At 42.5% G+C, this 59621-nt stretch overlaps 2 protein-coding genes across 2 annotated transcripts; both read left to right on the top strand.

Annotated features, from left to right (window-relative positions):
• Positions 1 to 1516: 1516 nt before the first annotated feature.
• Positions 1517 to 7264, top strand: moxd1l (monooxygenase, DBH-like 1, like). The gene is made up of 13 exons (XM_073493426.1): positions 1517 to 1786; positions 1878 to 2024; positions 3285 to 3437; positions 3518 to 3601; positions 3809 to 3964; positions 4083 to 4185; positions 4787 to 4959; positions 5054 to 5145; positions 5276 to 5372; positions 5469 to 5528; positions 6106 to 6227; positions 6339 to 6438; positions 6944 to 7264. The coding sequence occupies exons 1-13, from the start codon at positions 1517 to 1519 to the stop codon at positions 7100 to 7102; spliced, it is 1716 nt and encodes a 571-aa protein (XP_073349527.1). The 3' UTR covers positions 7103 to 7264.
• Positions 7265 to 7910: 646 nt separating this feature from the next.
• rps6kc1 (ribosomal protein S6 kinase polypeptide 1) lies at positions 7911 to 33410 on the top strand. Its single transcript, XM_073493299.1, has 16 exons — positions 7911 to 8027; positions 9116 to 9151; positions 10287 to 10407; positions 10737 to 10852; positions 10933 to 11026; positions 11114 to 11167; positions 11285 to 11707; positions 12805 to 12929; positions 14236 to 14334; positions 17021 to 17068; positions 17683 to 17815; positions 19766 to 21415; positions 23187 to 23276; positions 28907 to 28989; positions 30576 to 30671; positions 31743 to 33410. The coding sequence occupies exons 1-16, from the start codon at positions 7926 to 7928 to the stop codon at positions 31842 to 31844; spliced, it is 3372 nt and encodes a 1123-aa protein (XP_073349400.1). The 5' UTR covers positions 7911 to 7925; the 3' UTR covers positions 31845 to 33410.
• The last annotated feature ends 26211 nt before the right edge of the window (positions 33411 to 59621 follow it).

Raw genomic sequence — 59621 nt, 5'->3', positions numbered from 1 at the left:
GAGAGGATCTCACCACATTAGTATTTTAAATTCTGAGGCCCAGACAATGGTGAAACTTCCGGTGTGTGAGTATTATTCCAGTCTCCTGGCAGCTACAGTCGTGTGTTTGCTGACAGCGTTGTTAACAGCTGGCTCCGCGGCTGAAGGGAGTGACCCCGGCCTGATTTATCAAGCTGGAGTCGCCCCCTGCTGGGCCCTGTGTGCTACTACAGTACAAGCAAGATGCATCATTGTGTCTCTGATATCTCTGTGATGCATCCATGGAGACAAAACAACACATATGATGTAGCAGTCTAATGATAATGTCTCTTTATTCTGTCCAGCTCACATCTTTGACTACAAAACTACAAAAGGTCTTGATTTTTAAGAGAAATAAAGGCCTGCTCTGAAAAAATACTGTTTAATTGCTCACATCAGAGATATTGAATGGGAGCTGCAGTTCAAAGTATGTATCTATCCTAAAGGATAGATTCCTCTTCCTTTTTAAAAACCTGGCGCCTACATTACCCACAATGCAACTGTATGAGTGACATCAATGGAGGCAATTTATCAGATTACACACAGCTTCATCTGGAGCCACAAAAGGTTTTATATTACTTTTTCCACATATACAGTTGTACTCTCCAAGACCTGTAAACACAATGTTCATGGTGTCAGTTTGAAGCTGAAGCACTGAAAGCAGTTGAAGTGTGTAAGATGAAAGCAATTGAGTTGGTTTGTAGGAAGTGACTTGAGCTGCAACTAACAATTATCTTCTTTATTAAGTAATCTGCCAGTTATTTTCACAGTTGATTGACTCATTTTGTCTATAAAATGTCAAAAAAAATTGTGGAAAATGCTCATCATTGTTTCCCAGAGCACAAAGTGATGTGAATACACCCTCACAGAATGACCACACTATTCACATTCCTCAGAGATGAAATTGTTTTGGCTGAAATCACGTGTTTGATACACGAGAAGCTGACGAAGAGAGAGAAAGAGTCAGCTGTATTCCTTTCATTCTGGTCAGAGTCGGTATCGGACACCTTGACTCCGGCCATAATAAGAGTTACACCTTTCATTCCTGCTCCCTCCTCGTCACCTCCTCATATATCAAACGCCTGAGGTGGTCTCACAAGAACCGGTGGAACAGGTTGGTATCAATGAGGGAGTAACTGAGATGAGAGTCCACTCAGATGACCACTGGTAGTCGGGAGCGACAGGAAGAAGTTATGAATGTTTATGTGAAAAGACATGGAGGAACATCAAAGACAGTGATCTTGCAAAAAATAAGCTTTGGAGAAATCCTTGTATTTGAAAGTGGAATTTAATACAAAAATCAGAAAGTGATTGAGGCTAAAGAGATGTACAACACTTGTTGCTCGAAACAGGCAAATGCTACATGACTGAGCACTTTTTCCCTGTATCACCTGAGTCCATCTAGCAACGCAGGTGTGCCGGTGGAGGGTGGGAGGGTCTTTGGCTAACCCGCAGGCAGTGAGCTCAGTCTGAAGATCTCCAACCTCGCATAGACATTATGCGCTCTCTGCTCCTTTTCCTCTACCTGTGCTTGGTCAGTAGTAAAGGAGCAGGGGCGTTGGACCCCAACCTGCCCTTCATGGAATACCTGGACCAGAACCATTTGGTCTGCCTGAAGTGGGGTTTCGATGACCTGCAAGGGACCATTACATTCAAATTTGTGGTAAACACGACAGGCTGGGTCGGCTTTGGCTTCAGTCCGAACGGAGGCATGCAGGGGGCAGATATCGTCATGGGGGGACTTGGATCCAGTGGAAGCTACTTCAAGGTATAACATGACCAGATATAAACAACTACATGTGACGCCTGTGTTATGTTTCCTCCATTAAAGAAAAATATCCTGTCTTTTTGCCCTTTAGGATTATCATGCCACAGGGAACACCATGCCTCTGGAGGACATGGAGCAGAGCTACACTCTCCTCTCTCTGAGCGAAAGTGACGGTCAAACCAGCATGACCTTTCAGAGGGCCATCGTGTCGTGTGATCAGCAAGACTTCCAAATCACTGTGAGACATTCAAACATTATCTCCCAACTCACCATTACAGCAGTTTTTGAAATGGTGACAAATCTATGATTAGTAAAACATTTTTGTCTTTATTTCACCTCAACACGATCAGAAGAATACATTTTGCCAATGTACGTTTCTGTAAATCATGGATATGTTGAAAGTTTACATTGCTTTTAGGTCCAGTTAACAAGTTTTATGTGGTAATAACGCTCTACTTATGGTCTGGTTAGGTTTAGGCATTAAAAAAACACCAGGCTAGGGTTTGGAAAAGATCATGGTTTGGCATAAAATCCGGCTGTGATCACCACAAACACAGCAAGAGATGTCCCAACTTCCCAACAAAAATATCAGCTGGAAATTGTCTTGACGTCTCCTCAGATATATCCAGTGATTTCACACTTACACATGTTGAAACACAGTCTCGAACTGTGGTCATTGGCTTGGCAGCCTGCTTTCTTAACTCCTCCACGATATGAAAGTCACAAACATGTAATGAACGCGATAGGACACGTATTGTAGAAATGTTGCTGCTGATGAGCACCTGCAGCGATATGCAAAATATCAACAAGTATTCGGTGATTTTGGCCATTATTTGGTTTAACGAGTCTCTGATTTCATACAGTAAAGTTTCATTGCTAAATCTCAATAAGTTAATTATGAAATGGAGATTTCTTCGCTATATACTGTCAGAAACAATCATAAAAAATAATCACCATGTAAGAATGGTGCATTGCTTCATTTAGGAGGCTGCTGTTTCCATGGAAACAATAGACCAAAATCCCTCATCAACACTTTTCACGCCATTAAAACTGTTGTGACTCATTATTTGTAATGTTATAGTCTTTTGTACAGTTGACCTCTTGTCTAATTCTCTATGTGGAGCTCAAGTTTCCTGCTTTTGTCCATCTAAACTTTGTGCTATGTAGTCCCTTTTGTCAGGTTCACTTGAATGTACCTTTACCTTTGCGTGCAACTGGCTGTTGTTCTCAGATACGAAGACAATAGGAACAACAAAAGGCACACAAGATATTGCTTTCCATTCAACACCTGAAATGTTATACGTTTTTGGTAATAAAACCCAGCTGCATATTGTGTCTATAAGCAGTAACCTGCAAAGTTAGTGCCTGTTTATCAGTTTAAATGTATAAAATAACTTTATTTTAAGGTTTTCAACAAATAAAAGCCTTTTCACGTTGTGACCTTATGTTGACTAAATATATTTATATGTATAAATATTTGTTGTCATCTCTTTTATAGGCTCAACCCATTAAGTTGATCTATGCCTACGGAACAACAGATGCGATCAGGTACCACGGGGCCCGAAGAGGCACCAAGGAAGTCAACCTGCTGAACTACATGGCCAGGACGACATTAACTAACGTCAACTTTCTCAGTGCCACAGTGGACAATGTAAGAGACATTCAAAACAGTTTTGATAATGATGAATTGTGGAAAATTGTATTTAATTTACTTTTTTTTTTCTTTTACAGATCACTGTCCCTGCCACTCATACCTACTACCACTGCAAGCTCATGAATTTCCCAAGACTAATTACAAAACATCATATAATTGTGGTAATCATCCTTTCTTCATATTATAAAATTATGATAAATTAGTCTGACAAAAGTAATTACAATGAAAAGCATTGATTCTGTACAGTTAAGTGTCATTTATTAGGCATAATCTAATACAAAACTAGTCCCACAGCTACAAACTGAACATTAAGAGCAACAAGCATATTTATTTTTACTTTCCTTCATCATTACTTTACTTTACTTCAGGTTGAACCGGTCATAGAGAACGCTGACATGGTTCATCACATGCTGCTGTACCGCTGCCCGTCCTATGTGACGCAACCGTACGACAGCCCGTGCTTCCAGGGTGACATGCAGGAGTTGTGCATGGGGGTCGTGGCTACATGGGGAGTTGGAGGAGGGGTGAGGGAGACTCAAGTGTCCACCTCTGAATTCTTTGATTCATTTCATTGTCTGTGTATATCCATGTCAGTTTTGTGCTTGTGTAAGCTGATCCACAGTTTTTCCCCCGAAACCTCAGGTAATGGACCTTCCAGAAAATGTGGGTATCCCTGTCGGAGGTGAGGACAGCGATACGTTCTATCGGCTGGAAATCCACTACAATAATCCAAACAATGAATCAGGTAAATACTGTAGATCCTAAATGGTTAAAGGAGACGTATTATGCTCATTTTCAGGTTCATAATTTTATTTGGGGTAATGCTAGAAGTTGTCTTATACTGTCCAGTGCTGCAGCACTGTATTCCCCCTCTTGTCTGAAACGCTCTGTCTCTTTAAGGCCTCCCCTCCTGAATACCCAGTCTACTCTGATTGGTCAGCGCAAACACACCTGAGCCAGCACCACTAACAACAACAGAGCAGCTGTGCTAAATGATTACTTATGTGCCAAACTAGCGTGGTGATGTAGTGTGATGCCACAAAGTCCCAGAGTTAAAGGTCTGACTACTGATGAAGCTTTTCAGGGACTTTTCAGGGAGAGAGGAGCTTCGCTTGCTGTGGACTTCTTGCTTTTTAACTTCCAAGACCTTTAACATGCACAAGAATATAAAACTGAAGGAAAATAAAAATAAATAATAGTATTTCTTAATTAAACCCTTCCTGCCCACTGAATGCCCGCTACTTGAGTGCACCAAAAAGAATTTCACTTATAGATTTACATTTTTCAAGCCCAAGCCAAATAATTTGTCATAACACATTTTTAAACTTTTGTTTCTTTCTGTTTAGGCAGGACAGACAGCTCTGGACTGAGACTGTACTATACAGCCCAACTCCGGCAGCATGATGCGGGCATCTTGATGACAGGTGTGATGCCGGGGGGACATATGATGTATAAAATCCCTCCAAAGGCCACTCAGTTCCGGACATACGGCGTGTGCAATACCACTTTGATTTCTCAGGTCCGTAGTAGAGGTTATCACCGACAAGTTTAGAGATAATACATTTTTATTGTTTATGATTATGTCCCTGAGATTATTTACTTTCCACCCGTAGCTTCTGGATCCTATGCCTGACCTTCAAGTGTTTGCTGTGCTCATGCACACTCACTTGGCTGGGAGGAAAGTCAGAGTTGGCCACTTCACTAGGTAAGAAGGAGAGATCGGGGATTTGCTTTATGTCAGTCGATATCTAAGATAAAGAATAAAAAAATATACATTTATATGGTTTAACTGTTCTTTTAAAAAATGGTCATGTAAATGTAAAATGTCTCTGTAGGAACGGAACGCAGATCGACTTCTTGGGCTTGGATGAAAACTATGACTTTGACTTACAACAATTGACCAATATGGGAGTCATCAAGACCATCAAACAGGTAAGTCCCCATTTCCTCCACGCTCCTATATCATGCCCCAAAAATGATAAAATATTGAAAGTGCTCTATGGTGCCACATTACGTCTCCCATTGCAGGGTGATGAGATCGCAGTGGAGTGCACCTACAGCACCGCCAGTCGCACCGCAGTCACTACGGTGGGTAATTACTGTATTCATCTAAAGTCACTACACATCTGTACCAGAGAAAAAACACACGAGTAACATGAAACTCCAAAATACATATTTTCCCCTTATCTGCAGTGGATCATAGATAACCATTAGCAACTTTAGCTAGCCACACGCTAACATCAGGTCACTATGGCTCTTTACACTCGGTGCTTCTGCCAGAAATGAACGTCACGTCTTGTGAGGGCAAGCATTACAAAGGCTTTTCTTTATTTTAGCAGCCAGCTAGGCTAGCTGACAGGCTACTTAAAAACACCTAAATGAATATCTAAATGCTCAAAAATGCTAAGAACACTATATGCAAAAAAAGAACAGTAAACTACTTAACAATACATACAAAGCGAACTGTGAATAGTTAAGCGTGGCACTCTGTGGCAAAACTCAACAGCTGTGTAGCTTTCCTGAAAGAAAATCGAATGTTCTTTCCTGTACAAAATAATACAGTATGATTTTAATACTCAACTCCTTGAGAGCAACTGGTCAATAGAATATTTAACACATAATATAATTTTAAAAAAGGGTCTTGTTTCACGTATTCCTCCTTCAGATGGGGTTGGGAACTATGAATGAGATGTGCCTGGCCTTTCTTTACTACTACCCTGCGATCAATATCACCACATGTCAGAGCCACCCAAATACAATGCATCCACTGATGAACACAAGCTACCAGTAAGACCAGATGCACTCCTTCACAGAATATTATTGTTATATATCATTATATATATATTTTAGTCTCAATTTGCTCTTCTGAAGTTGATGATCTTACCTAATTTCTGACAGGATGTTTGAGGGGACCACAGCTCCAGACCAGGATGAAATTGCTGCCTATGAGCGCTTGTTAAAGACCGTACCGCAACTGCAGTTTGTCTCTGATGACAGTGTAAGTAACAGTCTGTTTGATTGTGTTGTTTCCTTTCAATACACAATCTGACAGAGAAATTCATATTTTTGTTGAGAGGTTTTAATTTTTAAAATAACATGTCTGTCACATTTTTCTTATACTGGTCGTTGTTCATTAGTTGTTTTTTTGTCAGTCCTTCCGATGCTTCCTCTTGTTCCCATTTCCTCTTTAATGTGATTTTTTTTGCTTATGTTAAGCATTTTCTTGCCTATTTATATAACATGTTCATGATACGTACAGTTTTACAGCTTTACTTTTGTGCTGCTCAGCACGTGTCCACTGAATTGAATTGTGTCCCATATATAGTATAGAGGGTTTTATGTGTTTATCTAATGATCACAAAGTCAAAGTTTTCATTCGTCATACAGTATGGGGCATTTAAGTTTGAGTCACTGACAACAAAGCAGGCTTTTTAGTGTTTAATGATTTTCTTCTGCAGGATCACAACAAGCTGAATTTCTATGTCATCTTTTTGTTTTCATAGAGCAACTTCTCAGGTTACGCAGATGGCATGGTCAGGGAGATGATGAAGACGCCGACTGTCACTTGCAAGACTCCCAACGCATCAAGCAGACTCGTCACCTCCTGGATTGTGAACCCAGCAGGAGTAATACTTTTGCTACTCTGGATTGCAATAATATAACGTGGTTGTACGCGCAACATATCCAAATCAGTGCAATTTTGATACAGGGAGACACAGTTGATTAAAATCTCTATTGTATCCAACTGGGTATATTCAACTTTACAGGACAGGGTGTATACCGATTCCTATGTTTTAGTTTTTTCTATCCATAGCATATTTTTTCTCTTTGCTGTTAATTGTCAATGACAGAGCAGGTATCATATTACTCAGTAACTATTATATTGATAATCATATTTAGACTAGTTGCTAGATTCAGTTACTTGGCCATGTGTGCCTGGAGACAAGTCAAATAGTCAATTTAGTTTTAAGGTCATTAAATTTCATCATATATGACAAAAATGTGTACCTATAGCACCGTACCTTAACCTTAAAGTAGCTACATGGAATTCAGCCATCAGTAATGTTATCATTTACCTGTGCTATAGGCCTATATATACACATATACAAAATTACATAAAGTGCGATAAATGTATAAGAATTTATGGCACAAAAACATTTGCACTTTTCCCTGTTTGTGTATGTGTGTTGTGTTCATTATGTGTGCTGTAAGCCTAATCGCAGATTTTTATATGTGTGTGATTTATATAAAAGAGCTAATCATTTAATAATCACTCAATAAAAAAATATTTTTACATCCCACATAATATAAAAACGTGTATTATTACAATATACAGAAGTGGATGGAAGTGGTAGTGACCTGCAGTTCCACATGATTTCCTCCAGGGGGAGCTCTAACTTATAAGGCTTCCTGTCACTGAGCTGTCAGAGAATGAATGTGTACAGCTAGCCGGCTGGTAGCTTTGGCAATGTTGTCACTATCAGAATGATATCGCAGCGGGACAGAGGAGAACTTGCTCGGTTTTATACTGTCACGGATCCTAAAAAGCACCAGAAAGGCTACACTGTGTACAAAGTCACCGCAAGGGTAAGTAAACGTAGGGTGACAACAAGGCTAACGCTAGGTGTTGTTAGCTGTAGCTAGCTTTTGTAGCTTGAGCTGTGCTAATCAAGCTAATATGATGCAAACGCACGTAACGTTACTTAAACCTCTTGAGGATTGGCTGGCAGTGGTAACAGCTTTTGTAAACACAAAATATGTAGCTAACAGACACATTCGGACTTGCTTATAATGAAAAAATATTGGTTTCTCTTTACCTCCAAGGGATTTTCTAGATGCTAACTTACATTAGCAGAATTAGCCAGAGTGATTGAATCCGACCTAAACGCTGTGTTGACCTGGCGTTAACCGCTTGATAGCTAACTAGCTAGCTTAGTAAGTGTTACGATAGAAGGAGCTAATGTTGGACATCTTTCAGCGAGAGGAAATCTGCCCTCTCTCTAACATTAGCTAGAGATGTGGGTCATATTGTTATTATATTTTTAGGCAAGACTCGAGAGATACCTTTAAATATGTAACGCTAAATAACGTTGTAGGGAGAAATGTTAAAGCCTTTGTTAACTTCATAATCTACACGTCAATGGCTGAAACATCCTGTATCAATCTCACAGAGTCAGGTGCTGACCTACTCTGAAAATGTTTGAAGTGAGGAGAAATCAAACACAGTTAGACTTTACTTTATTAGTATGGACCTCTGTCTCCTTTCATAATATGCATCAACTCACAGATCAAGTGTTGGAATGGAGAAATAAGTCTTTTGATGATGAAATAAAAAGACATATCCAATTAATTATCCATGCTTCTGTCAGATCTCCAGTTACCAGCAGCCTGCTGTGATTTTACAGATATATGATGGGCACACCCCCAGCTCAATAAGTTAGTAAGGACATGCTGAGTTTCTTTTTCTCCGCCTTTCCACCATCCTGCTTGTTACGAGTGTTGGTGATGTCTCGACTCAAGACTTCCGTCATCCCACTATATAATGCACTCATTGTCACGCTGAGAGCCGTGTCCCTCCTCATACTTGTGTCAGTCTCACAAGAAAGTCTGTGCAGCAAAACAACTATTAAAGTCATTCACGTGGTCCTGACTTCTCTTCTTCTTCTTCCACACAGATAATCTCCAGGAAAAACCCAGAGGATGTCCAAGAGGTAAGACATGCAGGCATTATTTTTATGTTGTGACTTTGTGAGTGTGCATAGCATTGGCAGACAGTTGATTTTCTTGATAGACATAGACATATTTTGGAAGGAGTGTTCCCTACAGGGTAGTGTTGTCAAAATATTGATATGTCAATACATATCTGAATTCTTGATATTTGAAACAACTTCAATACACATATTCCACGGTATCGATACACCCGTACCAGCTGCACTTTCTCTCTCTGCCTCCGAAAGTGAGTTGACTCATGCACTATGCTTTTAGTATAAGCTATCTGTGTGTTGCTCTACATTCCTTGTCCACCTCCCTACTCATAAGATTTTATAAGCAAAGCTTAATTTTTCTGGCAAAAATAGTTTTGCATGCATTTGTTTATCAAGCATCTCTTTACGTTCCAAGTTGACTTTCTTCAGAATACTGACACAAAGGCTGTTTGTCCACAGATTAATTATGAAGGAATGCTTCTCGTATCTGCGCTCAAACCAAATATTTTGTCCTCTAAAAGGTGTCACGACACATTAAACTATTCCCCTTACTGTTCTATCAATAAAAACACACATGCATGCTCTCCTACATCTGACGGACACTGAGGAATGCAGTCTAGCCTGGAACCAGCACGCTAATGCAGCAGGCATGATGTCAATTACCGCATGTGTAGGAGAAGCGAAAGAGTTTTGTCTGGAAACACATACCTCGGTTATCGAGCAGTGCCCCTGTTCGGGAGCGGTGCTCAGTCCACTTTTTTCCCACAGCAGCAGGCTGGACATGCATGTCAACATTAGGAATATATGTTTTGCTTTATCCCACTGAGTAAGGAACTGCGTCATCCAGGTTTGTGTGAAGTTTTATTTTCGCAAGATAGTGGTGAGATGAGTCATTAAACTTGTTATATGAGTTAGATTCTTTCATCTATTGGCAGAGGAGCAACAGCCAACATTGATTCATTGTCGTGTCAGGCTTTCGAATGCTTTCGTTAAAGTTTTTACATTTTTAAACAAAATTTGATATGATCCATTTGAAGCTTCACACGATTTATACACAAACATATTGATGCCCTAACTCCTCCTCCTCCTCCTCCTCCTCCCTATCTTCATCTATCTGTCCTCTCTCTCTTTCTTTCTGTAGATAACGGTATGGAAGAGATACAGTGATTTCCGGAAGCTTCATCAAAATCTCTGGCAGCTGCACAAGAATGTTTGTAGCCAGTCGGAGCTGTTTCCTCCCTTCGCCAGAGCCAAAGTCTTTGGTAAGGAACTGACCCCCTCATTTTTCCTTGTGTCAAAACATTTGCCCTTATAAAGGTAAAGGCAGCAAATGAAAACGCTTGAACTTCTCCTGTTACTGAACATTTGGTTGTCAGAGTTAATGATCATCTCTGAAGTGACCAAAGAAAAACTTTTATAGTGACAAACTTTGTGGGATAAGACTATAAATCCTGAACCTTTGAACCACTGGAGAAGTAGTGACTACTCTGCCCCCTAGAGGCAGCTCAGTGTTATAATTTGACATGATCCCATGAAAGACAATCTCACTCTGTGTGTGTGTGCATCGTTCTATCCATGTATGCATATGCAGGTCGTTTTGATGACTCAGTAATTGAGGAAAGAAGACAGTGCTCCGAGGATCTGCTACAGTTCTCCGCTAATATCCCTGCGCTCTATAGTAGTCAGCACATCCAAGATTTCTTCAAGGTATCCAAACACACACGTCCAGAAACACAAACATACTCCCAGTGAGACTATGGACTGCAGTGTGTTTAATTCTTTTCAAGGGAGGTGAGGTCCACGACGGCTCGGAGCTCATCGGACCGGCCGAGCCCTTTTCAGACTTCCTGGTGGACAGTTTATCCGACTGCAGCTCTGACGGTAGCGTTACACACAATAACTCTTTCTGTTAGTTTGCAATGACTGTTGATTCACACTTGCTTAGAAATGTGTGCACATGTTTTCCAGTTCAAAGAGACATCAGCGGTGCAGATGATTTGACGATCACGTCTGAGTATGGAGGTAAAGCTTGTTCATGCGTTAAAATAACACCCACCCACATCAAAGCTTATACATTTAGTCAAATCATACATAAACTTAATATGTCTGTATTGACCCTAGCATTGTTTTCCTCCCCAGGCCCGTCCAGTGACAGCGACCTGACATCTCTGGCTGTAGATACAGACTCTTTGGCTGGGCTGGATGATGGCATGGCCTCGGGCCGCACCTCCCCAAACCAGCCACAGGGGGGAGCCACCAACATTAGCAGCAGCTGCAGCCCTCGCTTGCCCTCCCTGCACGACCGCCGCACGCCATCTCCCGCCTCAGTCCCTTCCACTTCGGCCCCTAACCCAGAGGTCAGCTGGCCAGGCCGAACGCCGCTCTTCTCTGGCAGTCTGAGGAAAGCCAGTGGTGGCAACCTGAAGGACGTGAAGTCAGACTACCTAGACAGAGCCAGTGAGCTCATCTGTTTGGCTGTACAGAAGGAGAAAGAGCAGGATTTCCAGGCAGCTTTCTCCTGCTATCGCAGTGGAGTGGACCTGCTACTGCAAGGAGTGCAAGGTTAGTTTAGGAGAGAGATGAGTAACCTTTCTGTTAGGGCAGTGTTTTCCACTTTAGAGCCACTACCAAATAACAAAATTCCTAGAAGAGTTGCTCTTCAAATCTTTTATTGTGAAGGCTTAACTCTAGTTACCCAAAGTTAAAGAAAGGTGGGAAAGTTATTCAAGTGCAAATGCAGTACTTCCAACATCATATAGAATTCTATTTTCATATCTTCATACTGTTTTTTAATACATTTCTCCACATGTGCATCAGTGACATGACAATTTAAAAAGGTCTTAAAACTCTTTAAAGCCATGGAATAGTCTTACATTTTTAATTTGCGTGGTCTTAATTACCACAAACAAGTTATCTCATTTCATTTATCCTCAAGCTCTTTTGTCGAGAGTTGTACCTAAACTTACCTGCGATGTTTAACTAATAAAAAAGAGATGATTTATAGAAAATTCAGTCATGGAAGTCGGGTCATTAAAAGTATAAACGTGTCTAATACCTGTCGACACCTTTTTCAAAAAGTTTGCTGATTCTCTGGCGCAGGTTGTTTTATAGGAAATATCCTTGTATTGAGTAAATGTATCTGAACCAGCAACGACACCAACAGACACGTACGTTTATTTTGATGTCATGTAAAATTAAACTCACCAAAATTGTGAAAAAATCACCACGAAATATGGTCATATTCACATACAAACCGTCAGTGTGAAACAGTGGTGGAGCAATGCTTCATGAAAGTATGTGGTCAGGAGGAGAAGTAAGGTTTTCACTGCTGATAGACAGAGGGTGGATACTCAGCTTAAATACTCTTAAGATGAGTGCCGGCAGGTGGGTGGTAGCTGGGAGTGAAGGCAGTGGATGGGTGATTGGATCTTGTCATATAATATCTGTGATGTTGAGAATCTGCCAATGACCCTTACCTTCCACCCGTGTGAAGGACTCTAACCAAAAGACATCACTTTTACTTTATGGTTTGTTAGTTTGCCACAGTAATAACTTGGTGTTTTGTGAGTAAATAAAATGCTAGCACAGAAGCTTTCAATGTTGCACTATAAAAACTGCTTCGTAAAGACAAATTATTGATCTCTCTCAACCTTTTTCAGGTGAGCCCAGTCCCACGCGGCGGGAGGCAGTGAAGAAGAAGACTGCAGAGTATCTGATGCGTGCAGAACAGATATCCAGTCAGCATCTGAGAAGCAATATGGGTCAGGGGTCAACGCAGACGGTGGTGAGTGGGAGGGAAATGCCATAGGCCCGTGTGATGACTTTGTTGGATTATGCAAATGTGCTTCATATGCATGCATCCACCAGGGTCCTCAAACCACTTGAGGCAGTGTATCGGAGTGCTTTTGTGTTTACATCACAGATGAAAACATCACAACAAGTCTGTAATGAAAAATATTTAACTTGAAATACACATTGACAGTCCACTGACAGTTTAGTGATAAACCTACTGAAAATGATTAACCTAATCTGCAGCTCCCCTCAGCTGTCCTGAGCTTTGTAGTGAGTTACTGCTCATTGTTTAGCCGTCAAGCTTCACAGTCTTGTATTGTCATTTTTGGGCACAGCAGGCAGCTGTTTTTAAAAATCTTTAAAAATCACTGTACGCTACCTGCTCAGCATCAAACAGCAGACAGACACAGTTAGGGCACACGCACCAAACCGACATCAGAGAACTTTTAGTGACAAAAGCTGACTGTTATATCGCCTTGATCGCCAAAACGCTGCAAAGAGTACAGCTGACAGCCAACGAGAAATAGTTCTCCATACCAACAGATTGCGGTAGTCTGTATTTGTCATTAAAGATACAGATCGATGGTATGATAAAGCAGGGTTTTGGACACCCCTGCAGCTAATATAACCACTTCTAATTATAAATATGTCTGATTAGAAAGTTGCAAATGGCAATGGTGAAAGGACAGAGGCAAAAAATGAGGAGAAACTGCTGTATGGGTGAAATAATGGATACTTCAGTGACAGGCTTAAGTGACTTTCCCTTTCTTTTTCAGTTTCTCTACTTGTGTACTGCTTCGTTTATCCTAGCCTAGGGCGACTAGCGCCAACAGTGCGGGACACACCGCAACAAGTAGGACCACAGACGTTCACTAACGATTGACCGGTGGCCTGGTCTGACAGGGCCCTCAGAGATTAGCTGGTTGACGTAGTGGAGCATTTAGCAGCTAAAGTGCTAGATATTTCCCTGAGAGTTTGTAGATAACTAAAAGAGAGTGAATATTAGAGGTTCATAATGCGAGATGTTTGCCATATCAACTTACAAGTTGTTAATATGATTATTTGTGTTGAAAACTTGTGTCTGCTGCCCCTAAAGGGACAAAAAAATCAATTATTGTGGGTTTAAAGGTCACAACACAAATTAATGCTTCATTTATTATATTTATCTTTTTTAAAAGTTTGACTCTGACACTGACTGTTGCCCTTTTTCACATGTTTTTGGGTCACATGTTTCACGTGGCCACAATACTTTATAAATGTGATCATATTTTAATGATAACATTCTCTTTCTGTCCAAGGCTTTGGGGGCACAGTGCTGCGCGTCCAGTAGCAGGGGAGGTCAGCAGAGTCCATCCGAGGAGCTGAGAGCTTACAGGGTGTTGGGGGTCATAGATAAGGTCAGTTCACCATCACAAGTCTTGCAACCTGTAGCCACATTTTGTGTTCATTTGTGATCACAATGGCGAATTTGTCTTCAAGAGAGTGGAGAAAGACACAGACAGTAATCGATCAGATTTAAAAACAAACCTTTCACTTTATTTGACTTGATGTCAGAATTTTCTCCCTGAATATCATGGTATATACAGAAGAGGAGAAAATAAATAAATAATCATGGTCCTAACAAAGTAATTACACTTATATTGGACAGCTAGTCATTGATTTAATAATTGCCCAGCTCAGATAAATGCAGGTGGTATCCATCTTCAAAGTTCTCCTTGTGTCCTTTCCTTCTTCGACCATCTCTTTCAACTGAAGCAATAAAAGATAATAGATTTACTGGATGGTACGGTAAGGACTATGTGTGTGTGTGTATGCTTAGCGTCAGTTATGACTACCACAAGGTCAGTTTAGGTTGCTGGTCCTCTCAACCAGCTGCCGGGGAAGCGACTTCACCACTCAGCCATGAAATGACTTGGCAAGCAGCTCAGAGAGCGGCACACAACATTGAATCAATGATGCTCGTCCTCCGCACACACAAAACCCCAAGGAAAATGTTGACACAACACTAACATGTGTTACTCTACAGAGGTGCACGCAAAATCCTCAATATGTTAGAAACAAATCAGACACACGGAAAAAAAGAAATAACTGCAAACTGCGTCATGCAGAAATGGCTCGGCTTTCCTCTCCTCTTCCTCCTCCTCCTTCCTCCTTTCACTTTTAATGGGGACAGAGGGGACAGATGGAGAGAGCTCCTCACCCTACTGCCCCCCCCGCTGCCCCTCTTCTCCACCTCCCCCCTTCCCTGATGTTTGTGTCTTAATTATATTAGCGCCCTGGCTAGCACCGCCACTCTGTTTACTCACAGCTCCATTCATATCCATTTAGCCTGCACCTGTTTGGTCCCCACCAGGGTCACATGGAGAGAACGCACCCACAAAACATACGCACGCACTCGGCGACGCACAAACACAGACCGGCTCACACACATATGCTCAAGCTCTCCCCTGAGACGGTGAGGGAGCAGAAGAGCAATGGAGATGTCAGAGAAAAGGAGGGAGGAAATAGAGATGTTAGGAAGAGATGTAGGGAGAGAGTAGAGGAGGGTGAAATAAGAGAGGAGTTTACAGATGAGTAGGGATTTAGACGTTTCACTGTTCACAATTACCGTGTCTGCTATGAGGTGTTGGACAGCTCTGTAGTGAAGTATTTGATAAGAAATGTAAAAGTTTAGCACCGTAGATCTCTGTAGAGACTTTTGTGCATCTGACATATGAACATAAATGTAAAAGATCAGCCGTGTGGTTCGCAGATTGCTCATATATTCCTTTGTGTGTATATTGGGGCTGTAATGAAATATTTTTTTAATAATGATTAGAGGTTAGTATGCAGGGTTTTCTTGAAAAACTTTATTTAAAATAATACACAAGTAATCCCCCTTAATCATCTCTCATGACCACAAGAAGTGGAGATGTCTGTGTGTGCAAAGACTCTGATCTCTGCCTGTAATTTCTTCGTATTTTGCTGTATTCAGGATGTTTTGGGCTTCAGCAATTCTGGGGAAAGATGGGTGATTGTTGAGTCTCACTGTGTCTGTATTTGATGACCTGGGAATGAGACTCAACGATCCGCAATCTTTCTCCGTACTATGCCTTTAATCTGGCAGTTAATTTTTCTACTGTGAAGTCTATAAATCGACTAAAAATGCTGATAATAATGTTTAAAAGACCAAGGCAATCTCTTCAGGTTGATTGTTTTGTTAAAGCTTCAATCCCCAGAATCTATATAGATTTACAATAATTAGAAAATGTGTTTTTGTGGATTTTTTTTGCTCTCACAGTCCTATAGATTCCTTTTAGTTATTATGTCGGATGGAGCTGATAAATTAGAGCTAATAATGCAAAGCTTTCATTGACTTAACTAGCACAGCATGTACAAACAAAGGTACATACAGAGGTACACGTCATAAGAAAGTTGATTTTTGAGTCTCATTCCATTGAGTCAGGTCGACTGCCATCCCAAAGCATCAGTATTTGACTAGTTGGGAATGAGACTCAGAAATCAACTTTTTTACAATTTGGATCTTTAAAGTTGGTTTGCAATCTGTCAATAAACACAGAGAAGGTTTGGACACTTCGAGGGAGACAACATGATTGCAATTTGCAATACATGTACCACTAGGGTTCAGAGAAGAGGAAAAAAGTCTAATCAGAGCTATGGAGAATTAAATAATCCATCTTTCCTCACTACATCTGAGCCTTTCTTACCCTCAGGCGTCCATAAACTACAGGTTATCAACTTCTTTTTAAAATACAAAAATGTGAAATGTATTGTTATGTTATCGGTAATGGCTATGTGAAGCAAGTAATAATCAGTTATCTGTATCTTCTGAAAGAAATCCATATCGTGCAGCCCTAATTGTTATGTAGCTGGGACTTGGTTTGGTCAGCACAGCAGGAGCCGGCGTGTTAATGCCAATTTTTCCCGTATAATTTAGGGACCTACATTTATCTTGCCGTGACCCTCATGTGTGCCCTGACCCTGTCGTTGAAAAACACTGCTCTGGAGGACACAACCACTACATCATCTTAGACTGTGTATGTCTGTTCATACCTGGCAATTAATGGCACTCTTCCATCACAGGTTCTTTTGGTCATGGACAAGAGAACACAAGAGACGTTCATCCTGAAAGTAAGTGTAATGTGTGTGTGTGTGTGTGTGTGTGTGTGTGTGTGTGTGTGCCGTCCTGACTGTAAGTGTGAGTGTGAAGTGTGCCAGAAGCCCCTGTGTGTGACCGGTGTAATTGATTCTAATGGGCCTGTCCCTGTCAGCTCCTCTGCTCTCAGGTGTGAGACGTGTGCCAGATGCCAACGCACAGCGCAGGCACAGATGACTACACACACACGTGCGCACACACAAACATGCATACCTACACACACACCCACACACACACATACACTCTCGTGGCCAATGTGAACTTTACGTGTAGCGCTGATAGATTTGTGTGGCTCTGTTAAAGTCACGCGCTGTATGTGGCTTGATGAATCCAGTGACTTTGGGTTGCCATGGGGCATAGCTGGCACCTCTTTAATGGGAGGTTTCTCCTTCGCCACACTCCCTCACTTTTTTTTTTTTTTACTTATTCCACACACAAACTAAAACATTCACCTTCCTTCTCCTCCTCTCCTGCCCTCCTAATTTGGGTTAATCTTCCTTTTCTCCTCTTCTCCTAAAATACACATTCTTACTTCCTTGCATACTCCACCTCTAATTTCTCACCTCCTTCTCCTCCCGTCTTGTCGCAGGGTCTGAGGAAGAGTAGTGACTGCGGGCGGACTAAGAGGACCATCATGCCTCACTCTTTGCCCCACATGGTGCAGCTGAGGAAGTTCATCCTCTCCGAAGATGCGGTTTTCCTTTTGCTGCAGTATGCTGAAGGTAAGACATCTCATGCCCCTCCGTTTGCCTCTTTTGTCTTCTTTACCTCCAACTGTCTTTTCCCCTCCTTTCGCCCGATCCCTCTTCCTCTCTTCTCTCTGCCCTTGTTCCAGACAGATGTTTGATAGAGATGGGTGTGTGTCACAGGTCATTATTCTGAATACCAGGTGGCGCCATGCTTCATTAGCTATGCCAACACCTGGGCCTCCTTACATCCCACTCACTCTAGGATGTGTGTGCTGTCGTGTGTGTGGGTGAGTGCGTACAATGAAACACAGCCATATTTTTTAATGCCCTGTAACCTATTCAATCTGGCGCACTCTATAACCACCCTGCGCTAATATTAGTGGACAGTATTGAATATCATATGGGGCTGTTCAACATGATCTAATAAAGCCAATCACAGTTTCACTCCAGTTACATCCCAGCTCTGTGATTGAGAAAACCCAGGGTCGCTCCTTATGCTTCTTTAGTACGCTGATGGGTTGAATGAGGATAGACAGGCAGACGGAGGGAGGCAGTGACCTGAGTGACATTGGACAAAACAACATGTGGATGGTTTTACTTTCTAAGCCATCGAGCTGCCCCGCTATCATTATCATCACTGTGAACTCCCTATCCATTCTCATCACACACAACAGATGCTGGCTTCCAATTGCTCACACTACAGCTGTGTGTGTATCTGTATGTCTGCGTGTGCGTGTGTGTGTGTGTGTGTAAGACAGAGAGAAGTCAAAATGCTAACATTACACTGGGAACCTAAAACACACACACACACCCCAGCCCCATTTAGCCTAATTGGCTTCAGTCATAACTGTTTTTGTTTGCCTTGGTTACTCATTCCTAAGTGGAAACTAATGACCCTTTTATCCAAATAGTCCAGTGACTAAGGAGGCCCAGAAACCAAAGTCAGAAACTAAAAGTCTCTGATGCTTTTCCACAGCATCTGAAGAACTGTGAGTATTATACAATTTCAGCGATGGCAGAAAATATTTGGTTTTGATGCAATTTTAGGGATGCACCGATATATCGGCCAACATTGGTTTGTTGACTGTTATCAAACTATTGGCAGATAAGATAACATTCCCCGATAGTAGGTGCAGATGTTTATCTCATATGTCACATCAGTTTTTGCTGTGGCACGTTCACGAGCTGCTGACTCGTGACATCCCTGCCATCAGTTTATAAGGCTATGTGAGTACTGAAAAAATCTTCTTATTAGGTAGGTAGTTGTATAGCAGGCTAAAAAGGCTTTTGAAGCATTAACTGTCTTGAAAAGAGAACAATAGTTTATTTGTGAAAGAGGGTTACATTAAAAGTGTTTTCATACATTTGTAGGATCAAATTTGTGCCCTCTCAAAGTTAGTATAATGAAGGGCTGGATCCCTTAAAAACAGTTAAGTCATTTTGTCATAAAGAAGATTTCCTTCCCTGGCACCAATAATAGAATGTAAGCGTGTTTACTCAAGTACTGTACTGTACTTAACATAATCAACTACAATAAAAAAGACATCGGTATCGGCATCAGCTATTCCCTAAATGTTTTCACGGACAGAAATGTAAGATATCTGCCTCTAAAATGGTGATCGGTAGTTTCTGGTTGTTCGTTTGCTTGACGCTCAAAGCCCACAGGGCTGAATGGGAAAAACTAGGCACTTCAAACTAGGCATTCAACTAATGGTGTTTGGCCAGTCACCAACTTTCACTACTCTGGAGCAGGAACTTTTTGGACAACAGAAACTACAGCCTAGGTACTACATTTCGACCAAGGTTCCCCAGTTTGAAACAGGTCAGGTTTAAAAAACTTTCCTGGTAATGTTCCAGCAGTGGAAATGTGCTGTAATTATCCAATTGCACAGCTTTCTCTCTAACTCCTCATTGGTCCTCTCAATACATCGGTTTACTGCTGTATTGACTTTGTCTCTAATGCCCTGTTTCCTTTATTTTTAGGTGGGAAGCTGTGGTCTCACATTGGAAAGTACCTTCGTAATTCCAGCCCAGACGAGAGCTTTGACATCCCTTTTATCCAGAAGAGCCACACAGCGGCTGTTCACACTCCACAACACGCTGTACCACACCTGGATGTAGGTTCAGCCAGTTCTGGATCTGGGCCGGTCGCTTGTTCCGATTCTGTCTCAGGGCTGAAGAAAGAAGGGGACAAACTCATCATGTCTCCTCAGAAAATTGCTCTTCCCCCCAGACTTATTGAGCAAATTAGGGCCCAGCCAGACTCTGGAGCCACTTCAGAAGAAGAGTGCACCAACAGTTATTTGACTCTTTGCAATGAGTATGAACAGGAGAAGGTAGAACCAAATGCACTAGAGGAGGAGGAAGAGAGGAGTGAAACGGAAATGCTGTCACTGGAAGTGCCCATTGGGACAACCACCACTTCCTCACGTAGCCGCTCGCTGCTTAGCAACGACAGCCTCTCTTCACCCATCAGCTCTCAGGAACTTGGCTTTTTCACAGAGTCGTCCGACAAAAGCGGCCACACTCTTGACAATGAGCAATACCGCAGTGAGGGACAGGACCACAGTGAAGTCTTCAGTCCTTTGCCATCCCCTGCTGTGCCTCTGTCTTTGGACCAGTCCAAGCACACGCCAATGGAGTTCTTCCGTATTGACAGCAAAGACAGTGCAAGTGAGGTGGCCTGTATCGATTTAGGAGAGCAGCGCCCATCTCTCAAGCATGTCCCTGTCTTTTCTACATCCGACCTGGGCTCAGACGTCACTGAGGATCTTCCTGAGGAGGTCAAGGGCCACAGCTCAGAGTTTTGGGGCTTAGACTGTAGCGATAAAGGCTCCAATGAGTCAGTGCCAGTCATCTCATTTAAAGAGGCAGTAATTGAGGATGAGGGTCACCCACCAGACCTTTTGGTCAACCTGCCTGTAATGGGTGGGGCTGTGGACTCTTTACAGGAGGAACTGGAGACTTCAGGAGTATGTCTGGGGCTCGAGGCCACAGCCTCTCCTCAGAAGTTCATCCAGCCTGATGTCTTACAGCTTAACAGCCAGCCTGAGGATGAGGAGGAGCAGGTACTGGAGCAGGAGCTGTCATCTTTGTGTACAGCTTCTGCAACTTGTGACACCAGTGTTGCATCTTCCTCTCCCTTCAACTCACTGTGGGATGACTGCAGCTTGACGTTTGGGCAAGAGGCTTCTGACAAAATGGTGGTTCACCCCACATGCCAAAATGATGACCTTCCCCTTGACCTTCCAGTTACTGACTCGCTTAATGAGAAACTAGAGGCCAGTACAAAAGTAAATACAGACTGGGTTCCAGACCAAAGTGGCAACAGGACAGGATCTGTCCCAGCCACAAACGGGACTGAGGCCTGTGCAGCGGTAGAGACTTTATTAGGACTTGATGGTGAATCATCAAGAGTTATTAGTAATACAGGTGGCAGCGAATTTGATAAAGAAGTATCGCGGCTGTTCGCAGAGCTGGACGAGCTGTCGTTGGCTGCATCCCAAGCTCGTATCCCGGAGGAGTTTGTACGATGCTGGGCCTTGGAGATGGTGACTGCCCTGGATTCTCTGCACCAAGAGGGCATCATCTGTCGAGACCTGAACCCCAACAACATCCTGCTCGACCACCAAGGTAAGACCTCCACGATTACCACAGTGTTTCCTCATGACAAATGGCTGTCAACAACATTTCCTGTGAGAATATTTTCTGAAATTTTGTTCTGTACAACCTCAAAAATAACTCTCAGAACGCTTAAAGCTTGTACAAGATTATTACACACAGAAATTACAGTATGTATTCATTTAAATATTTCAGTGTGGGTGTTTGGAGTTTTTTCAATGGAATACTATAAATATCAAAAATGCCACAAATACTTACAAGCTTTAATATCTAGGACTGCAAGGGACGATTATTTTCACGACTAATTGATTAATCGTTTAGTCTATAAAATGCCAAAAAAATGTCCATCACAATTCTCCAAACTGACATCTTCAAATTGCTTTTTTTTGTCCAACCAACAGTCCAAAACTCAAAGTCTTCATTTACTATCATAAATGCCAAAGAAAAACAAGCAAATCCTTAAATTTAAAAAGCTGGAATCCGTAAATGTTTGACATTTTTGACAAAAACTAAAATGATTAATTGATTATCGAAATAGGCGGGGGTTGCTTTTCTTTACATCAACTATTAAATTAATCAGCTGATCATCACAGCTCTATTAATATCATTGCAGCATTACAACAGTTTAGTTACAGAAAGTTGCAAGACACGGCTGAATGGACTGAGAAAATGCGTGAGCTTGAACACAACTTTAAATATCACTTTATGGTGGAGATAATGTCGATAATGGAGATACTAAAGGTATAAGTGCTCAACACTTGCTCGCCTGTCAAGTTGACTTTTTGAGACTTTGGAGGCAGGGACAGTGGCTGACGTCTCCCTTCCTGTCCTGGTCTCTCATTAGACTCATCATCAAGATCATAGCAAAGTCTCTTGGTAAATAATGGCTGCAAGTCTGATAGCTTGTGTCATGTAAGTACATCTTCAGATGTCTCATGAACACTTAAATCTCAACTTCCACGAAACATCAATTAAAAATGCATGCACTAAACAGAAGCTGCAGCCTGGAGCGATAATTTACAGACTATTAGTTGGTCTGTTGAGAGGTTCACCATAGGCGTTTCAGATGTAAGTAGTTCAATAAAGACCTAATGAAAATCCTATGGACTCTTGGCGACATCTGCTCATATTTCACTTACAGCAAGTATAAAATCACATCCTGCTGAAGCTGTTGTACTTTGTGGATGTGAAATGTTTTGCTCTCCAGCAGAAAATGAAAAACTTGAAGTATGGAGTTAAGAAATCGGCTTATTTCTTTCTTAGAGCAGATCGTAATTGTGGGACTGTCTCTGTCATCCATGATGTGATCTATTTACTGAAACGAAGGCTTTTCCAGAGGTCACAGATTCCCCCTCAACTTCTTCTTTTGTCGTCCTACAATCATCTCTCTCCACCTCGTTATCAACAAGCGTCTAATTAGCTGAGTGGCTGTTTTCGTCTCCCTGGTGGTAATTATTGTTCTAAAGGGCCCATCAACGGCGTAGTGTGGTGCATCAGTCTGGCTAGCCCAGGCTAATGGCCACGGCTACCTAATGACACCATTAGTTCTAATGATAGCGTTAACGGGTAGCCGCTAAACAGGAGTAATCGCAGGGGCTGTGTGCTTGAAAAGCTCGCGAAGGGATGTGGAGAGGCAGAAAGGAGCGGAGGAAGGAAGTGCTCCAAAGGTGAGTAAACAGTTTGAAAAGTCAGAGTGACACTTGACTGTGTGTGGTCGGCGAGAGGCAGAGCACGAGACGAATGTTTCAAACTGTAAACTTTCTCTCTCTTCCTGTCTCCTTAGGTCATGTTCAACTTACCTACTTTTGTAGCTGGAGCGACGTGGAGGAGTCCTGTGACAAAGAGGCCATCGCCAACATGTACTGTGCACCAGGTGAGACATGCACACACACGCCACACACACTTTATTTCTCTGGTTTCCATTAAGCACTCATTCTAAATTAATTGGGAACCTCATTTTGTGTGTTTGTGTGTCAGTTGGGAGGTTTATGTGGGGTTAATTCTATGCAGGCATGCGGGGCCATAAGTAGGCCACTTTCCCATGGTCACAAAACCCTCATTCATAGCCAAGCATGAATAATCCAAGTGTACACAAACCGCTCTTGACAGTAGAAACAGATGAACACTGATTCCTCTAATCTCAGAGATCGACAGAGATCCATATGCAAAAGGTGCTTTTTCCATTCTGTTCTTCTTTTGTGTTTAAGAGAACCACATCTAAAGGACACAAACACTCCTCATCATGGCAATCATATTCCACATTATAATAACGCTCAGAATAAAATCTTGAGGATAAATTAGAAATATCTGTTCTTTTTTTTCCTCTTGCAGTCATCGTTTTTGAAAAGCTGGATCGAGTTGTAGCTCTCTCATTGTCCTGTAGAGTGTGCTGTTGTGCAACAGTGAGCCAGTGGTGCGGTAACCCCATATGTTGCCCCCAGCAGGCTTGTGGCAGCTCTGGCATGCTGTTTACAAGCTGCCTAAAACAAACTGCTGCTAGACTACAGCACCATGTCCCTACTTAACACTTCTGTGTGTGTATGTGTGCACATGCATTTCACATCTATAGGCATACTTTTTTTCCAGTATGTTGCCACTCTGGCGTATGTATGATGTGATTAATTATGTCATTCTTAATATGCAGGATGGATAAGTGTTAGTTGAAAACACTCTGAGACGTACACAGAGGCCCTCGCACCCGTTCGCTCTCCCACGCACTTATATTATCACTCATATTCATCCTCTCTCGAGCCAGGAAGGTCACTTCAGATTTAAATCCTCCTTGTGACTAGAACATACAGTATGCCACTGTTGTAATAAATCTGAAAGCAACAAATGCTCTATCTAATATCCAAAGTGTGCATTTTTATTCCCTTAGCAACAGCTTGTTTAAAAGCCTACTAATGGAAATAGAAGCTCGTAGAGGCATATAGTGGCCAGCAGTAGATGACCTAAAGACACAGGAGTAAAGCTCAGCTCAAGGAGCTTTATGCATAATGTAGCGTAAAATCTAAGTGCTGAACCGAGACATGTTTGCCACTTAAGTCATTGTTTAATTAATGCAACAATTTTCTTGTTAATTGAAGCAGTGAGAGATGTTTTACACTATTCTAAGAGCGTGGATGGTTGGTTTGAAAGGTAAAATGCAATCTGCTGAAAAATCTTGTCTATTTAATAATGAATTTGTTATTCAAATTCAAGATATAATATGTAACATTTCTGCATTAAGATGTAAAACAACAACTAGAACGTTTTAATATATTTTACATTATCCTAAATATTTCTAACAATGATCAAACACAGAAAAAGCCTTAATTTTCTTCAAGTTAATGAAGCTTTCATTTGGTCGCCTGTCAATTTAACTCCCTTAGCGGAAGAGAGTCAGAGAGTGAGAAAGGAAGTTTGCGAACTGGACAAAACTTTTGGGACCGCAATCAATGATTAAGTTCCCCATTAAATATTTAATTGATTGTTTTTGAGAACTGCTGTTGTCAAATGTCATATTGCGTCCGAGCACCAGTCAAAAAACTGGAAGATAGACACTTTAAAATGACATGAAACTGATCAAATTAAACAAATACTCAGGTTTGAGAAGCTTTAAGCAGCTTTTGGTTTCTTTCCCTCATTGATTATCATTGAATACATCTACAAGTTAAAGGTGCAATATATAGTTTTGAAAAAGAAATTTAAACTCAGAAAGGTAAGATTGACAATAATTAAGAAGGTAATAATACAAACCCAGAAATATTTATTTGTTAAACAGTATTTCCATAACTGAATAAATAAGCTGTCCAAAGAGGCGAATAAGGTTCCCAGAACACTGTTTGAAGCTGGAAAGGTGGCTATTGGGAAGGTTTCTGTAAATACTAACAAAGTTGAACAGAATGAAATTGTCTTTTCCTATGATGACAATTTGTTTCTTCAGTTTTTTCAGTCGTGAAAAGCAATGAATACATTTCTTCACAAAAACTAGATTGTGCACCCTTTAATTAAATACATTTTAAGCACTGTACAATTTAGATGTATACAGGAGGAGGAACTTGGCTCTATGTATTAGTTGTACGTCATCTACAGCAGCTCCTGACACAATAAAAATCATTAGAGTGGTGCTCTTTGAATCACATTTGGGTGGCGTTTATATTCAGTTCACACAAATAATAAGAAGATGAGAAGATGCTCAGTAAAAAGTGTTAAATGTTGGGGATAAAAGCCCGGAGCTGAACCGACCTCAGCCCAGGTGAGGAAGGTCTTGTTAGTTAAACGACTGTTGATCCCATGTGGATCAATGGATGTAATACATACTAGCAGCCAGCAGGGGGTGTGTTATGCTGTTGTTGAGCGATGGTACCACTTCCACATCCATTGACTGTGCTAATCGACCACTGGCACTTTTTCTCTTTTTCTTATGTGTCTCTTATGTCCACCCTCACTTGTTATAGTTGTAAATTCAGGTATACACTTACTACAAAGTGATGACTGTCACCTATTCTGCTTTCTTGTATTTACCTGCAAACCCTCCATATAGTACATGCATGTATCTGTAGATGTATGTGCTTGTGAACGCACACACACTCTAACGCAGAGGTTAGTGAGTGTGTGTCTCCCCTGCCCTTGTTATGTATTGCTGTTTATCCAGACAGGGTCAGCTCCAGCGATGGCTTCATTCCTGATGACAGATTTATGACTGTTTGCCAGAAAGCTAGCAGGGGGCCTGCTGTGACCGTGTGTGTGTGTCTGTGTGTGTGTGTGTAAGAAGGAGGGAAACATGTTTTTAAAACGCACACACTCACACCCAAATAACACGGGAGTGGACTTGGAAAATACTGCGGCAGGGTTTTAATCTATTTATTCTGCACTTCTGCTTATTTACTTTCTCACCGTGTCGTCATTATTCATAAACATCGGATGGCTGACGTTTTGTTCTCTATTAAGGAAAAAAAAGCAAGCCGAGTGTGTGTGTGATGCCACCTAGTTTGAGCAGAAATGGGAATTGGTTTATTGTTCTGCTGAGAGGGAAGCAATGCCAAAACCAATTGTCTTCAGTGTCTAAGAAAAGGGAAATTCAATATTCTTCCCCTCTGAGGTAACAAGCCGGTTACTGAGGACTTCATCAGAATACGCGCTGTTTGCTTTCACTGCTTTGTTTTTTTTTTTCCTTTAACCTGCTGGTCCACAGCGTGATCTCATGGACGATAAGGTCTAGTTCCCCTTTTTAACACGGAGCTGTCATCTCACTGTTTTGAAAAGTAAGCAATGCACACTGAAAGTACTTCTGCTTCATTATTTGAATATGTTTTTCATCTTTCCTCATGGTGAAGATGAATCATAGGATTGTTTTTTCGGTTTTGTTTTTGAATATCAAGACACACGCACACACACACACACACACAAACAAGTCTTGGAACATCACACTCGGATCCCTCCTTACTTCCTACCTGCGTACACTTCACTTCCTCTTTCAACAATGACTGTCTGTTAAGTTTTTAGGGAAGTTGGTCTAAGAGGAGAACAGAGAAAGTTCCTTATGGCCCCTGGGGGAGAGGAGATGAAGTGTGATTAAGATACAAAGCAGGAGGGAACTGCAGTTGCTGAGGGGAAAGGGAAGAAGAAGAGGCCAGGAGGTGAACACGCTGTATTGTTGCATCTGAACTTCTCGGTATCCTTTTGTTTTCTTTTCCCTCGCGTGATTTATTTTAAAGTTTTTAAAGCGCTGTTCAAGAAATAAAATGGAGGGTATGGTTAAAAATGTACACATCACACAGTGTAACAGTGCGGTTTGAATGACCCATGGCCTGTGGATGCAGTTAATTCTCCCTTCCCATCCTCTCTCCTCTCGATCTCCCTTTCTCCCTGCCTCGCTCTGACAGAGCGGTAAGTGTAGCCAGCTCCACTGTACTCTCCCTGCAGCTCCTTAGACATTAATCCATTGTGATGACATCGACCTTGCTCTGAGACGTGTGCGTGCGTGTTTATGTGTGTGTGTGTCCAGTATTTTCCCTCCAGCTCATAACTGCGCAGGTATCACTAGTCCGTTCAATGACGATCTTCTCTCCTTGGCTGTCAAAACAGTAGTCCTGGGGAGCCCTGAAGACCGGTTGCTCAGTTGGCTGTGCGAGTGTGTGTTTGTGCGTGTGTATACGAACCGTGCAACACATATCATAGCCCTCTCTAACCTTAGCTGCAAGAGAGCCGCGCGAGCCCCCTGGAGTTCCCGGCAGCCTCCAGGAGACGAGGGGGTCTTTGTCTCTTGTGCTCCCCCAGCTGAGGAGCCTGGTCTCTGGGCACACACAGCCGTGACCCCGGGACCCGGCCCTCTGGAGAGAGCAGAGCAGAGGGAAGCTGAGTGGCACAAGAGGCCATCTGGTACCCAGTGAAGCTAGCACACACACTCTCCTCTCTCACACATACACTTTTGACTTTAGCAAACAAGCATCACTCTCTGTTTCTGTGTCTTACTTAAACACTGTGGCATCCCAACAGGCCGGTTGTGGATCTTAATGTCGCAGAACGTGGTGCTAGATTGAAAGTGGACGAACTACCAATGAAATATTCACCTTGAGAGGGTTTTTGCAGTCTTCACACGTGTGTTTTAAAGATTGACTCAATTTAAGATTGCCACAAAACCAAAGAGGAGCCTTTTTAGAAAAGGAAGAGAGATAGTAAATGTCTGTAAGACAAAAACAATAATGTCAGACTGTCATCATTTGTCACTCTGATAATTAATGAATGTTTTTATAAAAAGCTATTTTAAGCGAACGATTTGCTGATTTTCTTTCTATTATTATAAACTTTAAATCAATTTGGACTGTTTAAAGGAAAAATGACTTTCTGAGCTTTAGTTACTTGTGACTTAACTGATTTGTCTGTTTTTTACAGATCAAACATGAATCTATAAATTGAGAAAATAATCAGCCGATTAATCAATAATGAAAATAATCTTCTTTTATGTTGTTTGTGTTCAGTAGCAAAAACAAAGAAAATATCCAGGTAAAGAAAACTAAACAAAAATGTTATACTAACTGTTCTCAGTTGCTCCTGCTTTACATTTCTTGGTGTGTATGTGCGAGTGTGTGTGTCTCGCGAGCGTGTGTTTGTGTTTGAGGTCAGGTCATGCAGATGGTGTGAAGTTGCAGCAGACGGTTTCCTCAATTTAACTGCTTTTTTATTATGCAAATCGCCCTTTTATGAGACACACACTTGTTTGTGTGTGTCTGTGTGCGACTGTGTCCGTGTGTTTTTGTGCTCATTTTTGGAATCGATTGTGTCAATTCAATGAAACATTAAATAATCCAAGATGTCAGGCTGAAACTGTGTTTAATGTTGAGGGTGTAAAAGCAAGATACCTTAAATGCTGTAATCATGGAGGAGGTCTTTTGCATTTAGCCTCAAAGCTTATTTTCTTATTTTCCATCCAACACTAGTTGATTATTTGTCCTCAACACATACTCTGTTTCTCTTCTCACTAATTTATTGATTAATTCAGTGTTTTCTCCCTTGTTTCAGAGGTGGGTGGTATCAGCGAGGAGACGGCAGCTTGCGATTGGTGGAGCTTGGGCGCCATCCTGTTTGAGCTCCTGACGGGCACGGTGAGTCAAAAAGTACAAAAAAAAAATGTTGTCTTTGTTGCTAAGGTGTTGTGGGATGTCTGTAGGTGTCTTGGCTTTCAACTCTCTCACACTCTTTATGGTCGTGCCAGGTTGTGTGCGATTGTGCGCGCGTGTCTCTATGTGTTTGAGTTTGTTTGTGTTGTGTGTGTGTGTGAGGTGCGTCTTGGCTGCTGTCTCTTACTCTGGTTCTCGGGGAGTGCCAGGGGTGTCGGTGTGACTTTCTCCCCCAGCCTGAGCTCCATCTGCTGGGCCAGGGGGTCAGCTCTCCCCGGGCTCTCTTTGCTGGCTCCTGGAGTAGCGCTGGGCTCTTTGAGCACGCCGATCCGAGGTCGGCGTGGAAGGTGAAGACCAGGGCAGCTCTCGAGGTGCTGGAACTCGGCTGGTCCAGGATCAGGGCTGTATGAGGGACAGTCTTTTAAGACAGGCTTGGGAGGAAGGGAAGAGGCTTTTTGTTTGGAAGACAACAGATATGATGTGCGTGTGCACATGCTAATTATAACTTGCTGCTCTCTTGAAGGACAAACACTCACAGTCGCACGCACACGACATCCAGCGCAGGTGCAGAGCGTCCCTTCAATTTTTTATTGTCTATCAAATTTGAATAAATTCTAACTGATTGCCAGTGGGCATATTTTCATATCAGCTATCAGTGGTTCCCGTCAGTGGCCCAAGCATGAGCAGGGGTGTTAGGTTAGTGCTATTATGCTCAACAATACACACCCACTTACCTGGAAAAAACAAGTCAGTCACACAGATGTCTCCTTTGATGATTATGTCTGGGTACAGGCCTGGCAAGGATACACACACGCAGGCACACACAGTGTCTCTTGATCCTTGCAGGATAAGATCTTGCCTGGAGCAGTCTTGACTGCGGCTAGGAACCCAGCCAGAACTCCTGCAGCACGTATCAGGAGAGACAGAGAGAGGCAACCGACCTAACTGATGGAGAAAACACACAGGGGTCTCTCAACACAACGCACAGGCAGTTGACTTTCTCTTACCGCGCACACCCTGTCGTAGCATCTTCAATTTGTCCGTGTAGATTCACTGAAAGATGTGCTGCTGCAACATGCGGTGATTACAGTCATTATTGTCAATTATTTTAACAATGGGGCTATGTTCTGCGGTTGGAAAAGCACTTGCAGGTCTTGTGCTCCCGTTCTCTTACTTGTGAGATTTTTTTTTTTTTTGCAACAATTTCTTGTAATTGACAGTTTGAACTGGTCATAATTTACTCTAAAAACAAACTGCTGCTTCACTGTTGGCCCTTCCAGTAACGTCACTTGGTATAATCGTTGTATAATGTATAAACATGTCATTCTTTCTCTGACTCACACAGCAGTTCCAAGAAAGAGCAAACAGTAGTCGAATCACTACCTTGTTGTAGTTGGTGCGATCAGTGTTGTTTCAGGTGCTCGGGCTCTTTGGTCTCCTCCTATTTGTCCAGTCCCGGTGCTCTCATGTCGACCTTTGCTCTGCGGGTGTCAGCGTGTCTGTCCGTCAGGTTTTCTTTTGTTTATGTTGATAGTTATCTATTCTTTCCATCCCTCCTTCCCTCTGTACAGTCTCTGCTGCGGTGCCATCCAGCAGGAATTGGTCGCCACACGGCGCTCAACATCCCAGAGTCTGTTTCAGAAGAGGCCAGATCTCTGCTGGAGCAGGTGAGAGAGAGTCCAGTGTGTTGATATTTTAACAGTCATTTCATGAACAGGAATTAATTGAGTGGCCTAATCAAAAAGATTTTTCCCCCGGCAAAAAGATTTTGATGATAATTTTGTCTTACTATCTATTCTTAACAAATGTTCCATGAAGAAACATGAACACAACTAATTCACTGCTTCTTTAAATGAGGATTGGTGCGTGATGATAATATTGAAGCAAAAATCTGTTGAATTTTTATGTTTTAAAGTGACACACCCTGAAAAATAGTGTTGTCCAACAGTGTGCAAGTAAAAAACATCCCAGTGCTAAAAACACCATCAGATAGAAGAGTGTGAAGTGGCCCAGCTCATTTAGCCTTTACAGTCTGTTTAAATATATAATATGTAACATTTCTGCATTAAAATGTCTAAAAACAACTAGACCTTTGTTATAGAAAGAAAATGTAACTGCACATTGCAGCGACTCGGACCGCAACAACTGTAAATGGTCCTCTTGGCAGCATTGCATTTCCAACCTCTCCTCCGTTGCTATACCAGCTATACTAATAACGGGGATTGTGATCTGTAGTTTCCCCAGTAAACACATCAACATCTTTCGCTTATTGTAGTCCCTCCTGACTGGCTGGCTGTGCCCTTGTTGGGTTATACTACATGGTGTACTGTACAAGGCCACTTGTGTAGGTCAGGATGTAAAATCAGCCATGACTTCTGGTCCGTTAATTTTTCTGCCTGAGTCATGCAACAAACAACAAAGACAACAAGTCCCATGATCCCATGCTACTTATGTCTTTTTTTCTTAGTTTTGATTGAGGGACCGACAGGGACAGAAATGATATACTGTGCTTTTAATCTGCATACATTAATGCTATATAGTAGCGTTTGTGTGCAGTAATTATAAAGGTTGTGAAGTTTTCCAACGTTATGTGTTGCTGCAAAGTGTCATTTTAGAGTTCCAATGGCTCTTGACTGTAAATGTATGTATATACTTCAGCTCACTGGATAAAAATGCTGCTAATGGTTGCTTGTTGAATTTAAAATGTGTCTTGGTCTCTGTCTTATCCTCCCGTGCAGCTGCTCCAGTACAACCCAATGGAGAGACTTGGGGCAGGTGTTGGAGGCGTGGATGATATCAAATCACACCCTTTCTTTGCCAGAGTGGACTGGCCAAAATAGACGCTGTGCATTGTGGGACTGCGGAAACCAGAGTTGCATGTTGGGAGACTGGCTGTCCTGAACGAACTCCTTTCAAACTGATCACACACATACAGTAAATACAATGAATGCATTTCTGCATACATTTTCCATTCTGCGTCCGGCCATCCAGTCCCCATGTACTTCTTTTTTGTATGAAATTTGCCAAGAAGCAGTATTACCTTCCTTGTAAATCGCTGATGTCTTTATCTCATAGAGGGTTTACTGTGTAACGTTTTTGGTGCAGGGAACACTTAACAACAACGTGTGGTGCAATAATTTCTACAGTAAGTGATGATCCACTACGACATTGTTGCTTTTACACTCCTCGTACAGTAGCTGTAAGCCAAAATGACACGACTGAGACTGAGAGGTGACATTTTTTTGTGTTTTTACTGCATCCACCAAGTACTGCATGTTTCCCATTCACACTGACATAGACTCAAGTCACCTTTCATAAGACCCATGTGCAATACACTCAATTTGTTTCCACGTATTACACTTCTGTCATTCCTCATGGAGCCCATTGAGATTAGCTGTGAGTGAGATAGGTTGAGCTTTTTATTTGATGTGGGGTTTGCAGCGCTATGAGATCTAATTTCCTACAACTTTTTTTTTTTTTTGCCAACCCCTTTTACTGCCAACCAGCCCACGTACGGTAACAGAGATGGACACTATGCAAGGTGAATGAACAAAATATTTTGAGGTAGACAGTGTGTTGTTTAGAGAAGAATTTAGTTATGTTACGATTGAATTATTTAATAGATTATAGCTGTAAAAGGGGCCGGTTTGACAGAGAGCGTGGACAGTGAGTGTGTTTCACGAAGAAAGAATAAAGAGGGTGAGGCTTGAACCACACATTTAAAACCAGCCCTTTAACAGATCTTTTTTATGAATATCAGAGGAAACTCTCTGCACTGAACAACACTGCGTATTCTGCATGTAAGAATATGATTTATGTAATATATTTAATGCGATGAAAACCCTTATCGAACAAAGAATAATGAAATGTCATGTAAATATACTTTTTGAAGGATGTTGTGCTGAGTGAGAGGTACACCCAGGTGTGGAAGCTTTGATCATATCCCATCATGTCAATCACTTACTGCCACATCAATCAAATCCTTTTTTATTTCATTGTGCGTTTCGCTAACACGCCACACAGATCCTAATGCTGATTTTATAATATTAATAATGACTGAATCGCGTGGTAAACATTCTCATGGGTACATTACAGGCCGTATATCGCTTCTTGTTTAAGACTTATCGGAGCATATATCAAACACATCTTTAACAATACATGTAGATAATCAACACTTGTAGATGCTGCACTCTGTTTTACTTCACTGCGGATTAATACACGTTAACTGACAGGTTCTGTAAATTACCAGGTTCATATTCCACATACTAACCCCTTTTTTTGGACATTAACATCACAGTGAGATCAGATTTCGTGTTTTCTATTGAATGCTCACTTTTGTCTGTGCTGTACGTCTCTACTGGCCTGTCAGTGCACTCTGGATAACAATAAACATACCTGGATCAGTACATGCAGTGACGCTTCTTTTGTAGGTTTACCGATTGTGTGTAAGGAGCTGAGAGTGTGTTTGCTCTGAGGCTACAGCCCGTCTTATCAGCTGGACTGATGATACTCCTAGAAAGCCACTGTCACTCCTACTGAGTGTCACTGTGACAGTAATATGAGCCAGCACACAAACGTGCACACACACACACACATAGTCCCAAGCACTCATTGATACACATGAGCCCTTTGCAGTACAGTTATTCTATAACCAGCTTCCAGTCTTAAAAATGTCTTGATGATTTGAAAATAAGTTTGACAAATGTGACAAAAGCAGTTTTTCTGCTTGTGTACCACTGTGTACGGTTGAGTTTTCAATAAAGCAGCATGGGGCAGCAGGGTTCATCCAGGTACACACAGGGCTTGTGTATTCAATGATCATTTTTCGTGAGGGGAGTACAGTTATTATTGTTAGTATCCTTTGTCGTGATGAAGAAAAATCCTCACTGGGTAGCTGACTGAAATGTATTTGTTCAGCTTTACAAAAAAGTGTTCTGTAAAAAGCTGTCTTCCTCTAGTGGTCAAAAACATTTATCTGAAGCTCGGGTCTGAGATTGTTCTGTAAATGTGGTGGAAGGAGTACTGAAGACCTGAACTAAAGTATGAGTACAGTTACATTACTGAAATATTACTCAATTACAAGTAAAGCTACTGGTGTTAAAATACTTAAAAGTACACAGTATTCTTCTAAAACACTACTCAGAGTCTGAGTTCCTTCTTAACAGTTGATGTTTAATGCATTATCAATTGTCAGGGTTTTCATCAGCCCGTTAGTGATTGATAACCTTATTGGCAACAAAATGCAGATTTAGATATTAATTCAAATTGTCCTCAGTACTCAATCATGATTTTAAAAGTAACTGAGTAGATTACATGGTGCAATGCATACTTAAGCACAAGTAAAATTACAGACTTGAAAAAATACCCCAAAAATGACTTAAGTAAAGTATTTTGAGTAGTTTTAAATAGTTACCTCCACCCCTTGTTTCTAATAAATAATCAATATAACAACTTCTGACTAACCCATATCAATATCAGACTTTACCTTCCAGCTTGCCCCAACCACATCTGGTTCAGGCAATATCCACTTCTGATTACAGTTTTTTTCCTCGTTTTGAGTAGGATACAGAAAGAGATCATTAAGTTGGTTGAACAGATTCAGAAAATGATGAACTTCATTTAAAGAGCACTTGTCAACATAAAAAGCTCCACAGACAGAAAAATGACCAAAATGAATAATAAAAGGGAAAATAAACATGAAAGAATTAAAAATTAAAATGATAAACAAGAAATGAAAAACCTATAAAATCATCAGCCTGCTCAACTAAAATCAGAAAATGCTTTCTGATAAAAACACGTTTTTAGACAAGACTTAAAAGAAGACCTTGACTCAGACCGCCTTATTTCCTCGGGCAGGTCATCCCAGAACCTCAGGGCCCTGATGGTTAAGGCTCTGCCCCTTTTAGTTTTCATCCCAGGACTCTGGAAGAGACAGAAGACCGCTGCCAGAGGTTCTCAAGCTACACCATGGTTCATAAGGGATTAAAAGGTCTCAAATATAATCAGAGGCTGAGTCATAAAGAGCCATAAAGGGAATCAATGAGATCTAAAAAAATCAATCCTCAAACAAACAGGGAGCCAATGTAAAGAGGCTAAAACAGGTGTAATGCGATTATACCTCTTAGTTCTGGTTAAAAGAGTAGCAGCTGAGTTCTGCACGGTCTGTAGTCCTTTAAAAGTTTTTTGGTCAAGACGAGAGAAAAGGGTGCTGCAATATTTAGGGCTGGTTGACTCCCCTTGTGTCTGACAAAAGGGACAACGTAAAGAAGGATCAGCTGAATTATAAGCAGAAAGTGGGGAAGATGATGATTATTTTCGAGGTATTGTGACTTTTTTAACATCTAGAAAACATTCTCCCTTAAAACTGATTTAATACCTTTTCATGTCAGAATATAATCACATTTTGAAGAAAACTCACACATGGGTTTGACTGAACTGAACGTGAACTCACCCATTGTCTCCATTACCTGAAATGACACATGCTCATACCCACACACACAGGTCGGGGGAGTTGTTAGCAGTGTCGGGGTGTATTCCCTTGTGTCAGCCTCACCGCCACAGGGTCAAGAGTCTGGGCTGATTAGTGCTTGTCATAAGACCTGTCTCTCATTACACACACACTCAGGGCGAGAGGTTCACTTCAGCTCAGAGAAGAAACCTGTCAATCTTACTCAGGCGGAGATGTGAGATGTGACTTCAATGTGTTTCACAATGGCTCCAAGCACATTTAATGCTGCTGTACATGAAGAGGTACAGAGGCACAAAATGTATAAAAGAAAGACCCAATACCACTTTTCAAATGTCCCCTCTAAACTTTTCATGCAATTCCTTTAAAGAATTCCTGTTTGTTGTTGCATAAAGAGGTGAAATTATCCAATATCTCACAAAAAAGCAAAGATTACTGAAAGGGGTTTTTAAAAAATAAATAAATAAATACAAATTTGTGTAGCAGATCTTTTATTTTTCATCTTTCGTCTCCCATCAAAGATATAATATGTATCCACATTAGTATAATAGTCTAAAAACGCCTGGGCTTTTGTGATATGTTTTGATTTGTGTACTTACATTATCAGCAAATTTCAAACCCAGAGAAATCCTAGTTGTATTCGGGGCTATGGTGTGTTTCATTTCACCGCCTCCTGCTATAACCTCCCGGGGGAGAGGGGATGATGCATCAGAGAGTGAAGAAGGAAGTTGATGTGACTAAACGTAATGTCAATCAGGCTTGAAACATTTCCTCGTCCATGAACATTTCTGCCTGAATCACGTCAGATAGATTTTCATCAGCAGTGATTGAAGACAACAACTCCCACGATCCTAAGCTACTTCACAATGTCATCAAACTATGTCTTTTGTATTCACAATTTGATTGAGAAACCCTTTGAAGCAGAAATGACAGACTACGTTTAACCGTCTCTAAAACCCCAGATTTATTTTGTGGCCCTTTGGAGGGCCCCGGCCCTTAGGTTGGAACACACTTGACTAATTTATAGTACAGTAGCAGCAGTAGTAGTAGGCTAGTTAAAGTTTGACATTGCACTTATTCGCTTTCTGATGGACAGAGATTCAAAGATCGGTACCACTCTCAAATTTGTCCCTTAAATATGAAGCTAGCTTAGCATTCAGACTTGAGGGAACACAGCCGGGGGTGGTCCAAAGGTAACTGGTTCCACTCTTAAAGGGGCACTATGCAGCTTTGGAGAAGAAATTCAAACTCTGAATTTTATTATTTACAATACTAATGAGGTAACAATCCAAACTCAGAAATATTTATTTTTTCCATAACTGAATAAACAAGCTATTCTCAGAGGAAAATAAGATCCATAGAGCACTGATTGAAGCTAGAAAGGTGTCAGGGTCCGCCACATATAAACAAAGTGAAACAGTATGAAATTGTGTTGTCCTTGTCAGTTTGATAATTTAGTTTGTTTAGGCATATAAAAAAAACCAGTCAATGAAGATCTTTCTCTTCTGATTAAAATTCTTTCCCCAAAACTACATAGTGCACATCTTAAATATGCTAGCCCGCTGCTCGCTGTAGCCTACAACAGACAGATATGAGTGTTGCATCATCAATCATCTCAGCTGAATCAAAAAGTCAAACTAGCTCAGCTTTGACTAACTATAACAGTAAAATGCCACTTTTAGTATATTAATAATCTAATAATGTAATAATGTATTGCTCACGTGGGAGAAACGAGTGATGACTTTTACCTTTGATACTTTTTGTTGATAGCAGTCCTTCACTTTTACTTTAGTGGGAAGTTGTAATGGAGTATTTTTCTTTTATAGTCCAGTATCTGAGTATTTCTTCCACCGCTGTCTATTTGGCTCTACGCACACAAAGAACCAAGGTGCATGTGTGTTATATATTTGTGTGTATGTGTGTGTGTCTTTGTGTGTGTACAAAGCCACGGGGAAGGATCCGTCTGGTCAGAGGCAAGATTAAGAGGACACGCCAAGGACTCCCATGATGCAATACAGGACTTTCGTTCTGAGGCCTGAAAGCGTCGCCCGGGCCTGCAGGCTAAATTGACCCCTGAACCCCTTCTGCAACTTCCTGGACCTCCCTCTCTCTTTCTCTGTAGTCTTTTCCCCACCTCTCCCCCTCTCCCTCTATCTCTCCCCCTCTTCAAATGTGCCTCCCCTCAGCCCTCACACCCATCGCTTTCACACACAGACACCAGCGAGCGGGCAGCAGCCAAATGGCCTGCCCTCTGCTTCATATTGCTGTTGGTCAGGTTTTGTTTTTGTCTTTGACGGTTTGACTTTCGTTCACAAAGCCCAGGAGGACTCCTACAGCCCAGGGACGGACACACACTCACAAACTCACACTTGCGCCAAGCTGAAGAGTTCCGCTCTGAGACCCCGGGCATCTTCTCCAGCTTCTGTCAGAGCCATGATGTCATTACGAAGAGACACAATGCCTCTTCATTATCCCCCCCATAGACACACACACACACACACACACACACACACACGCACCCTTACCACTACACAAACACACATACACACACAAGCTTCATGGTCAAGAGCACTAGAAGCAGCACATGCTAAGGTAGAGGTGAAAAGCACTGTGAAACAGGTAAAGGTGTAAGAAAGATTGAAATAAATTATTTACACCAGTTTTGTATCCAAACTAGCTGATTGATGTAAGTTAGATACCATAAACTATCAGATGTTGTGTGTCTTGAATTACATATTGCACGTTCCTTAAATTTCATTTTAAAGGAGCAATTTGTAAAATATGGTGAGAATTTTAGGTTAAAACAATAAAAAAAAGATGCACGAACCACATCTACAGAGTGCTGACATTATGTCAAAGACGTCTTTGACATAATGAAAGATGTATTGGGTTACACAAATGTGTACTAAAGTTATTAGCATGCTAACGAGCTAGCCCTGGCAAGAGGTGATAGTCTAAAAGCAAATTTTGCAAAAATAGATCAAAATATTACAAAGTATCTTTTAGTTGAACTTACACTAAAAAAGGTTAATCACAGGGTATATAAAAAGTCAACACAAAAATTGAATATACAGCGTGTCTTAGCAAAAGTTGTCTGCCCCAGAAATCATAAAGGTCTTATTAAATCTCCTTATGCTCTGATTTTAATTAACTGCTGTAATACGTCCTGTCACTGCCCTCCTCGTGCCTCGGGGCTGTCTCACGCCTTAATAATCTGATCAGATAGTGCAAAGCAGCTCTGTCTCTTTCACAAAATGAAGCTCTGTAGTCGTGACGAGGTAACTGTGAAAGATGACATGCAGTCACAGAAACAGTTTCAGTACATATCAGTAAACACAACCCCAAAATTAACCTCATATTGGCCTGAAGGGTTTAGTGATCTGAGAAACAGGTCACTGACCAACAGTGTGCTGGTGCACCTTCATTAGCCGTATGGTTGCATACTGTGATGCTCTGCTTTTCTGCCTCAAGACAATACAACAGGGTCACTGAGAGAGGTCACTGGAAACATAGGCCTAAGAGGCCACCCTAATAATGTTGTGGTTAACATATGTGACCTTTGATATGTGACCCCCTGAATACGATTAATATTCTTTACCAAAAAACGTATGAAAATGGACTATTTTTGAGATATAATTATTTATTATATTATGATTTAATCAATTGACAATCCTGCTGACAGATTATGGCATGAAGACTTCATCAGAGCACCTGTAGCATCAGTGAGTCCTCTTTTTAAAGAACACAAAAAAGTTTTACACCTGCACACCTGTGGGAAATAGAAGATCTGCAAACCCATAAAACTGGCTGAGATGTGAAAAAAAACTAAAGGGATAGAAATTAAATGGAAAGGATATTAACATTACAATTTGAATGACATAATAAATGTAAAATATGAAAGAAATTAGTTTAATCAGCTTTTTTATGGAGTACAGTTTTTGGACAACCTAACAGTAGGTTCAGTGGTGTTAATACTTGTGTTATTCTCAGGGCTGGTCTTGAAATGCAGCGATTTGTGAGCCTTAGTTGCCCCAGTAAACACACCCACCACTTTGGCTGTCGCAACTGCAGTGTCTGAGCTCTTAAGGTAGCGCGGACAGACTGGGTGGTTAAAAAGTTAATATGTTAGTATTGAGAAATTTTGCCGGAACTTTCTCTTCCAGTCTTTTCTCTTCTTGTCTCAACCATTCTTTTTTTTTTTTTTTGTCAGAGCATTTCATTTATTGATTGCTGTCTAGATGTTAGGAGATTTTCAACAAATATAACAAAAATGCTCTTGAAATAACTTACCAACCCTAGCTTTAAATTTGTGCATTCTGACACAGTTCACGAGAACAGTCTCAAGGGGAAAGAGAGACTAAGTATAGCCTAAATGCCTGCTAACCCTGAGAGATGTCTCACATCCCCTTCAAGTCAAATTACCCAAGGTGTCTTGCTGCACAAAGCGCCCTCTGTTTACCTTGATTTGAAGTGCCGGTTATTTTTCCTGCTCTGAGCGTTGGTCTACCTCACCTTCCCCGCCACATTCGATTTAAGGACCTCTTTATATAACCCGCATGCCTGCATGTGAGTCATGATACGAGAGGCTCAGATGGTAAAGGAGTCCCAACCGGTGCCCAAAAGACGTGTCACTAGTAATACCTCCCCCCAAGACCTGAGGTGTCTCCTTTCGTTGCGCTGTGGGCCTCTGTGATCCGTGTGGAAGGGCGGCACGCCGGTGCCGAGGCATGCCGTTAGCAGCTCACTAACATAGCATTAGCTCCGCGGTCATCTCAGTGGGCCTGCGCTGTCTCAACTGTTTCCGCACGCTTGGCTACACACACCTTCTGTGGCTCCACACCGATTGTTAGTCGGCGACCCCCTCTGTCATAAGACCACCCTCCCCTTCTCTTACTCCCCCTGCCCGTGTCTCCTCCGGGGCTTTTATTCTCCCTCTTTTTTCTCTCTTTCTTCCTTCTCACTCACTCCATCCGCTCTGTCAAGGGTTAGAGAGGCCTCAGCAGGGGCTCCTGTTGGTGCAACACACACATGTAAAAACATCTCATGGTTGCAGCTCAGGGCCAAAAAGGTGTTCGACAATCCCGCTAAGAAATGGGAGATAAGGAGAGATAGCAAAAGAGAGTGCCATCAGAGCACTTTCTCCTCTCCTTGTGTTCGGGGTTGTGGGACCGTTGCCCGTGGGCGACCTGGAGGGGAATGCGATGCTTGTTAAGGAGACGTTCCTGGGAATGCAGCTTGAACGCCGCGCTGGGAGCGAGAATCTACCCGCTAATCTGTCTGTTCCTCCGAGGCGCATGTCTTCCTGGCAATGAGATGTGTTCTGTTACCACACACACACACACACACACACACACACACACAGACAGCAAAGTCACAGTCCCAGCCAGACGACATCTCGCTCACCCTCCGGGGAGAGAGCAAAGGAGGAGGTTCAGAGGCAGAGGGGGGGAGGCTGGGGAAAAAGGGGAAGCAGATTAGGGAGGTGGATGACATCTCACACATCCTGACAGGGGGGCATTAGATGGAAACGAGGGGAGGACGGAGGGGTGTCAGGGAGGTGGAGTGGAGAAAGGTGGGGGCAGATGAGATGAGGGAAAAAGGGAAGCAGGTGGGAGGGTAACTTTGATGAGCGATGATGGGTGAGAAAGATGGGAAGAGGTAGCTTCGGGAAGCAGTGAGCAAAGGCCACAGAGTTAGCTGGACTTCATATCACGGCCTCTAATAAGGTAGCGGGGAGAGAGAGCAACGTCTGAGGGTGAGGTGTGAAGGGGGTGAAATGGGGTGAAGGGTGGGGTTAGCGGGGCGTAGAGCAGTGTTCTTGAGGGAGTGTGGAGGATCCTTGGAGTCCTGGCACCTTATGGCATGGCCTGCAGTCAAACAGATGCTGCAGGCCATGCCAGCCTTGAGCAGGGCACAGATGAGACCATTTAGAAGCAAAGGAGGGACGTGCCTTGTCTTACCGAGCAGAGCAGAAGTGTGTGTGTGTGTGTGTGTGGACCTGTCTCTCAAAGAAAAGGAGGCGTGAGTTGTTTGTTGAAGTTATGCTAATGCACATCAGTTGTCTTCAGTTAAATGTACGTTCAGCGGGTTAAGACCATGGTGCCCTGGCAACCAGCTGCTAACAGGAAGTGGTGATCTTCCCAGGTTCCAGGTCAGCAGGTATACATTTAATAAACTGTGAGATTATTATGTTAAAACTGGCTCAAATTCGGGTTAATGGGCCCGCATTCATCTAACGACCATAATACGTGGAGCATGGGTGAGGCAAGGCACGTCTCCTGCAGCGTACCCGCAGCAGAGCGCGTCCATTATAACCATATGAAGCTGCTTCACTGACTCACATGCTGCAACCTCGACTTTCTTTTTTTTTAAGCTATGCGGCCCACCAACGTGTACAAACTACACAGAACTGTGTCAAAAACGAGAACAATCTGTTTCAAAATGATTCACATAAATACCTCATTGTATAAGAGGCAATACGACACAGCAGAGCAACCTTGTGGGTGTTTTTACATTTCACATGAAAGCTAATCAATTAAGTCAATGTGTATCCATGATCTTGCCGTGAAACAATCTTGTTAATTAATTCAGTCCAGTAATCACAGCCTACACGTCCAAACCCCTGCATGAAAAACTGCATTATCACTTGGCAAAACTCAATATTCGAACAGTGAAGCCACACTGCAACCTGCTCTGCCCCACCTACGTGACATGTCACGTCTCATTCGCCTCTTTCACATACAGTTCCCGCTACTAGATTACTGTGATAACCTCTCAGGCACGGCTAGCAATTTTTTATGATCCACACATGCAGCTAAATTCAGGAATATTTCCATCTTGCACCTTTTGACACAAGCCACGGCAATGCAGGAATAGATGTGACAACTGCCATGAAACTAAAGAAGAAGAAGAAGAAGAAGAAGAAGATAGGCAAGGCCGGATGTGTGTGTATGCAACGGAAGATGTCTCTTATTATTTTTAGGAACATGGCTCAATATTAGGGACTGAAAATGTAAATAAGTAAGTAGTAAAAAATTACTTTCTTTCTCCAATCATGATTTCAATGTATGTCTGCGTATGAAAAAAGCAGAATGGTTACTGCAAAGCAAAGTGTAATGGGCAAAATGTAAGAAAAGAAAAAAAGAAAAGCAGAATTAGAGTACTTCTATTTCTATGTTGTCATGTATGAAAATACCCCAAATGAACACTGTAAGCAGACAACTCGGTAACTATATGTAAGGAATAATTCTCTCATTGCGTTTCGATCCATATAAGCAGTTGATCACTACAATTCTTTAAGTTTTCTCTAAACAAAACAAAATATTTCCCTGTATACACTTCACAAAAAGAGGAAAAATAATGAATGTATAAAATAAATGTGGGGACACGATGACCATGGCAGAGGGTTTCATTACATCGAACTCTCTTTCCATTCCTGTCTCTCTTCACAAATCACACCTGCACGTTTAAGTATAGTAGACAGGTGAGAGGTAAAAAAAAAAAAAAAAAAACCTGCTGTATCTTTACTTGAGAATCTGTGCCTCTGTTTTGGAAAACTACTGACTCTAGTGGGTGGAAGCATGAAGTAAGTGGAAGAAGAGCAGCGCCAACTCTCTCCTCGCTGTCTATTCTCTCTCCTCCATCTCTATTTTTTCAAGTGTAAGTGATAATATCCTCCCTTTTTCTACCTCTCACCGGCTTGAGTGATTTGCTAAGGCGGTGTGTTCATGTGTGTGTACGTGTACATGTGTGCGTCTCACATTAGCCTTTTTCCATTAAAGCAATTTCGCCGCCCATTGTATTCCTGAAGAGGACCTGGGAAGTCACTAATGGTGCCTTGCGTCCACACTTGCGCGCTCGCACACACACCCTGCCGCACATGCACACAGCAGAACATCTCTCAGCGCGTGCTATCATCACCTGTCGCCTGATTGCTGTAAAACACACACATTAGCATAGAATGAGACACATTATCACTCCTGATTATGGGACGCTAAGAGGTTTCACAGAAAAAAAAGACCTCGCACCTTTTCTCCACAATGCCTGCTGCTAGTGAGATAAATGCATGTTGTCCAACATCTCTGACGCTACCGAAACAGCCTGAAGACTCTGCTGATGGATTTAATGGCCTCTTGTTGTCCATGTTCATAACTGCTCAGATTTGTCATGTCAATACTAATTTTTTAAATTCAGGCGGTGCCGTGATACGGCTGCCACCATCAAAACATGTACTTTGTATGATTCTGGCTGCTGTGAAAGAAGAGTGAAAAGCGCCTGGCTGGTGGTGATTTCAATAGGTTATTACTTATTTTAGTGGGAATATATCTAAGTGGGAACACACAGACATACACACAAATACATGCCGCATCCGCCATGACAGAGGTGACGGCGCATGGTTAGCAGGTGGCCCTCTCTTCCCTGTCTTGATGAGTACAGGAAGTGTCAGTCGTGTACAGCGGAGGCAGGGGACACTTGTTTGAGTCAGAGGTCATCCCTCTCTTCTTTTAGCACTGTTTGCTTAAGTCTGGGGTCCCTGATGAGGTCCCGCCACTACTGAAAGGCCCCGCTCATTTCAGGGGTGGAGGAGGAACAGGAGGAAGGAGGGAAGACGCTGTCATTGATGAGTTTTAACTATTTTCTTTTTGCTTTTCTGGGCTTTTTTTTTTGAGCAGCATCCTGGAAATGGAGGAAGAGCCTTGTCTGGAGCCGCATATAGCCTGGCAGGGTCATGAGGTGGTGGGTGGGAAAGACTTCAGGCTAAGATGGGAATTCCCCTGCGTTTGGGTTCATGGTGTGTTGTGAAAACTGCAAACTTTAAGGGTTGACAAAATCTTTATTTTCTCAGGAAATATTTTTCTTTCTGGTGTGAAATCAGGAGTCATTTCAGGAACTGAGGGCACAGTTTCTTCCTGGGTTTTTTTCTTTTGAAAATATATATTTCTACACAAGAGCTGGCTGAGAAGCTCAATATAAATGTCATAAGGGTACAACCAGCAGCTATTTAATCTAGCTTAGCCATAAAAACTAGCAATGAGGGGAAATCACTATCACTTATTATCAAGTAGAATCTATATGCCAAGCTAATTTAGCATTGTTTCAGCTTAATGTTAAACAAAGAGACACTGTAATGATAGTATTCCTTTAAAGTGATAGTTGGGGTCTTTTTATGTGGGGTTGTATGAGGTACTTATCCCTAGTCGGTGTATTACCTGCAGTAGATGACCATCAGCTCTCCCCCTGTGCGGAGAAGCGGCGTGCAGCACCGACAGGGAAGCAGAGCATTGCACTGTACTTGTACTGTACCCCACATCAAAACACCTGAACTATCCCTTTAAAGTTGACAAAAGCTTTAGGTTTTCGGCCTTCCAGTCAACATCCATGGTCAGAATTTCCGACTTCCAAGCATTCCAGGTGCACTATACCAAAAGTTAACAAAAAACTTTCTTCACTAAAACAAAATGGTGCCTCTTTTTAAGTGTATACAGAACTGAACCCTCAGCAGTGCAGCCTCCTTGCATATATAAATGATATAGAGGAGGGAAAACACATGAGGTAACCGGTGCCATTATCATTTTTTATTTTACTGCACTTTTTTTAGTCTTGAAAACTTCTTAGTATTCAATTCACTCTCCTAATACGAACACTGTAATCTACAAATGGCCTACACCCTGCCATTGTTGTGTGACGTCAGACAGCTGCTCCCTCATGACGTAGGGGTAGATGGATGTGCCCTACTTTTTTTAGTAGAAGGTCGGATTTTGGAGCTCTGAGTTGTCTTGAACACAGCGTTAGTCCCCAGCTGAGAATATGTTACTTTCACCTTTGAACTCAAAAGTCAGAGCTGGGGGTGACGCCTCACCGGAGTTGACCACGTTCTGGTGAAGGAAGTCAAAGAAACAAAATGGACGCCTCTAGTCAAGTCAGCCATTGTTAGCAATACCAGTTCTAATCAGGTTAGGTTTTGTTAGCCTTTGTTAGCAATACCGGGTCGAGGCAGGTTAGCTATATTTAGCCATTGTTAGCAATACTAGTTCTAATGAGATTAGCTATTGTTAGCCTTTGTTAGCAATACCAGTTCTCATCATGTTAGCTACTGTTAGCACCTACAAACACCATACCAACATGTCCACAGATAGGAGTTGGACAGTACAGTGTGTCCAACTGATTTAATGAGACACAAATAAGACAGAAGTGTTAGTAAACAGTATATTCTCCAGAATTCACTTACTGTTGATGCGCAGAGCAGCCATCTTGGATTTTGAGGTCAGGGCTAAGACTCTTCTGACCTTCAGAGAAAGAAATCCAACTTCAGGTGAGGTCCAGTTAAAATGTTCCCAGTTCAAATGGAACAACTAAAAGATTTTGAGTGAAAAATGAATAATTCAATAATTATCAAAATGTTAATCTTTTAAAAAAGAAACCACTGGGACAGAGAACATGCTATTTTAAAGCGATTTTTTAAAAGCAACACAGAAAGTGAAAGAGTGTGAGTTCAGATTTTCTTGGCACTTAGTAGCTTCGTTTGCCCACCTGTCACCACCGGGCATGCACACACACACACACATGCGCGCACACACACACACACACACACGCACACACACACACAGAGGTCTGTGATAATGACATAATTGTCCCGGAGCACACAGCCATGCAAATAGGGAAGATGGCTTGTGTTGCCATCCGTAGGTCTCTGCCATCTATTTCCATTATTCTAATGCACTGCTACTGATGACCTGCTCTCACACAATTAACAGTCAGCGAGTGAGAGAGCGAGAGAGGCTGAAGCAGAGAGAGAGAGAGAGAGAGAGAGAGGGAGAGAGAGAGAGAGAATGTGTGGTATTTGAGAAAAGCATTTTTCTGCCCTCATCTTTCTACCCTGATCTCCTGGCCTGTTTTTTTTTTTTTTTTTTTTTTTTTTTTTTTTTTTTTAATGGTGTACCAGCTGTAACATATGGTAACTTTTCCTCTCTCGTTTTTTTGTTTGACTTTTGTCTCATCTCTTCATCCATCCCTGGAGGCAGAGTTGGAGCTAGTTAAACTTGGAAAAAAAGATTTAAAGGTTGAAATATTTCACACTTTTAGTCCATGTTATTCTCTCATCCATATTCTTTTCTGTGCCTCTTGCCCCCTTATTTTCTCTCTCTCTGTGTGTGTGTGTGTGATCTTGGGAGAATGGGCTGTTGATTCTGGTCTGTTCCTTGGCTCCCCGTCTCATGGTCTTGGCCCAGGTCTGATCTCCGCGATTGGATCGGGGGGCTTTTGTGGTGGCTGATGGGACAGAATTAAGCCAAGTGGCACACACTGAGCACGCTCCATGGCGGGCAGATGGACGGAAAGTGAAAGAGCTGTGATTTCTCATTGTGTCCCGCCGTCTTTTGGGGTGTGTGTGATACCCCCAGAGCACATCCTCCATCCAAGAGCTCTATTCTTCAATCAGTGGCCACCGCTTCCTGGGTCCAGAGACACGCCTCTCCAAGATTTCATCTCTGTATCAGAGCACAACTGGGTTGTAAGCAGCTTAGAGAAGAATAATGCAGGGCAAGATATTGCAGCTCAGTCTTTGTTTAAGGCTCTGTAAAAAGTGAGCAATACAGTCTTTTTTCATTATTTCAAGAGCTTAATTGAATTTTCCTGATGTTTAACCCATAAAGGCGTTTACTTTTTATTAATTAGATGCGTCTGCAGCCGTCCTTATCATCAAAATGACGCACGGCAGATAATTTTAAAATATGGTGTTGTTATTTAAATTAAGTCTCCGGATCAGTGCACTTGCAGTTGTGTCCAGCTGTTGACAATGAGCTCGTATGCTCAAGAGATTTGTGAGGTAAACAGATGCCCAAAATGTCTGTTTAAACATATTCTAAAACCGATTAAAAAGATATAAATGGGTTAAACGACTGAGGCGGTAAAAGTTCCCACAGATCATATTTAACCTCTTACCTTTGGAGCCACCCCCGGCGCCCAGCCCCTAAAGCTTAGCCTCAATGGGATTTTCACCACGAGTGTGTGTAATAGTTATTTGACCCACTGCTTTTTCCGTGAGTGTGTTTGGGTGAATGTGACGATTACAGCAGATTACTTACACCCATGTAAAAACAGGAATTAGTTCCCAATAAGAACTGCTTACAGGGCCTAAAAACGTCAAAGATAATCATTAGGGCCAAGGGGAACATCGCTCATTGCATCACGCAAACACCCACTCGCACCATTACACGTTAAAAAGGAGTAAATACGCCTACCCCGCCTTTCTCCACCCCTCCCGAAACTAGCAAACTGAGCCGGCGGTGGCGGTGCTTAACTGCTCCTCTGATCTGGACATTAGCGAGGGGGCTTTGGAGTTTTTATTTTTTAAGGGGGGGAAAATCATGTGAAGGCTATGAGGTCTGGCCAGGAAGGGTGGACGAAATGCTTTCCATCCAGCCCATCCTCTGTCTAGGACTTGATTCAGGCAGAACCTTTTGTCTCCTGATCTGAGAGCTGAGCGACAACAGGGAGAGAGAGAGAGGAAGAAAGAGAGACCATAGGAGATAACAGTGGAAACATGGCGTCCCCAGTAAGGGTTGAGTGATCTACTTAGAAGGGCCATGGCAGGCCTGGCCAGCAGAAGCCAGATAGATGCCTGAGCAGGCTGGCCGAGGACCAGACACCCCTTTAAATCTGCTACTATGGCTAATCTCTAATCTGGAGATTTACTATATCTGTTCCCCCTCTCCCTCCGTTTCTCTTTTCCTCTCTGTTTCTACTTCTCTTCATCTATAAATGGAGCAATCTGTGAGTATTTCAAAAATGCATTTATCCCCAAAATGTGTTATTAAAGACCGTCTAATTCCCCAGCACATCCCTCAGCTACTCCAGCCCCACCCCTCCAACCAAGCACACACAACACACACGCACACAGGAACACACACTCAACATTTTTTGCAGATGGTCACATAATGCACAATCAGCCAAACAAGACGGCTGATTTTAGGCTGGAATGTTGGACTCCCTCTCCCTTGGAGGGCATCCTTGGTGGACATTGCTAGCTAGAAGCCATTAGATGTTAGCTGGATGCAGCGAGCCAGCACCAGTCACAACCAATCCTGAATCTTCCCTTAACTGGACCGAGCGCTGGTCCAAAAAGCTGGAGCGAGGAGGAGCTTGCCTGCCTGAAACAATGTGTTGGGATTGCAGAAAGACATGCTTGTTGCCATGCATATATCAGGCGATTAGCTCACACATCTTGCAACAGATGAAACCCTAAAAAGCACTTCTTTGCAAAGGTCTTGTCATTTTTTTGGGCCTTTGAATGGATGCAGTCATGGGGTTGGTTGTAAAAGATTGTTTCTTTTAAATTAGAGTAGATTTTATTGCAGCTAGGCGAAAAGGCTGCCAGAGCAACCCAATCGCCAGAATAAATGTTACGTTCTGCAAAACCACAGATAAGTTAAAACTGAACATTACTTTATGTTGCAACTTTATAAGAACGCTGTGCTTATGCTCTGGTTAGGTTTACGCACAAAAACATCATGGTTTGGCTTGAGCTACCTGTTTAGTACACCACGATGACGGCTGAAGATGGCCCAACTTCCAGCTGATTTTTGTCACCACAAAAATGCTGGACATTCCTGCAGGTGGCCTTAGAAATATACAGTCAGCCATTTGCCCAGAGACCACGGTTCAGGACGGTGTTTCAATATGTAAGTAAGAAACCACTGGATATTTTTCACGAGATGTCAGGAAGTTTTCCAGGCGTGTTTGTTGAGACAGAACCAGGTAAGCCAAAAATGATCTTTCCTAACCCTAACCAAAGTGTTTTTGTGCCTAAACCTAACCAGACAATAAGCACGGTTGCTACATTAAATTGAAAAGAAAAGAAAGTTGCAACCATTTTTAACAAGACCTTAGGACATCTCCAGCTGTGTTTGTAGTGACCAGAACAGGTATCTTAAGCCAAAACATGATGATTCCCTAATCCTAACCAAGTGGCTTCTGTGCTTAAACCTAACCAGAGCACAAGCACAGTGTTGTGACGAGAGAAAAATAGAAAATTTAACCTAAAGAAATGTAAAGTTGGAACATAAGGAAAATTAATATATCTGTGGTTTGCCGAAAAAACATACATTGCCAACATTTATCCTGGCGATTAGGTTCCCTTTGCTACCAACAAAAGCACCTTTCCCCCTCAAGCACTCAACACATGGCAGTCTTGAAACTTGCATGATGAAGACATGATGTGTCATAATAATTAGGAGGTGGACAAAGGATCTGCTGTTTAACATGGAAATTTATGCAGTCCCCTGTGTTTTCTATGAAACAAAATTCTGGCATTTTCCTCTCTTTTTTTGTCTTCCAAGTCCGGATTCGTTCAATTCATTGTCACCGCGCCTCCATCTATGATAGGTGAATGTTCACTGACACTAATGTGGCACAGGTCAAGAGAGGAAGGGTCCCACCTAATGTGCATCTTCTTCCCTGCTCTCTTCTTCGCCGCCACCAAAAAACAATGCTTCCCTCCTCCCTCGTTCCCGCTTCCCCGTACTTAGGCCCTCGCAGCAATTATGCCCAATCACAGGGCCTCAATAGGAAGCAACCAGGGCTTGTTTGTGCCTCTGCGGTCATTAAGAGGGGGGCGAAGAAAGGAATTAATGACTTAATTGAGGAGGAGAGAAAAGGGGGAAATCACACAGACTCTGGGAGCGGAGGGGAGACTATGAATGGGGCGCCTGGAACGCTCCTGGAGCAGGGGATTGTGGGATTGCTGAAGTGTGTCAAGATTTTGGTCGTCCTCCAGAGCAGATGGCGGCTTGTCGTTCGCATACCATCTATTCTCCTCTTTGTCAACCCAGAACGGCTTCTTTTGTTCCTCCCCATTGCTTTGCTGCAAAAGTTCACGGGCGGAGGGAAGAAAAAAAAAAGAAGAAAAAAAAAAAAACAACACAACAAAACTGAAACATTGGTCCAGTTTGCTCCAGATTAACAGTCTCCGCGTCTCTCTCTCTCTCCATCCATCCCTCTCTCTCTCTCTTTCCTAAAGTTTTGACCAAATCAGAAAGGATGCTGTGTCTAAAGTGTTGGTGTGCCAGCCTTGGCACATTGCTATTCATTCCTCTCTAATGTGGCAGGGTCCCCTCACTGCCAAGCCTCCGCTCCTGCTCCACAGACTCCTGATTACTGTGGATAAACACGCAGGAGGAGATCCCCCTCCTCTCCTCCATCCACACCAACTGAGACTTGAGAGATACGCTACCTCCAGGAAATTCTGGCTCGGCTCGCTCTCGCAATTTCTCTTCCCATCCAAGATTTCAAACCGATAAAGTAATCAGGAGGAAACTGGAAAACAGCTTGCTGACTGTTCAACACTTGCCACACCTCTGAAATTTCCCTCTTTGATTGTTGCACTGAAAATGTGTAACGAGGACGGACGTGGCGGCGTTAAGCCCCAGGGTCGACAGAGCTGATGATAACAAGCTGAGGTGCTTTTAACAGTTTCCCTTTTTTCTTTTTTATTTCATGTGTCCTGATTCCTGGAAGCATTCCTTCTGTCAACAGCAACTGAAAAAACAACTGAGGCTTATTTGGGAAATGGCTAGCACCTTTGCAGGGCTGAATAATTAATGTATGCTAATGCTAACAATGTATTAGTTATTCAAATGTGATCCTTTTAGACAACAGCGCTGTTTACCCCCTATTACTCCCTCTGATCGTCCACTCCAAAAGGGTGGCACATAAAGAGAAGAAAGCAAAGGAAGAGGGTAGAGATGAGTGTATGTGACACTAGCAGACACCAGCCAGCACAACAAAGAAACACAGTGAGATTAGCATGACAGAGAATGCTAGCGCTTCACACATTAATACACAACATGAACTATAGCCATAACCCTCTGGGGCCCGATGCAATATTCATCTCCTCTACCTCCTCCTTCAATCTTCCTCTTTTCACATCTCTCATCATTCCTTTTCTTTTTACATTTTCTCCCCTCTCTCCAGTCTTTTCTGTTCTCTGCTTGTCTCCTCTCCTTCTCTTTCCCACCCCTCTGCTCTTTCTCAGTAGACGTCTGAAGGGCCCTTCAGCCCAGAGGAGATGGGGACTGGTCTTACCCAGGGCAGGGGCCACTGTGTGGGTGGAGGTGTGGGGAGAGGAGAGGACTCTCTGTCTGGAGGATGGAAGGATGGTTATGTGTCTGAATGTTGGGAGAGGAGGGCCTCCCATTGATAGATTAAGGACCAGGTTGGCTGTACTTGAGAACTATGGTTCTCTATCGCAGGAGGTGAGACTGGAGAGCCAGGTCACGCATTAGCATGTGTTTTGTTTGCGGCTCGGCTGTCCCAGAGTCCGTTACTCGGTTGTATCACTAACAAGCAGGGTGTGGAAGAGGAGGGTAAACGCGCCGTCTTGTTTGCTGAGCAGTATTTACACAGCGAGTTAGGCTTATGTAAAGTATGTAAATCTTTCTAACACACATTTATACGACACAGACAGCGGATTTGCTCGAATGTCGCTACCCCACTGCTTCCTATACGTAGACTGTATGATGTCAAACTTCGTCTCTCACCCCAAGACAACCACAGCACAGTGATATTATGAGCCACAATAATCGTGGCGTGAAAGCTTGACACAGTTAGGTAAATTACTGCTGGATTATTCAAGTTTGTACGTGTCATAGGCTACATACTGTACTGATATTTCCACAAAATGTTTCATATCACGTTCACATGACATGTTAATCATGTCTGGAGGTTGAGGGGATGGCGGTGGAGTCACAGGCGAGGAGGCTGCCAAGCCGGTGAGCGCAGTCCACATCTGTAAGTGTGAATCCCTTTGGAACATTCCACCACTGGATATCTTCAAGAAGACCTCAGGACAAGTTACAACTACGTTTGTGGTGACAAAAAACATAGATTTTTGATGGTATGAAAAGGAAACAGGTATTTTAAGTTTTCTAAACCCTAACCTGAGTGGTTTTGTGCCTAACCCTAACCAGAGCATAAGCACAGCGTTGTGAAGAGATAAAAAATTGATATTAGAACCTAAAGAAACTTATCTGTGGTTTTGCAGGAATGTATTTCGCCAACATTTAATCTGGACATTGGGTTGTGGAAATATTAACTGTAATTATTATTACTGATGGGAATAATAGCAAAAAATACTGCAATTAATAACGTAATTTTGACCTTTTACCTCTACTTCTCTGCTACTTGGTCTAGTCAAACTTTAAAAATTAACCTCAATATTTGGTTCTCCACGTTATCTGCAATCAAAATTCAACACGCCTGGGTGGCTGAGCGGTCACAATATCTTTTCAAGGGTCTTTAAAAACATATTTTCATGCCAGCTCCCGCCTGTGAGTTGCCTTCATTTGTGAGTCAGCGGAGCTAAGACCGCCTGAAGCAAGCTCCTCAAGGTGATTCAGTCTGGGAAAGTCTTTGAACCTCCCCGAAGCTACTCCTGCCTGCACAGAAAGATCAATGCGTCTGCGAAAAATGCGAGCGCAGTTGAGTTTATCCCCATCACCTCACCCAACCCCCCCTCCCCCCCTCCCCCTCTTCTCCTCATCAAAGATGGGCTTGAATTAGGTGCAATTAAGGTATTTCCACAGCCACCATAAAACAAAAACCACATGATAGGAGAGCCGTGGCTTCACCATTTACTAAAATCGCCCACTAACTTCACACATTGTCACTCAGCGGCAACAAGGTCAAACATGTGAAGATGACCTGTTTTTTAAAAAACGTACATGCCAATCAGGAAACAAAGTCATTTGAACAGTGGAAGCTATAGACCCCCTCCTCCATTTTCCCCTTTTGATAATGATATCAGTAATAGAGTCTTTTGTTTGATAATGAGAGCTGCTATTTCTGATAGGGAATAATGATACATGGCTATTACAGTTTCATCTATTGGGATTGAATAAATAACAAAGCTCTGTGCAATAATAAAACACACACATTCTGTATGTCTGTAATTGTGGGGTTGATGCTGAAGTGGCCGGCCACCTCAGTGAGGAAAGCAAAGGTCCTTGGAGTTATTGTTACAGGTGTAACAATGAAGTCGATTTGCAGTGTTAATCACACGCTTCCGTCCAGCGATAAAGTCCTGGCTGGGTTTGCCCTTTGATGAGACTGTTTTGATGCTAATTGTACAGTGGAATAATAATTAAGCTAATGACATGGAGCTCTTAAGAGAAAATGTTTGCGCTGCAGAGGAAGACTGGCACTCGTAATGATCGAGTACGTCCTCGCTGTTTCCCGAAAGTTGTGAGGAGATCGAGATCGCAGCTTACGTGGAGGTAAAAGTTTTAGCACACGCTGTATAAGTCTACTCTGAAATTTTCTAGTTTTTCATCCAAACTCCTTTCCAAAGTCAAAGCGTGACAGTCGGCTGTCGTGTCACGCTGCCACCTGTGAGATCCAAACACCAAAAGACGAAAAACTCTGCAACAAACTGACAACTTTCCGCCGCCTGCCAACTTCAATGACTCCAGCTGCAACTGCCAAAACACTGATTCAAATCTGACAAAACTGGATGATGACAAAAAGCACATTCTTAACTCAAAACACTGTGCCGATGCTTGAGATAGAATTTCTCTCCTTTGTGGGATGGATGATAATAGGTGAAAACAAAGAAGCGGGGTGTAAAATGCTTCAGCTGAGCGTGATTACAGCTGTGGCCATCATTAGGCAGCCTCTTTAATGTAATTGATGGAGTGGATTCTCATAGCAGACCTCAATAGACTGGGCAGGGTCTCCTCGTTTATTTGGACTCATCTGCATTTGGTCTGTGCGCGTGCGCGCGTGTGTTTATGTGTTTATGTGTGTATGTGCGCATGCAGGCATGAGGTAGAGCCAGAGTGTGCAATAATTACGACTTCACACTCTTCAGACACTTAGAGAAAAGAGCAAAACAAAGCGCAGTAATCAGTGTGTGTGTGTGAGAGAGTGTGTGTGTGTGTGCAGTTTGGTACACACTAAGTGCAATTGTGCAAATGTGGTCTCGGTGTCTATGTGTGTTTGCGCACGCACACTTGTGTGAATGTGTGTGCAGCTACTGTGCACAAGTGAGTCCCAAAAGTGTGTGTGTGTGTGTGTGTGTGTGTGTGAGAGAGAGAGAGAGAGAGAGAGAGAGAGAGAGAGACTGTTTGCATTTGCTCAAGGATCCTGACCCTTCAGAAATGACACGTTTTCTCTATCTACCCCATCCTTTCCCCACACATTAGGTGCTTACAAAAGACAGAGCACTAATGCATCATCTAATTGGCCTAGGCTCCTGCCTCTGCCTCTCCCTCCATCACTCTATTAGCTCAGTAATTACCCATATGCCTCAGCGAGGCGGGCGTCCAGATAATGGCCGCCTCAAGGGCCCTTGAGCGCGGCAGAGAGGGGCCGCAGTCTGTCGCCGCGGGAACACAGCAAGCTCTCCAAACTATCCCAGCACCGCACTGGGAAAAACACAATGGGGAAGGAGTTTGGCAACTTCATCCACCCCTCCACCACCACCACCACCACCACCACCATCCTCTCCCAAAAAAAGAAAAAAAAGTTCTGTGTTGAGGGAGATGCAAATTGGGGCTGCTCAAATTAGATGTTGTCTATTTAGTAAATGTGTGATTGTGTGTGTGTGAATGACGGCCAGACATGCTTTTGCATTTCTTCGAAGGAGAGCTAAGATGTTTTCACACCTGTCTTAATACAAGTCTGATTACGTCCCATTAAACTGTGCCCGTTCTACCACAGGGGGTCATGTGTCTTATATGTAGTAAGGCGGACAGTCAGAGTGATGGATGGTTGTGTAGCGTGACTCAAGACAAAGAACAACATAAGACTCCAACATGTGTGAAGTTTCCGCCACGCAACGTGTTCGCCGAGCGGAACATGTTTTTTGACCGGCTACACCTTCAGCGCATGAGCGTCGTAGGGTCGTGTGAGTCACGAGCAAAACGAGACAGTGAGCTTTCGTTTTGGGGATTCTGTCTTCAGTTTCTGGACCCAGCACAGCATTGTGAAACTTCGCTGAGTATGTGTGATACGGATACATTCCTCTACAGACCACAGTAAGCCAGATAATGTCGTTTAGCAACCACAGGGCTACCAAAACCCCTGAGTGGAAGCCAGGGAGTCATTTCCTGTACACAGGTAGTATGATTTAAAGGAATATTGAGACTTTATGAAACAGTTATATGTAAAAGCCGTTTTTAATGCTTGTAGAGCGGATCTTTGTAGTCTGTTGTGCTGCAGCCGCTCCGTGAATGGTCTGCATACGTGACCATGTATGCAACTATGTAGCCAGGCTGTAAAACACAAAATTTCTTCAGGATGGTTGGTTCAGGTAACAGATCCCTGGCTTTTAAATGCATGTTAGACACCAAAGTTCTGACACAGGATTTTATAACTATGTAAATTATCACAGCAGCGATTATTTTATCTGCAGTCTACCAGGAATCTGTGGTTGAACAGTCTTCACAGCACTTTGCGGGATGATATCGCACTGCCGTGAAGCAAATGTTGAGGCTTGTTCGTTCTGAATGTGACCTGAGCTTCCTGTCACAAACCTGCAATTAACATCTGATTGCTGCCACAATCTTTTTCGATGCTTGACGTTAGTTCGTTGACATGTGCAGGTATTGTAAAACACACAGATGTGGAAACCTTGGCGTTTAAAGTGAAAAAAAGACCTACATGCAACTACCCAGATGAATCTCTCCATCGCAGCAAGAAGCACAAAGCAAGAAAACACGATTTGCAAAACTAAAGAGGGATTTTTGCGTGAAAAAGGCAGACATTTAGAAGACAACATTAGACTCAGACTGTTGTAGACTCATACAGTATTTTCCTGCAGAATGCATGTGGATGAGTTCTGTATCAAGACTCGAAAACCATCTCCTCTGTCCTCCTCCCTCTGTCCCTCCTTCCTATCTAAACCTCTCAATTTTACATCCTTTGAAAACGGAAATGATAATTCTCCAATCTTCCATCTTCAGCCTCTTAATTGAAATCGCATAATCTGTCACAGAATAGGAGCGGCCGCCGTCATCCCATCCCCAAATGACACATCCAAAAAGAGTACAACAAAGAGCTTCTTAAATAATTCCCTCGCCCTCTGCATCATATAATATGGATTACAGAGCGCTCTCCCTCTTTCTCTCTCTCTTGCTCCCTCAATCTGGGATATGGTCTCATCCCTCCATCCTACCCAAGGCAGATTTTGTGACACTCAAGCTGAGCATTATCTGTTTTTAAAATCAGATAAATATATAAATAAAGCGTCCAGCGGTAATGCTAATATATGCCCTAAGAGGGTCTAAGGCTTCAGATCTGTGGACTTAATCTGGGTTTTGGGTAGGTATCTTCCCTTGGCCGTTCAGAGATTTGCGAGATCACTGTCAGTCCTGGGCCGGCTGAATTATCTTTGCGTATTGTGTTAATCTGTTGGCATGCAGATTGTGGTGGACTAAGGTTCAAGTGGGAAGGATTAGGGGAGATCTGAGCAAAGCTGATGCAGGCAGCCTTCTCAAAAACGCTCCATGCGTTCAGGCCCCTCTGTGGGTTTTTTTGCACACTGACCGGAGGGACCACTGAAGCATGCTCTCTCCCTCTCTCGCTCATACACACTCGCACACAAAGATACACACAAATCGCCTTCATTCCACCCTCTCCATTCCAGATAATTCCCCTCTTAAAATCTCCCCTCAGACCAACCACTGCGAGTGCAGGACCCAAAATGCAAAAACCAGTGGCCATGCCCACTCCACAAATCCCAAAACCTTTTAGAGCTACTTGACAGAGAGAAATCCATCTGGAGAGGATATCCACCGTCCATTACTTAGAGACTAATGTCTAGTTTTAACTCAGCAGTGTTTATTTACATCATAGCATCTAAATAAAGCACATTTCATGCCCCAAACTCACCCTGGTAATACCTTATTAAGATGCTTCTAACACAGAGCCTGAACATGGATAAGGTTTGTAACTTTGTTAATTGTTCGTTGTCAGTTCAATAACCCAGCACTTTGTGTCGGACTCTCCATGATTATCTCTGGAGAGTGATAAAATCACTTCAGGTAAATGAGTGATTGGACTGGAGGACCGCTGAAGTACAACTTAGCAGTCCTTTAGCAGCTTCTGTTTGCTAAATGGAGCCATGGAGTTGGAAGTATGAAGAGGCTGGAGGGGTCAGAGGGGTCCATATGGACCAGCAATTGGACGACTCTCGGAAGGGACGAGCAACCAATCACATCAATCATTCTCTGAAAATCCTCGACCCGGAGATCCAGCAGGAGAGCCGGGATTTCATTTCCACCAATCACTTGGCTTCAACGAAAGCTAATTGAACAATTCTTATCTCTCAAACCGTTTTATTTGGTTTAAGTTCCCCGTGACAGAAATAACAGTGTTGGAGGTGCACTTGTATTTATGGAAATGTGTGATTGTTGAGTCGTCCAGGACAAAATGGACTGCTTGGGAGGAAAAGAGGAATAAAAAAAACGGGCAAGTTGCTTCAGCTCTTGCACTAAATAACATAAATAAATCTGAAAAAAAAATAGTGATCACATATGTGAATTTATATATAAAAAGCCCTCAAAATATATTATGACTAATGAGTCCACTAACCAAGACACTGAAACAGAGAGATCAGGGTTACATCTACGTCGGTTAATCAGCAAAATATCTTCGTCTCACAACCCTGCGTTATTACAGGCAGAGTCTTCTGGCTCTTTCTGCCTGCGTTGATCAGGTAATAGGCCTCTAATATGGTAATCGTCTGGTCAGGGAGGAAGGAGACCAAAACATTTTAATTAAGGAGCGAGTGGCTTTTTTTTCTCCCCCCTCTACTCACTTCGTTTTGTACTCCAGATATCAAGACTTCCAGAGCAGTTGTTTTGTCATCTCTCCAATTAAAACCGGCGGACCATCGGAGAAAGTCGCCGGCTAATTTCTTTCTTGCGTTTGTGATCCATGAGCGAGCAATAAGGACACTAATAAAATCAGATTAGCAGTGACCACAGGACTCCTTGATTGATTCTTGTCCGATATTGTTTTCCACAAATGTAATTAGGTTTCAACTCTGGATACTAATGCAGCTCCTCTAGCGCATCAGTTTGTCCTCTTCGTGCTCTCCTCAATGCGCTATAATTTTGCCCCAATTATTATTGCCCTGAAGAAATACTTTCCTAAACAAATCTTACAAAGAAAACTCCTTCGAAGGAAGAATTATCAAGCAGAGCAGAGGGGTAAAATGTGCGACAAATACTTGTAAGTCCGGCGGAGAACTTACAAAGAAAGACAAAAGCTTGATTAGCATTAATGTCAAACAATTACAGCAGGAGTATTCATAAAGGGAAGGATCTTATTAGCTGGAGGAAAACAGAATGAGACGGTCCATTTCTCGGCTGCTTAAGCCTCAGGATTACTCAACCTTTGGTGGCAGCGAGGAACAATGTGGCTCTTAAAAACCCATTTTGGAGCAAAGCGTCTGGTTGACAATTATATGCCTCTAAGCTGTTTAATAGGTGGCCGGGAAGAGGTCTTTAAGATCCTCATTCAGGACGAGCGATCTGGGCCGCGGTGTTTGAGGCATCTCGGTGTGTGTGTGTATGTGTGTGTGTGTGTATGGGGGGTATGAGAAGGGTTTTAGGAAGAGGCTGACATAAGACAGAGAGAAAAGACAGAGGGAAAGAGAGAGAGAGAGAGTTTTAAGCCTGCTAAGCAGATCAGTGTCTTTGTGTGCGGTCAACAGAGGCACTTGAAACTTTTCGTGAGCCCCAACTGTCTGGAGCTAATTCTTCCTTTTTAATTGCTTTTGTGCAAAGACGAGGAAAAAAAACGAAGAAGGGCATTCATGAAAAAGCGAGCGCCTGTACACTTGTTGAAATATTTTGCTGCAGAAATGTTACATATCAAGGGGATGAGTGTCCATGAAACAGAGATATAAAACACACACACACAAAGCGAGGAGGAATCTAAATGAGCAGATAAAATGTTAACTGTTTCTGACCCCTTTTGACTCCTTAAAGCAGCCTGTTTGTGTTTACAGATTGATTTAAACAAAAAAAAAAAAAACAGTCAATAATCTGTTTTCCCAAACGATTTTTAATCACCCTTTCAAATATTTGTGCCGTCGCCTGTGTGGAGTCGTGTCCTTTAGGATTTGAGATGGCCACAAACAACAGGAGCA

Source organism: Pagrus major, chromosome 22 (genome assembly GCF_040436345.1).
Source record: "Pagrus major chromosome 22, Pma_NU_1.0".
Lineage (NCBI taxonomy): Eukaryota > Metazoa > Chordata > Actinopteri > Spariformes > Sparidae > Pagrus > Pagrus major.
Note: the sequence above shows the minus strand (reverse complement) of the source record. Positions and strands in the feature narration are given on the sequence as shown.

What these genes read in the sequence shown, in the direction of transcription:
- rps6kc1 (XM_073493299.1), top strand. Translation starts at nt 7,926, where the DNA reads ATGATATCGCAGCGGGACAGAGGAGAACTTGCTCGGTTTTATACTGTC. An exon ending in ACCCAGAGGATGTCCAAGAG is followed by an intron (nt 9,152 to 10,286) that starts GTAAGACATGCA and finishes TTCTTTCTGTAG; the next exon opens with ATAACGGTATGGAAGAGATA. An exon ending in TGTTGGGGGTCATAGATAAG is followed by an intron (nt 14,335 to 17,020) that starts GTCAGTTCACCA and finishes CTTCCATCACAG; the next exon opens with GTTCTTTTGGTCATGGACAA.
- moxd1l (XM_073493426.1), top strand. Translation starts at nt 1,517, where the DNA reads ATGCGCTCTCTGCTCCTTTTCCTCTACCTGTGCTTGGTCAGTAGTAAA. An exon ending in TCATCAAGACCATCAAACAG is followed by an intron (nt 5,373 to 5,468) that starts GTAAGTCCCCAT and finishes CTCCCATTGCAG; the next exon opens with GGTGATGAGATCGCAGTGGA. An exon ending in AGTTTGTCTCTGATGACAGT is followed by an intron (nt 6,439 to 6,943) that starts GTAAGTAACAGT and finishes TTGTTTTCATAG; the next exon opens with AGCAACTTCTCAGGTTACGC.